General features: G+C 35.5%; 2 protein-coding genes across 3 annotated transcripts; one reads left to right on the top strand and one right to left on the bottom strand.

The window, feature by feature from the left end:
* The first annotated feature begins 47,196 nt into the window (after positions 1–47,196).
* LOC108457628 (pentatricopeptide repeat-containing protein At2g37320) lies at positions 47,197–49,234 on the top strand. The gene has a single exon (XM_017756678.2). It carries the CDS (start codon positions 47,411–47,413, stop codon positions 48,974–48,976), a length of 1,566 nt encoding a protein of 521 aa, XP_017612167.1. The 5' UTR covers positions 47,197–47,410; the 3' UTR covers positions 48,977–49,234.
* A 488-nt stretch (positions 49,235–49,722) lies between these two features.
* Positions 49,723–51,959, bottom strand: LOC108457629 (uncharacterized). 2 transcript variants are annotated; one of them, XM_017756679.2, is made up of 5 exons: positions 51,577–51,959; positions 51,304–51,439; positions 51,061–51,145; positions 50,938–50,985; positions 49,723–50,169 (listed from the first exon to the last, which is right to left on the bottom strand). In XM_017756679.2, exons 1-5 carry the CDS (start codon positions 51,755–51,757, stop codon positions 49,930–49,932), a joined length of 690 nt encoding a protein of 229 aa, XP_017612168.1. In that variant the 5' UTR covers positions 51,758–51,959; the 3' UTR covers positions 49,723–49,929. The 2 variants fall into 2 exon arrangements, with proteins under 2 accessions (XP_017612168.1, XP_052880671.1); XM_053024711.1 differs by lacking the exon at positions 50,938–50,985.
* Positions 51,960–72,089: the final 20,130 nt, after the last annotated feature.

The raw sequence follows: 72,089 nt of genomic DNA, 5'->3' as shown, positions 1-72,089 counted from the left end.
ACTAGTATCAAAGAGAGTGAAAGTACCGGTGATAACATCGGGGAGGATGCCTCCTCTCGTCGCGCGAATGGCATATGCTCTAGCAGAGTACGGTCTCGGTTTGAACAGCCGTGATCGAGGCCCCTCTCGACTACCACCCCGCCTCCCGAAATTCTCGGTGGTCTACCTCTAGTTGTCATTCCACTAGGTCTTGCACCTTGCATCCTATTCTTCTCATCAAGCTCCGTGCAATCTCTAATGAAGTGGTACTTCGAACCACATCCGTAACAGGCCCTGTTAGTAGACTTACCCCAACATTCACCTATGTGTCGTCTTCCATATTGGGGGCATTCAGGTTTCTCTTGGCGATTATTGCCCACACTAGCTACCGAAGTAGCTCGAGAGTCCGTCGATGGTCGTGCTCTAATGGAAGTTCCCGCAGTCGTCCTCGATTTATTAGTGTCCTCCCTGAACTTCTTTACAGTCGAGAACGGAGCTTTACCCATCGATCTTTTACGATAGTCTCTAGCTTCAAATTCAGCCTTCTTCCTCTCCTTTCCAAGCTCTTCCGCCTTGCAGGCTCGTTCAACTAGTGTTACGAATTCTTTTATCTCCAAAATACCCACTAGTAGCTTTAAATCTTCATTCAATCCTTCTTCAAATCTCTTGCACATAGCAACCTCATCAGCCACACACTCCCGGGCATACCGACTGAGTCTTACGAACTCATGTTTGTATTCAGATACTGTCATACGGACTTGCTTGAGTTCCAAGAATTCCTTACGCTTTTGATCGATGAACCGTTGACTAATATATTTCTTTGGAAATTCCGCTTGGAAGAAATCCCAAGTAACTCGTTCGTTTGGGACTATGGAAATCAAGGTCCTCCACCAATAGTAGGTGAGTCTCGCAACAAAGATATAGCACACTTTAGACATTCATCGGTGTGCATGAGTTCATCGAACACCGAATGGTGTTATCAAGCGAACTTCGGCCCTTCGGGATCATCAAGAACTATGGCCTTGAACGCCTCGGCTCGCGCTTCCTAATCAAGTCTACATGTGGTTTACTCACCTCACAGGATCGATGAATCGATGGCATTACGGGCTCTTGGGGTGGATTATTCAAATTCGGGAATGGTTGGACAACCGAATGGTTCGGGCATATTGCGCGACCCACTCATTCATCATGGTGAAGAAGGCTTGTTTTGCCCCTCATCCCGATTATTTGCGATGATCGAGGTTCAACAGCGGTGTCCCTTGCGCAGAGCAGCCGCTACACTTTCAACGTCATCCGCTAAGGGTCTCTCTACCCCGGGTTTCATTTGCTAATCAAAACAAAAATTTTAACCGACAGAAGTCATCACATTATTAAGCACTAACATTAAGGCATGTATAGCTAGACTCATACACGCTATGGTCGTCCTAGAACCGACTAAACCATAGCTCTGATACCAACTTTATTGTAACACCCCGTACCCGAGACCGTTACCGGAGTCAGACACGAGGGGTTCGCAGACTTAAATCACTTATTGCACAGTTCATTTTAAAATTCTAGACGAGCTGGCTAACTGCGTCACTGTTTCATTAAAAATCATATCTCGAGTTCCAAAAGTCTAAAACCAGTTCCGTAAATTTTTCCTGAAACTAGACTCATATATCCATCTAAAAATTTTTTTCTAGAATTTTTGGTTGAGCCAATTAGTACAGTTTATTAGTTAAAGTCTCCCCTGTTTCAGGGTTCAACCACACTGACCTTCAGGCATTACGACTTGGATATCTCCCTGTACAGGGCCTCAATACTGATGACGTTTGTTTCTACAGAAACTAGACTTGAAAAGGAATCTGTACATATATGGACCAACTTCTAATTATCTCTGGTTAATTTATAATGAATTTCCATAGTCGGAATAGGGAATCCAGAAACCGTCCTAGCCCTGTTTCGTAAAAACTTAAATATCTCCTAATATATTGTTCATATGATCATTTCTTTACTTTCCTATGAAAATAGATTCGTCAAGGTTTGATTAAATAATTTATTCACTATTTAATTCCATTCATACTATTTTTAGTGATTTTTCACATCCACGTCACTGCTGCTATCAGCATCCATTTTTAAGGTAGACTTTACCTATTACATAGTTTCCATGCCTCTTAATGAACATATACATTCAAGATGACTATAACATTATGCTCAAAACGTATATAAGCCATTTTCGCATGGCTATCCAAAGTTTTACATACCAAATTTCAACAAAACATAATAGCCTATACATGCCGAAATGTTCTCCTAGACCAACTAAGAAGAAAATACCAAAAGTTGCTAGTCGATTGTGATGACTTCGATGATGGTCCCGAATACGCAAAAAGTCGAGTCCAAGAAACCTAAAATAGGTGACAAGCAAACACCGAATGAGTATATAACTCAGTAAGTCATAAGCATTACACTACCATCCATTAATAAAATTTTCACAAGAGGAAACAACGAAATGAGGCTAAGTACTCCATCCATACCGAACTATGCCATAGTTTCTTAGACCTTACGATTCAATCTCATTCCAAGTCCTACATTGACATTTCATACGCTATTCAATAGAATAATTGAGGCATTTCCATACATCATTTTATTTTTGTTACAATCATACAACTAAGCGAACTTTCACCTATTCCACGATGAACCTTATGTACGTGACTTCAATTATAATCATCACATAGGTTCAAAACTTACCACGCTCAACTCCAAATATAAACATAGCACCTATTAGCCATGAACTCAAGGTACTTACCCTTTCCGCTGTCCGAAATCGACTTGGTAAGGTCACACCCTTAATATAAATAATTGATAGAAAATATATATATAGTGGGTTCGCACACATAGTGCTTAATAATCAACCACGCACACTTAGTGCCATGTACTTTAAACTCGCACACTTAGTGCCATGCATTTCAAGCCCGCACACTTAGTGCCAATCTCACAACCGTGAACACTTATTGCCCGCACACTTAGTGCCGAAAACCAGCCACTCTATACGCTTCACTTCCTTTTTACATTCGACAATTTCATCTCTACATACATATACATTTGTATACATTTCATCTCATTAACCACAATTGCATAGGTATTACGATCATTTAAATCAATACCAACTATATGCTTAATGACTTACCTTGTGTTGGGTAAAATAATTCCAAGTCGGCTACTCGATGACCTTCGATTTCCCTTGTTGGACGCTCTCCTTTAGGATCTTGAGCTTAAACAAATAAATTAACTCATTCAACCACTTTGCTACATATATTGGTATTCACATTTTAATGATTTTATGACATACTGAAACGGCATGGTAAAATTTTTATCTTGCTACCTTATGTTCTTAGCTATTCGGCTAATAACCATATGCTATCGCCCTACTATCAATAATTCAATCACACATGCATATATATATATATGTCCGAATGTGCAAAGCTTAGACTCAACATCACCTATGCTCTTAATTTGATGGCGAATATGCATACATATATACATGATATCAACTATACTATCATCTTTAATTCACCTAAACACAAAATTTCATCTCATGAACACTTGACCGAATTCTTCCTAATCTAGCATGGCTTCACATATATTTATAACATCCTACAAATCCACATATACCACATTTCTACATAAATTTTCTTTTACTTTTCCACTACTTCCATTCACAACATCAAAAGCACCATACACATGTATCATTACAAAGCTTCACACTTAGCATGCAAATGACATCAACACAAATCCACCTTAGCGAAACTTAACTCATCTTCATGCCTCATCACCACAACATCAAACATCAACCAAAAAGACAACACCCGTGGCCGAATATCATCTCCATCCCATAGCAAAGATTTAAACCATGGGCTAGGTAGAACTCAAACTAACAACTAAAAACATGCATGAATCTCATGGACAACATCAAACATACCTTAGTCTAGCAAACTACCATAGCTGATTTTCTCAAGCTCTCCCCCCCTCTTCTTCTTAGAACATTCGGCCAAGGAAGAAAAATGTGAAAGGATGGACACTTTTTTTTTTCCTTTTGTTTTCATCATATTCCTTTTTTTTTTAATTCTTTCTAACATAACCACTAACCCAACATGTTTGCAACATGTTTCCACTCATAGCATGGCCGGCCACCATGCTTAAATTTTGGGTAAATTGACATGCAAACCCATCATTTTCACAACATGCATTAATAGACCACTTTACATTTGCCTAGCACATTTCTAAATTTTCTCACACAAGTCCTATTTGATAAAATTCACTCAATTAACAAAATCCAAACATGAAATTTTCACACATGCATATGTACATATAATGAGCATCAACTATGACGGTTAATTATTTTTATGACTCGGTTTAGCGGTCCCGAAACCACTTTTAGACTAGGGTCAATTTAGGGCTGTCACAGGAGCAATCGAGATCGGAGTTGTTCCCGGTATCAAATCAATACCAAATTCTACTTCCCTGACTGGAGGCAAACCCGGTAATTCTTCTGGAAATACATCCGCAAATTCACACACAACCGGTACTAATTCAACTTTCTTTTCAACTTCTTTTGTATTAATTACATACGCCAAATAAGCTTCATAACCCTTTCTCAAATATCTTTTAGCCGACATTGAAGAAATCACACTAGACAATGCCTCTGATTTATCTGATTCAACCCGCAGAGTTTCACCATTTTCACACTTTAATTCTATAACCTTTTCTTTGCAATTTATTATAGCATCATGCAACGTCAACCAATCCATACCCAAAATAACATCAAACTCATCAAACGGCAACAACATCAAGTCGGTCGGAAAGCAATGACCCCGAATCATTAAAGGACATTTCTTGCATACTTTATCAACTATCACACGTTTGCCTAACGGATTCGACACTCTAATCATAAATTCTGTGTTCTCAACAAATATATTCATGCTAGACACCAGTTTCATACAGACATATGAATGAGTAGAACCGGGATCAATGAAAGCAATAACATTAACATCATAAAGAGAAAATATACCGGTAATCACATCGGGTGAGGAAGCATCTTCATGCGCTTTAATAGCATAAGTTCTAGCCGGAGCCCTTCCTTCAGGTCTAACTGTTGCATCTCTGGCTACATTCTTACTGTTTGCTTCACTCCCAACTTTTCTTGGGTACCTTCCCCTCGAATCCCCACCACTTGCTTTTGTATACTGAAAATTTTCTTTCTCAGCTCTCTTTGGGCAGTCTCTAATAAAATGATCCGGAGAACCACATCGAAAACATTCATTTACTCTGCACGAACCAAAATGATTTCTACCGCACCGCTGGCACTCGGGTTTAACAAATCTCGAGTTCCCTACACTGGCTGCCGAAGTAGTCTGGGACTTAGGACCCACATTTTGCTTTTTAAAATTCCCATATGATTGCCCAGCTAAAACTTGGGGACGAGGATTCATATTTCTTGACTTTCCAGGTTGCTGTGAGGGTGCATTACTCATTGGTCTTTTCTTCCAATTTCGTGTCTCAGATTCTACCTTTTTCTTTTCTTAAGTAGTTCTTCATCCTTGAAAGCTCGATTGACAAGTACCACCATTTCTTTTAGTTCAAGGATCCCAACAAATACCTTGATGTCTTCGTTGAGGCTGTCTTCAAATCGTCGACACATCTTGGCCTCTGTAGGAACATATTCTCTGGCATACTTACTCAATCGAACAAACTCTCTTTCATATTCTGTGACTGTCATGTTACCTTGCTTCAGCTCAAGAAACTCTTTATGTTTCTGATCAATAAATCTTTCACTAATATATTTCTTTCGAAACTCTTCTTGAAAGAATTCCCAAGTTACCCTCTCTTTTGGTACCACTGAAATCAAAGTCTTCCACCAATTATAGCCTAAATCCCTCAACAAAGATACAGAACATTTCAAACATTCTTCAGGTGTACAAGATAATTCATCAAATACCCGGATAGAATTTTCAAGCCAGAACTCTGCTTTTGCGGTATCATCATCAATATTTGCCTTAAATTCTTCGGCCCCTTGTTTACGAATTCTGTCAACTGGAGTTTTGTGAAATTTTATCATATCCACACCCTGAGGCATCGGAGGTATAGGTTGAGGAATTGGGGGAGATGGGGGAGGTCGTACATTTGGGTTCGTACGAACGAACTCAGTATACCATGCACTCATCATTTGGAGAAAGGCTTCCCGATCCCTTTCTCCTCCTCCCTGACTAACAGTAGGGGGTGGATTTTCAGTCGGCGCTGCCCCTTTAGCCGGAGCTAGCGCATTACTCTCTACTTCATCTGCCACAGCTGGATCGGGATCCATTTACTATATAAAAAAAATCATTTAAAAAGGTCAAAAGTCGTCACACTATCACAATTTATACATATGGCATGTACAGCAAAATTCGTACATACAACACGTAGTCCGAGAACCGACTAAACCTGCTCTGATACCACTAAATGTAGCGCCCCCATTCCCGAGACCATCACCGGAGTCGAGCTTGAGGTGTTACCGAACATAATTTATCAAATTAAGAACTTCGAATCATTTATTTCTACATTCACAGCTTTCTAGTTACCTGCGTCACAGTTACAAGAAAAATCATATCTCGAGTTACGAAACTCAAAATCAAGATCTGTAAATTTTACCTAAATCTAGACTCATATATCTAGTTACTAAATATTTTACTAGAGTTTTTGGTTGGGTCAATTAGTACAGTTTATTAGTTAAAGTTACCCCTGTTTCAGGACTTGGCTAGACTGACCTCTGTTTACTGCGAACCATATATCTCTCTGTGAAAAATTTGTATGACTGTGTCGCTTGTTTATCCTGAAACTAGACTCAATAAGGATTCCAATAATATAAAATACAACACCTAATTATTTTTTTACAATTTATGGTGAATTCCTAAAGTTGGAATAGGGGATCCAGAAATCACTCTGGCCCTGTTTCACAAAAATTCAAATATCTTCTAACATATAATTCCTTTACCTGTTTCTTTTGTTTTATGTGAAAATAAACATATTGGGCTTCAATTTCATATTTAATCCATCACCAAATTTGATTTCTATGATTTTTAGTAAATTTTCAAACTCAAGTCGTTGTTCTTTGCAATGTTCATTTATGGCAAATTTCATCTTTTCATGAGTTTTTATGGACTAGATAACCTATTAATTTTCCATGACATCAAACATGGTCTAAATTAGTCATTTCCATGACCTATCATTATCAAGCATTTTCTCAACCAAATCACCGCCATATCACAAAATTATTTACACGAAATAGGTATATTGCTATACATGCCATACTTAAGTTTTACAAGCCATTTACCAAAAAATGTCCTTCGGATAGTGTGATCGAACCTTTGACCTGTCCTGATTCCCGAGCCGGCTTGTACAAAACTATAGTGAATAAAAAGGAGGGAGTAAGCATAAATGCTTAGTAAGTTCATATGCAAATAACAAGTAACATAACAATACAATTATACCAAACAACCTTAGCATAGTATCACCAAAACATATATCACATTTCTAAACATCATTCATCATCTTACCACCTTATCGTTGTTGTATCTATTTTCAACCCGAGGGTTAAGTATATACCTGTCCAAAGTGTCCACTTCACAACAATTACCAAAACATCACTTGCATCTTAAGTGTTCTTCCATTTCACTAGAAATTTTACCCGTTCAACACATCGGAATATAACTCGGATACATGGATAATTTGCACATAAGTGCCACATATGTAATCAAGAAATCATGTAACCCTCCCCTAAGTGAACTCAGACTCAACTCAACGAGCTCGGGCGTTTGCATCCATAAGTGAACTCGGACTCAACTCAACGTGTTCGGATGCCTAGTTACATCTCATGAACTCAGACTCAACACAACGAGTTCGAACATTCCCATCCGTAAGTGAACTCGAACTCAACTCAACGGGTTCGGATGCTCAACCATCCTAGTGACATGTCACTTGTATCCTAATCTATTCCTAAGGTTCAAACGGGATTTTCATCGAACACATATCCATGCCATCTTCCATAAAATACCGAAACCAATACTCAATAGCACTTTATATTTAACAATTAATACACATAATTTGCATTTTATTCGAAAATAACCACAAAGCATATATTTCATGATGAAAATCAGCATATCATATAATTAACATCAATAACTTATAAATAACAATTATGTTACATTATTCACACATGAACTTACCTTGGTACCAAAATATAATGATTTTGCAATTTAGTCCACAATCTTTTCTTTTCCTCGATTGGGGTCGATTCCACGTCTTTCTTGATCTAAAATAACACATTTAGCTTATTTAATACTCACATTATCAAATTAGTCTTTAATTCAAGTTTTAACAAAATTACAATTTTACCCCTAAACTTTTGCATATTTACACTTTTGCCCCAATCTCGAGAATTAAACTTAATTCCTTATTCTTATGTTTTATAACATGCTGATCACTTTTCCCTTCTATGGCAACATCAAATTCTCACTCTAACATGTACTTATGACTATTAGGTATGTTTACCGATTAAGCTCTTTTACTCGTTTTCACTCAAAACCGAGTAGCACAAGTTGTCTAACATAATTTAAAACCTCATATTCTATCATAAAACATCAAAATTCACAAATTTCACCTATGGGTATTTTTCCAAATATGAACTCTAACTCAAAATATTACTATCATAAGCTATACCGAGTTACCGGGATTTCAAAAACATAAAAATCATTAAAAATGGGGCTTGGAATCACTTACTATGAAGCTTGAAAGTTGAAGAAACCCTAGCTATTTAGAGAGGGAGCATTCAGCAGCAACTAAGGAAGATGATAACCAATTTTGTGTTATTTTTCCCTTTTTATTTCATTTAATATCCAAATGACCAAAATGCCCCTCCTTACTAAACTTTCAAAAAAATTCCTTCCATGTCCTAATTTTTTCCATGAACTTAAAATTGGTCAAAGTACCATTTAAGACCTCCTAATTAATATTTCAAAGCAATTTCATACTAAAAACTTCTAGAATGTAAGTTTTGCAACTTATTCGATTTAGTCCCTAACTTTAAATTAAACTCGTTATGCCAAAAATTTCTTCACGAAATTTTCACACAATTATGCAATCATATCATAAACCTCAAAATAATTATAAAATAATTATTTCTATCTTGGATTTGTGGTCACGAAACCACTATTCCGATTAGGCCTTAATTCAGGATATTACACACATGCCCGTGTGACCAATTTTGAATATTCTATTTCTAAATTTTTGAGATGCAAGGACACACGGCCACACCACACGCCCGTACGCATGGCTATGTGTCACACACGGCCAAACCACACGACCACATGCCCATGCGTATGGTCGTGTGTCACACACGGTTGAGACACACGCCCATGTGTCTACCTATGTGGACGAAAACAAGGTCATTTCAAGCCTTATTTCTCACCCAAATTTTTCCTTGTACCTACATTAATACTTACATACATATACCAACCAATTGAAGATGTTAAAACGAAGCCATTATACTTGATATATCATGACATGTATGTATTCAAACTTACCTTTTTAAAAAAACTTTTATATGTTTACCATAATTCAATCTAACCATACCAAGCACACATATATTAACCATATTGTAACCTCAAGTATATATTCACTAATTATACGATTACTAGCCATTCCAATGGCTAGATGACAAACAACCATTTACATGCCAACATTTAGCCAAGTTAACCTATACATGCTATTATACCAAAACAGGTTTACTATTTATAGCAAAATGAACTGAAGGATAGTGTGATGATGCTCCAACCAATTCCAACCTTTACGAGCTTCTGAGCACTATAAAACAGAGAAAAGAAAATTGAGTAAGCATTTCAAATGCTTAATAAGTTCATATAATAGGAAATGAATTTACCAATCATATTCATTTAAAGTAAGCATGTAACACCCCTTACTCGTATCTGACGCTGGGACAGGGTTCGAGGCGTTACCGGACTTAAACATTCACAAACATGCAAAACCGAGCAATAAAATTTCATCCAAATTAAAACTTTTCAAACACATGCGTATCGTCCCTTATACAGGCCTTCAAAGCCTAAAACATACATTGGGGTGGTTCGGGACTAAACCGGGAACTTAAGATAAACTTTGACAATTTAACAAATTTTCTTACTTTGGAGAGTCACACGCCCATGTGGGTTGGGCCATGTGGTCACACACGCCAGTGTGGCTTGGGACATACTCGTGTCCTCAGCCCGTGTAACTCTCTATTTGTGATGTCAGCAAGTAATTTGAACCACACGACCAGGCCACACGGGCCACACGCTCGTGTGCTAGGCTGTGTCCTCCACACGGCTGAGACACATGGTCATGTCTTTGTCCATTTTTCCAAGCCTTCTGTTACCATTAATACCTCACATACTTAAATACATTATAGACACATATAGTGTAGCATCATGTAGATAATTAAACATCCTCCATTAAGACTCAATTGTAAATTTCATATGTCGTTATACATATGTTTTGCTTACTCATTTTATACCAAATCTAAGCATACCAATTTACAATCAATTGAACATGTCATTTTGATTATCACTTATACATTTATACCATGCTTTACATTATTTCACATTCACAAACGACATGCTTTCCTAAGTCATTCCATTTCCAGCATTATTGACTTATTGCCAAATCACACTTTTATTCTATGATTATGACCACTTCATTTGGTCATAAGACATTCATCAAGAATACATATCGTAACACAAGCCATTCATATCAAACAAATATAATCACTTGACCACATCGCAAGGCATCGATTTATAGCTTGGATAAATAGGCTTACAAGCCATCACCCATATAAGTCACGTCTCATGGCTAAACACAACGAATCAATTTAAGCCAACATCTTGACCAAATCAAAAGATTACACATCATAATAACTAAGGCCCCATACATGCCACTCACTCAAATACACCTAAAGTTTATCAATACCCCAACGATAATAGCTTGATAGTGTGATGCTACCTCTGATGATCTCCAACCCCGAGCCGACCTGACAAAACTAAAGAAATGAAAAGGAGGGAGTAAGCTTTATGCTTAGTAAGTCTATATGAAAATAAAAAGCAATATGCCAACATGCTTCTCAAGGTAATACGACTATAATTACACTTTTACTTATTTTCTAGTCATGCTATTTTTCTCGAGTCGTAGTTACTAATTTATTTATATCTGGAGCTACGGAACTCCAACTTAAAATCCGCTAATTTTCCCTAAAACTAGACTCACATATCTTCTTACCATAAAATTTTTAGAATTTTTAGTCGAGTCAATAAGTACAGTTTATTCTTTAAAGTTACCCTTTTTTTGCTGTCTGACAGTTTCGACCCCTCTTCACTAAGGATTTTAATCATATAAATTATAACCCACAACTATTTTTTTACAATTTTCAATGATTTTCTCAAATCATAACAGGGGATTTCAAAATCATTCTAACTCTATCTCACAATAATTTAAATATTTCATAATCTGATATTCATTTTCTTACACCGTTTCTTCTATGTGAACCTAGACTTAATAAGCTTTAATTTCATATTTTATTCAGCCTTAAATTCAATTTCCCCAATTGTTTTGTGAATTTTCAAAGTTGGACTACAACTACTGTCCAAAATAGTTTTAGTACAAAAATGATGATGACTAAGTTCATCACAGCTTCATTTCTTTTAAATTAGAAATCTATGCATTTATAAACATATATCATAGTCCACCAAATTAACACAACATCATTTCACAATACTCATGGACTTACCATTCGTGGATTTCATATTCAATTGAGTTTTTGTACGTACTTGTACTCATTCATAACATAACTCAAGTTCGTCCTCACCAGTGACATACCTCATTGGGACCATCACCAAATCCTTCCTTGAATTACCCGTTGAACACTAGGAACACTAATGGATACATGGAAACTTGCACATAGTGCCATATACACAGTTAGAACCAACTCATAGCGCGTAATGTATGTAGCTAAAGCTACCACATATTATGTAATGCTTGTATTTGAGCTAATCACGGGTTTGTACACAAAGTCAGCACCCGGACCCCAAAGCATTAACATGATATGCTCGCTCAATGAGTTACTCATGGGCCTGATCAGATAGTTAGCACCCAAACCCACATTACATATATCACTTATCTCATGAACTCAGACATAACTCATGAGTTCAGACCATATAGTTCCTCATGACATATCCCGTGTATCCTATACTATTCCTGAGGTTCAAACGGGGTTTCTTGTCTAATTCAATGTCGTCACACTTGCTCATAATGTCATTTATTCTTCCATCATACATTTCATACTTTCATGATAGTAATAAAACATTTAAATGTACAAATTATCAAAGCATTAAAATATGCTACAACATCACATGATTTGCTTATATACTTACTTGTCGAATCTTCATCAAGAATATTTGTATAATCAATCATACAATTTATATAATAATAACAATAAAGCATTTAATATTCAATTATAACATTGCATTATTATTATCACACGAACTTACCTTGAATGAAAATTTCAGCCAATTATTCCATTTTAGTCCATAACCTTGTGCTTTCCGATTTAAGCTCGAATCTCGATTTTCTTGATATATAATGATAAAATCCACTATTTTAATCATCATATTAACCAATACATTTCATAATTTATACTTTGGCAAAATGACCATTTTGCCCTATACTTTCACAAATTTACGATTTACCTCTAGGCTCGTAAATTGATTTTTATCAAATTTCCTCACTACCCAAGCCCAGCCGAATTATTTTTATACTAGGAGTAGCCCACAATTCTCACTCTTACTCATACTTATCACTCATTTTTCCATCTTTACAAAATGGTCCATTTTAGGTGTTTTCATGAAAATCCTTTCAAAAAAGTTGTTTATTACACAACCAAGATTCATTTTCTTCCATGAAATTTCAGTTAAAAACACATATGCTTTCATGGAAAAACCCTAGACTCTCAACCATTTTGCAAAATAATCCCGTCAATAGATAGATTAAGCTTTAGGGGTTCCAAAAACACAAAAATTATCAAGAAAGGCCACCAAGAAGACTTACTTGCAAGAGTATAAGGTTGCTGAAAATTTTGAGCTTCCATGGTTGTTTTCTTGAAGAAAAATAGGTGGAGAAAGAAGGAGAGAGATGAGAAAATGACAACATTTCCTATTTTTTTTATTTTATTCAATTTTATCACCTAATTTTCACTAAATGTTGACTTTTCTATTTCTTTGTCTCCCATGGCTGGCCACCTCTCTCAAAAGGGTCTATTTGCCCTTTAAAGACCTCCATAATATGATTCATAGTCAATTTACACCTTTAGCTAATAAAACAGGCTTTTTCATTTTATGCGATTTAGTCCTTTTTCACAATTAAGCTCATAAACGCTAAAATCAACTCACCAAATTTTTCATGCACTGATCTAATCATGCTATGACACATAAAATAATATTAAAAATAATTTCTCCAGCATCAGAATAGTGGTTCCGAAATCACTATTCCAACTAGGCCCAAAATTAGGCTGTTACAAAGCATACAAACATGCATCCAAAACTATGTGGCCAATTGCCTAGACACATGCTCTCATCAAACAAGTTAGTCATGAAATTTACATGATTATCAAGAAAATAGAGAAGAGCTCATCATACATTCATTTCCAGGAATTTCAGGGATATTCATTTAATTCTCATATTTTCTCATATCAAGAGTTTTGTCCTTTAAATCATTGAAATATCAATGGATACCCAGGTAGTACACACAAGATGTACTTATCATTGATCCGTAAATTCTTATACGGGGCACTCTTTAGAGTACATAATCAGGAAGCACACTCTTGAGCCTTATCACAAGAAGCTCATATAGAGCCATTTTGGAAAACTCACAAAGAGCCTATCGGGAAGCTTATCCGGGCTATATAACGAGAAACTCATAAGAGCCATAATCGGGAAGTCCACAAAGAACCACATCGAGAAGCTCACGAAGAGCCTATTAGGAAGCTCACAAAGAGCCACGTAATGGGAAGCTCTGGGTAGCCATATATCAAAAATTTCAAGCAAGTACTATCGGGAAGCTCACAAAGAGAAAATTTAACAAGAAGCTCATGAAGAGCCTATAATCGAGATGCTTATAAAAGCTAAGGTGTGTCCACAACAAATGTAGGATCACAACTTATCAGGACGCTCCGAAGAGCTGTAATAAGAAGCTCATAAAAACCATATATAGGAAGCTCGAGAGGGCTAATACGAGATGGTCTTTTGAGCTATGGTGTATCTGCAACATTTGTAAGACCAGAACCAATACGAGAAACTTGTATCCATCAATTTTCATTTGTTTAAATAGAATTTAACACTTATCGGGTATTATCAAATTTTCAATCAATTTCATATGCATGGAGATAATATAATTCACATATACAACATTTAACTAAAACTATAAATGTATATAATTTTAGTTACACGAACCTACCTCGTCACTTGTTCGTATACAGAAATCTACTAATCTGATACTTTTTGTTTTCCTCGATCCAACTCAGTATTAGGTCTTTCCGGATCTATATAAATGAATTTAACGTCAATTTAATCCATTTCACATCCTAGGAAAAATTACCATTTTGCCCTTATACTTTTCATAAATGACGATTTCGTCCCTAAGCTCGAAAAATGAAATTCATGCAATTTAATCCTTATTCCAAGCCTAACCAATTTTTACATATAACATTTATAGCACATATATTTCATAAAATCATAAATTTTCCATGAATTTTACATCTTTACAATTTAGTCCCTAAATCACAATTTCATGAAAATTCACTTTACAAAAGTTGTTTATCTATCAACAACTTTTCATTTTCTACCATAAATTTTAAAATTTCAGCATATTCATCCATGGAAAAATTTTAATACTTTGATAACTTTACAAATTGATCCCAAAAATAGCTAGATTAGATTATTTCGATCTCAAAAATATAAAAATTACTAAAAATGGGACAATATTACTTACCCAATTAGGCTTGCTTGATTTTCTTTCTCTTTCCTAGGGTTTCCATAGAATGTGGGAATGAAGATGGTATAAAATGATGATATTAAACATTTATTTTATTTATCATCTTTTATTTATTTTAATTTCCAATTTAGTCCTTTTTCTTTTTCTAAATTTCCATGAATGAATCATAAAAAATGTAACATCCCTTTCGGGACCACAAATCCGATGAGAAAAATTTTATTTTTATTCATGAAAATTTCGTTCTAAAATTTTGACGTTTGGGCACTCAATTTAGTCAAAAGGACTAAATTGTAAAAGTGCAAAAGTTGAGTTCTACATGGTAGAGGTGTCCAATTATTATGAAATTTTAAATTAGAGGTCCTTATATGGTAATTAGACCATTTTTTAAGTTGGTGGACAAAAATGGACATGGTTAGGTATGTTTCCAAAGTTTTTCATTAAGGGCATTTTGGTCATTTAGTTATTAAAGTGAATTTAAAACAAAATTAAAAGCTAATTTTTGTTCATCTTCAACCTCTTGGCCGAAACTTGCATGGAGAAACCATGTCTAGGGTTTTTCAAGCTTCCAAGCTTTTTTGTAAGTCCGTTCTAGCCCCGTTTTTAATGATTTTTACGTTTTTGCAATCCCTATAACAAGATCTATCTATTTCTACCATTAATTTGAGCTAGGGTTCATGTTTAAAAATTAAATCATGTGTGAAATGCGTGCATTTTGATGTCTAATGGTATAAAATGAGTGTTGGGTGTTAAACAAACGACTTTTACTAAGCGATTTTCAATGAAAACATTCGAAAGGGCTATTTTGTAAAAGTTATAAAAATGGTATAAAAGGGCGTTTTGATGAGAATTGTAGTTTTCTATAGTTATAAAAATGATTCTGCTAGGCCTATAGAGTGAGAAAATTGAATAAAAATCACTTTACGAGCCTAGGGGCAAACGTGTAATTTTGACAAAGTTTAGGGGAAAAAATGTAATTTTTCTAAAATTTGATTTTTGGATCACATTAAATAATATGACTAATAATTGGAGTAAATGTGATATTATAGATCAAGGAAAATGAGGATTGGACCTAGATTGGGTGAAAAATGGAAAATCGATGGTTAAGTTCCTTTTTGCTATTTTGGTGCCGAGGTAAGTTCGTGTGTCAATAATATTGAAATGTTATATTTGAATTGAAAATTCTATATTATTATTGCATGATTTAATAAATCGAAAGTGATGAAAGAATAGTATATAAAATTTGTGAAAACAATGATATATGACTAGTAGCACATGAAATGTTTGATGGTTCAATCATTGATGGCTTGCTATATAATAGCTGAATATATTGAGAATTTGATATAACATGATGTTTTATTAAGTTGGATAACTTGTTAAAGAGTGAAAAGGAAGGTAAGTTTGTATGTAAATAATATATCGTTTTTACTTATGTGATAATATTTTGTTATTATATGAGAGGTGGTTGCATATTGAATGATCACTTGATGTAAATTATGAATTGAAATTGATTATGGACGAATTCGTAAAATATTGAAAAGTGAGGAATTTCCCAGTTGGACCTTCAGAATAGAAAAGATATGAATGATCCGTTGCGAGAACACATGTGTAGTACTATATGCAGGCTACTATGTGCTTAAAATGATTTTAGGTCACGTGTGTAGTACTAAGTGTAGGCTACTACGTGTAACAGATGGTTAGGTCGCATGTGTAGTACTAAGTGTAGGCTACTATACGTACCCGACAACTTTGATCACATGTGTAGTACTAAGTGCAGGCTACTACGTGTATCAGATGGTTAGGTCACGTGTCTAGTACTAAGTGCAGGCTACTACGTGTACCAGATAGTTAGGTCGCATGTGTAGTACTAAGTGTAGGCTACTATGCGTACCCGACAACTTCGATCACGTGTGTAGTACTAAGTGCAGGCTACTACGTGTATCAGATGGTTAGGTCACGTGTCTAATACTAAGTCAAGTTACTACGTGTACTGAATTGTTGGTCGCATGTGTAGTACTAAGTGCAGGCTACTATGCGTACCAGATAGCTTCGGTTACAAGGGTGGTAATATGTGCAGGCAACCGTGTATCTGTTATTATTCCGATGAGTTCAACGGGAAATCGACTAAGTGAAAATACATGTGAACATGACCATGTGATGAATAAGTGCAGGTATATGTTTATGGAAATTTATGAGCAATGTGCTCGATAGTTGAGAGAATTTTCAGTAAGATGGAATGTAGCAAGTGAAATTATGTTGGAGTGAAATTTGTAATAAATAGTTTTGGATAGCAGCAGTTGTGTAACTTTGAAAAATTTCCAAAAATCATGGAAATCGAATTAGAGGTTGAATAAGATATGAAATAAAATATTATTAAGTTTATTTTCATATAAAGAAAACGGTGTAAGCAAAATAATTTCATATTATGAGATGTTTGAATTTTTGTGAGACAAAGTCAGGATGTTTTCGGAATCCCCTGTTCTGATTTGGGAAAATCATTAAAATTATACAAAAATAATTATGGGTTATAATTTATATTCTTAAAATCCTTAATCAGTCTATTTTCGAAAGAAACAAACGGGAATATTATCCAAATTTGTACAAAGAGATAATTAATTTTTAGTGCAGAGGGGTCGGAACTGTCGGACAGCAAAACAGGGGTGAATTTAAAGAATAAACTGTACTTATTGGATAGACCAAAAATTCTGAAAATTTTATGGTAAGAATATATGTGAGTCTAGTTTCTGGGAAAATTAGCAGTTCTCAATTTGGAGTCCCATAGCTCTAGATATAAATAATTTAGTGACCTTGACTCAAGAAAATAGCTTAACTGAACTTTGAATAAATAGAGAGGAATTGAAAAATAGTATGTTAATACATTGCTTATTATTTTTCATGCGAGCTTACTAAGCTTAAAGCTTACTCCCTCCTTTCCATTTCTTTTAGTGTTGTCAGGTCGACTCAGGATTAGAGATCGTCGGAGGCAGCATTACACTATCAAGCCAATACCTTTGGAGTATTGATACATATGTTAGAAATATCAAATGAGTGGCATGTATAGGGACTTAGTTCTATGACATGTGTTATTATGGTTTGGCTAAATGTATTGGCCTATATCGAGCTATTGTATATGGCCGTGAGAGGTGGCTCATATTGATTATGGTTTGTATGTCTAGCTAATCATGTTATGTTTTAATGCATATGATGTGATGATATGAATATGTTTGTTTTCCATGCATGGTTGGTAATATGCCATGTGTGTTGAATGCATGTTTTATGACCAATCGAGGTGGTCATGACCATGAATTAAACGTGTAATATGGTAATAAGATGATAGTGCCTTGAAAATGGATGTTTGATGTATAAGTTAGTAACCATAGTTTAATGGTATAAGTGATTAATGAGATGACAAGGTCAAATGAATGTGTAATAATGTGGCTAGACTAGTTTATCATGAGTAGGTGGAACATATGTATCACCCCTTACCCGAGGCAGTCATCGGAGTCGAGCACGAGGCATTACCGGACTTAGCTTACTAATTAGGGGCATTAATATTTTCTTTTCAAATTAATTTAGTTTCATTCATTCAACATGTCCCTAAAAGGGTCCTCGAGACCCTAAAACATGAAATTGAAATGGTTCAGGAACAAACCGGAATCAATAAAAATTTTCCGATCACTTAAACAAATCAAAACAATTTATTTCATCTTTCATAAATAAATTGTCCATATGTGTCATAGTCACTAAATAAATCATAACTCAAGTTACGAAACTTTAAATTCAAATCCATAAATTTTCTCTGAAATTAGACTCATATATATTCTTAACAAATTTCTTTTAGAATTTTTTGTCTAGCCAATTAGTACAGTTTATTAGTTAAATTTCCCCTGTTTCAGTGTTCTGCTTCTCTGACCTTTGTTCACTACAAATTAATTTTCTCCCTATACAGAATTCAAATAATCATGCCGTTTATTTCTATTAAAATTAGACTCAATAAGGAATCTATACATATAAAGTATAACTTCTAATTGTTTTGTACAAGTTTTAGTGAGTTTCTAAAGTTAGAATGGGCGATTTAGAAATCACTCTGACCCTATCTCACCAAAATTTAAATATCTCATAAAATACAACTTCTTTATTTACTTTTTTTCTTTGATATGAAAATAGACTCAATAATCTTTAATTATATATCACATTCACTATTTAAATCCATTTCTACTATATTTAGTGATTTTTCAAATTCACATCATTACTGCTGTCTGATACTATTTTAAAGCTAATTTCACGTTTTTCATGATTTCCATGGAATAACTAGCATTTAGGCATACATAACACCAAACATGTCCTTGAGTAGCCATTCCAATATCTAATCATTATCAAGCATTTACATACCACTCATTAGCCATATCATAAGATCATACACACAAAATGGGTACGATGCTATACATGCCATACTCAAAATGAAACATCTATCTATAGCAAAATAATCCTTGTAATAGTGTGCCCGGACCTCCGACGTACTTTACGATCCCCGAGTTAGCTTGAAAAAACTATAAAAAGAAGGAAGATAAAATGGATAAGCATTAAGCTTAGTAAGTTTGCATGCAAATAAATAACAACATTCATAAGAATTATCTTACTACTTGGCATGATATTACTTAATGCAACTTCATTAATTGTCATAGACATATTTCAAACTTCTTCACTTACTCACTTACTTAAATACTTACTTAATCAAATTTATTAATACATTTTCTTACCTTTTCCTTATCAAGCATACATGAACATTATATACTTACCTTTGCTCTTCTAGCATGAACTTGTCTTACCTTTGTAGTATAACTCGTCTTACCTTACCTTACCTTGATATTCTCTTTAAATTTTACCCTTAAACCATTGGAATACTAAGGATACACAGGTACCTTACCATTGCCATAACTTTTCATGGTCTTACGTGGTATCCTTTTGAAACTTACCATTGCCATGTCTCGACATGGTCTTACATGGTATCCTTGCCTTATGAACTCACCAATGCCATGCCTTGGCATGGTCTTACATAGGACCTTTGCCTTATAGTAACTTATCAATGCCATGTCTTGACATGGTCTTACATGGTATCCTTGCCTTAGAAACCTTACCAATTGTCATGCCTTGGCATGGTCTTACATGGTATCCTTAAACCCTAATGTCATAACATTTGTATCCTACACATTCCTAAGGTTCAACCGGGACTTTCTGAAATTACTTCTCCGTCAATTCATGCTTGAGTCGTCTTTGAATAATTTCATAAAATAAATATACACATGCTAGAAATTAACAACATTAACATAAAATAATAGAATATTGCATTTATCTACCGCAAACTTACCTCAAAACAAAATACGATCAACTATATTATTTAGTCCACTATCTTTTTCTTTCCCCGATCTAACTCCGGATTTCGTTCTTCTTGATCTATAATAACAAATTTAGCTTATTTAATACTCACATTTATTAAAACAGTAATTGACTCAAACTTTGGAAAAATTACACTTTTGCCCCTAAACTTTTACATATTTACACTTTTTCCCCAAGGCTCAAAAATTAAACTTCATCCTATTTTCTTATGTTTTATGACATGTTGATCATTTTTCCTTTCTATGAAAACATCAAATTCTCACTCTAACATGTACTTATGAACATTAGGTATTTTTACCGATTATGTTGTTTTACTTGTTTTCACGTAAAATCGCTTAGCAAAAGTTGTTTAACACAGTTTCAAGTTTCATATTCTACCATAAAACATCAAAATAAACAAATTTCACCTACAGGTATTTTTCCAAATATAAACCCTAGGTTAAATTATTGCTAGAATAATCTTAATCAAGTTATCGGGACTCCAAAAAAGTAAAGAACATTAAAAATAGGGCTTGGAATCACTTACTATGGAGCTTAGAAGCTTGAAACAAACCCTAGCTATGGAGAACCATTGAAATTTGGCCTAAGGAAGAAGATAAGCACATTTTTTCCATCTTTTTCCCTTTTTAATTCTTTTATTTGACACTTTACTAAAATGCCCTTCATTAAAAATTTTTAGTTATTTCTACCTATGTATATCCACTTTTGTCCATGAAAATATAATGGTCTAATTACCATTTAAGGACCTCTACTTCAATTATGCATTTCAATTTAATCCCTTAGCATTTAGAACTCATATTTATCAATTTTTGCAATTAAGCCCTAATATGCAAACCGGACATGCAATCACTGAAATTTCTTATCGGTATTCTAACACATGCATCTAATCACTCGGTAAATCATAAAATTAATTGCAATAAACTTTTCTATCTCAAATTCGTGGTTTCGCAACCACTATTCTATTTAGGCCCTATTTCGGGATGTAACAACATATGCATAATGATGAGCTAATGTTGAATAGGGTGTTTAATCACTAAAATGATGCCATGAGTTGTGAGTTTGATGTGTATAAGGTTGTAAGGGTTTATGAGAAACATGAAGGCTTGGAAAATAGCCTAAGTGTTAGCCACATGGGCAGAGACATGGCCATGTGTCTTAGCTGTAACACCCCTTACTCGTACCCGAGACCGGGACAAGGACGAGGCGTTACCAGACACATGGATATTTTCGAAAGATACAGGTTATAAAATTTCATTCTAATTTAAAACCGATCAAACAACATCATAGTGTCTTGATTATGGACCTACGAGGCCCAAAACATACATTAAAAGCGATCGGGACTAAACCGAGAAATATAGAAAATTTTAGTAAAATTACTAAGGTTATGCCTCACACGCCCGTGTGAGGCAAAACACACGCCCGTGTGCTTAGGGACATGCCCGTGTGTTTCACCTGTGTTGAATTATTTGGATTTATTTTCCATTTTGAACCTACAGGGGTTTTCACAAGGCCGAGCACATGCCCGTGTCCCTCACATGGCCTAGACACGCCCGTGTCATTGCCCGTTTCTAAAAACCCGGACATTCTGTTTATGACATCATCACTCATTTTGAGGCACACGACCAAGGCACACACCCGTGTGCTAGGTCATGTCCTCCACACGGCTGAGACACATGGCTGTGTCTCTACCTGTGTGTTTACTACCATGCAATCTGACCCAAAATTTTAGGTGCAGGGGACACAAGGCCAGACAACACGCCCATGGGGCTGTCCGTGTGTCACACACGGCCTAGACACATGCCCGTGTGTCTACCTGTGTGAACCTTTTTAGGGCTATTGACGAAGCTTTTGGTCACCCTCTATCATCCATACACACTTAAAGACTTCAATGGTATTTAACATGGCCTAATCATACTCTTAAACAACTTTAGCATAACCCAATTGCATGTCAACCTCATCTCATCGGTTTAGTACATGCTAAATTATCTTGTTTGTATTAGGGATTAACATAGCACATTTTACATTTAGGCCATGTTGTAACCATATACCATTATATGCTATGTCCACTCTCAAATTATTAGATTCCATTTCAATCATTCATTCATGATAACCCTCATCATCACATCTCATGAAACAATTAAACATAGACATGCATCATTGGCAGGTTTACTACCTACATCAATATGAGCCATATCTTATATCCATATACAAAAGAATAAGTATACCATTTAGGCCCTTAAATTGGCTAGCCAAAAGACACATATAAGAAAATAACCAAAAATCCTATACATGCCATTAAACAAAATGAAAGTATCTATATACCAAAGCAGGACAAGTCGATAATATGTTGATTCTCCAACCGTCTTCCAATCTTCACGAGTCCACGAGATCTGTAAGACAGGGAAAAGAGAAGGGGGTAAGCATTTATATGCTTAGTAAGTTCAGATAACTGGAAAGTAAACTTACCGGTTAATTAGCATACAACCATATTTAGGCAATAATTCCATCAAGCATGAAATAGTTTCCCTATCACATGCACTCAATCATCAAGTTAGTTTCATAACAATACATCATGTCATTAGTCTTAGATGAGCTCATCAATTCAATATTTTCATTCTTTATTTCTCATGTTAATCCCGTTAAACTTTCTCAGAAATCTCGATGGATAGCCATTTACCGTCAAGTCATACAAGTGATCATCTCTAGTACGCACTCCCATGAACTTATATCTTACAGCGAGATTACCAGTCCAGGCTAAACCCCCCATAGTAGTAACTCATAGAGCAATGTCGGGATTACCAGTCCAGGCTAAATCCCTTTTAACGAAAATTGCTCTCATAAGCTCGGATCTGAATTGCCAGTCCAGGCTAAATTTAGTCCTCAAATCGGATTACCCGTCCGGGCTAAATCCTTAATGCACCCATATTCTTCGGGAGGCTTAATCACTCAAGGAACACCCGTCTGGGCTAGATCCTTTCCATTTTGAGATCATCGGATTACCCGTCTGGGCTAAATCATTTTCTGCAACATACGCAGGATCTCATGTCATGTAAGACATAATTTATCCATCAGATTTCTATTTCTATTTCAATCGGGACATTTATCATCTTTTCAATTACACTACCACATTTCATGCATTATCATGCAACGAATATCTAATTTTTCATACATTCAAGAACATGCATATTTAAGTATATTAAGAGTTTACTTCGGGTTATACGAACTTACCTGGTAATTGCTTCGGTTTTGTATTTTGGTTATTCCGAAACCTTTCGTTTTCCATAGTTGACCTCTGAAATTGGTTCCTCGAGGTCTATATCAATAAAATTTGACTATTAATACATCACATTTTTCATTTTGAGGATTTAAAACTCACCCCAGGGCAAAATGACCGATTTGGCCCAAACCTTTCACATTTTTCAATTTAGTCCTAAGGCTATGAAATGCATGAAATTTCTAAGTTACCAAAGCCTAGCCGAATATTTTTCTTGCCTATAGCAGGCCACATTTTCTTTCATTTCACATTTTTCTACCCATTTTCACAACTATTACAAAATGGTCCCTTAAGCCATTTCCATGAAAAACTACTTAGTAAAGGTTGTTTACCATCCTTTAAACCCTCATATTCCTCCATAAATCATCAAAACACAAACATCTCATGCATGGGAAAATTTTTTGAACATGAACCCTAGCTTAAAATATGGGTAGAAATAGAGAAAGCATGTTACGATGATCTCAAAAATACGAAAAATGTTAAAAATGGGGCTAGGGAGCACTTACTATTGAGCTTGAAAATGTTGAAAACCCTAGCTATGGAGACCCTTAGAATTTTGACAGCATGGAGAAGAAAATGAGCTGATTTTAGCTTGATTTTTCCCTTTTTATTTAGTTTATTACCAAATGACCAAAATGACATTCCTTACTAAACTTCCAAAATTTTTCATGCATGCCATTTTTGTCCAAAAACATAGAAATTGGCCAAATTACTCTTTAAGGACCTTTAATTAATATTCCAAAGCAATTTCATACAAATTGCTTCTAGAATCCAAGTTTTGCAATTTATTTAATTTGGTCCTTAATTTCCAATTGGACACTTTACACATAGAATTTCTTCATGAAACTTTATCACATGCTTATTTTCATATCCTAGACCTCATAATGATCATAAAATAATTATTTTAACATCGGATTTGTGGTCCCAAAACCACTATTCTGACTAAGCCCTAATTCGGGATGTTACATTTCTCCCCCTTAGGGATTTTCGTCCTTGAAAGTCGTACCAGTAAACAGGCTCGAATATTGACTTCTCATGGTTTCTTCAGGTTCCCATGTGGCCTCTTCTACTCCGTTTCTATGCCATAAGACTTTCACCAAGGCTATATTCTTATTCCTCAATTGTTTGACTTCTCAAGCCACAATCTTGACTGGTTCTTCACCATAAGTCATGTCCGGTCTAATTTCAACTTTCGTAGGTGAAATCACATGGGAGAGGTCTGATCGATATCATCGCAACATTGATACATGGAATACATCATGAATCTTTTCCAATTCGGGTGGCAATGCTAAACGGTAGGCTAACGGTCCAATTTTCTCAGTGATCTCGTAGGGTCCAATAAACCTTGGACTTAGTTTACCTTTTCGACCAAATCTCAAGACCTTTTTCCAAGAGGATACTTTCAAGAACACTTTGTCTTCAACTTGAAATTCAATCTCTTTTCTTTTCAAATCAACAATGACTTTTGTCTATCCAATGCCACTTTCAAACAATCACGTATCACTTTAACATTTTCTTTAGTTTCTTTAATCAAATGAACTCCATGAATCTGGTGCTCCTTGAGTTCTGCCCAGTACAATGGTGTCCTACACTTTCGGCCATACAATGCCTCGTAAGGTGCCATTTTTAAACTCATCTGGAAACTGTTGTTGTAGGCAAAGTCCACCAATGGTAAATATTTTTCCCAACTGCCTTGAAGTTCAAGGACACAACACCTTAACATGTCCTCGAGAGTCTGAATCGTCCATTCAGACTGACCTTCTGTCTATGGGTGGAATGTCGTACTAAAACTCAATTTTGTACCCAAGGCTTTTTGCAGCTTCTTCCAAAATCTCGAAGTGAATCTCGGGTCCCTATACAAGATAATCGATAACGGTACCCCGTGTAATCTCACAACCTCAGATAAGTACAAGTTAGCCAATCTGTCAAGAGAGAAATCTCTCCACACAGGAATAAAATGAGCCAAATTCGTTAGTCAATCAACTATAACCCAAATGGCATCTTTCATCTTCGGTGTTAACGTCAATCCTGTCACAAAATCCATAGTCATCCTGTCCTATTTCCATTCGAGAAACATCACGGGCTGTAATAAACCTGAAGGTACTTGGTGTTCAGCCTTGACTTGTTGACATATCAAGCATTTCGATACAAATTTGGATATGTCTCTTTTCATGCCATTCCACCAATACATTTTCTTCAAATCGTTGTACATCTTGGTACTTCTCAGATGAATAGACAAACGACTATCATGTGCTTCTTGCAAAATTCACCGAATAATTTCATCGTCTCTCGGTACACATATCCTGTCTCTGAACATCAAACAGCCATCAAGACCATCCAAAAATTTTATTCGGTGCTTGTCCAGTATTGAGTTCTCTTGCCTTGTAAATCGCTATCATTGATCTGAGCTGCACAAATTTCATGTAGAAACATTGGTCTGGCTCTTAACTTTGCCAAAACCGAACCATCATCTAACAAGGCCAACTGCGTGTTCAAGCTCTCAACGCAAACAAGGATTTTCTGTTTAGTGCATCTGTGACCACATTCGCCTTTCCCGAGTGGTAGTTAATGATTAGTTCATAGTCTTTAATCAGCTCTAACCATCTCCGTTGTCTCAGATTCAATTTTTTTTAAGTCATCAAATATTTCAAACTCTTGTGGTCTATGAATATACGACAAGTTTCGCTATACAAATAGTGTCTCCAAATCTTCAAGGCAAATACAATGACAGCTAGCTCCAAGTCGTGTGTTGGATAATTTTTCTCGTATGACTTTAGTTGCCTCGAAGCATATGCTATTACTTTGCCTTCTTGCATAAGCACGCAACCCGTTCCATTTAAGGACGCATCACTAAAGACGACGAATTTTTTTCCCAGCTCGGGTTGTACTAAAACTGGAGCTTCAATTAGCAACGTCTTCAATTTATCGAAACACTGTTGACACTTTTCTGACCATTCAAACTTAACATCTTTTTGTAACAACCTCGTCAAAGGAGCTGCAATCATTGAAAACCATTTTACGAAGCGTCGATAGTAACCGACTAAGCCCAAAAAGCTTCTAACCTCAGTTATGTTCTTCGGTGACTTCCACTCAACAATAGCAGATATCTTATTTGGGTCAACTCGGATGCCATCACCCGACACAATGTGACCGAGGAATCCAATCTCTCGAAGCCAAAACTCACTCTTGCTAAATTTAGCATACAATTATTTGTCCCGTAAGATCTATAAAATCGTTCTCAATTGTTCCGCATGCTCAGTCTCATTCTTGGAAAAAATTAGGATATCATCAATAAACACAACGACAAACTTGTCTAAGTATGGTCAAAAAACACGATTCATTAAGTCTATAAACGCAGCTGGGGCGTTCGTTAGACCAAAAGGCATGACCAGGAACTCGAAATAACCATACCTCGTCCTGAAAGCAGTCTTAGGCATGTCTGACTCTTTAACTCGCAACTGGTAGTAGTCGGATCTTAGGTCTATCTTAGAAAACATAGTGGCTCCCCTCAATTGATTAAACAAATCATCAATCCTCGGCAACGGATACTTGTTCTTGATAGTTACCTTGTTGAGTTGTCGGCAGTCTATACATAGCCTTATAGAACCATCATTCTTCTTTACAAATAATACTGGAGCACCCCAAGCAAGAAACTCGGTCTTGTAAAACCTTTATCCATCAGTTCTTGCAACTGTGCTTTTAATTCTTTTAGCTCGGTTGGTGCCATCCTATACAGAGCAATAGAAATAGGAGTTGTCCCAAGCACCAGTTCAATACCAAACTCTACTTCTTTAATGGGAGGTAATCCGGGTAGCTCTTCTGAAAACATATCCGGATACTCACATACTACTAGTACCGATTCCAATTTCAACTCAGATTCTTTAGTATTCAACACAAAAGCAAGGTAGGCTTCATACCATTTTCTCATATACCTTTGAGCCATCATTGAGGTAATCACGACCGGCAGAGTATCCAACTCGCTTGAATTAATCTGGAGAATCTCACCATCTGAGCATTTCAATTCAATATACTTGCTAACACAGTTTACAATCACATCATGCACAGCTAACTAATCCATGCCAAGTATTACATCAAACTCATCGAATGGAAATAGCATAAGGTTAGCTAGAAAACAATGACCTTGAAACGTCAAGGGACAATTCTTACAGACTTTATCAACTAGGACTGACTTGCCTAGAGGGTTTGACACCTTAATCACAAATTCTATAGGTTCTATTGAGATATTCATACTAGACACCAATTTCATGCAAATGTACGAATAGGTTGACCCTGGGTCAATTAAGGCAATGACACGAGTATTATAAATAGAAAATGACCCGTAATGACATTAGGAGTAGAGGCTTCCTCTCGGGACCGTATTGCATAAGTTCTTGTTAGGGATCGAGCCACTGATTTTGCAGTAGCATCCTTGGCAATAGTTTGACTGCCACTTGTACTTTTGGGATGTCTCGGAGGTTTGCCTCGAGAAATAGGAGCATTCGGCTGCGGAGCTAATTCAACCTCTTTATTAGCTTGCTTCGGGCAGTCTCTGAGAAAATAGTCAAGAGACCCACATCTAAAACACGCACCACTCTTCATTCAACATTCTCCTAAGTGAAATTTGTTACAGCTTTTACGCTTTAGCTTTTGATCATCTATGCTTCCCACACTAGTTACCATAGGGGAAGAAGACTTCAGGTTATGTCGTTTGGAGCTTCTTGCTCTACCCAAATATCCTACTGATGAAGTGGAACGTTTTTGGTGACTTCTTGATTTCTTTTTGGGGAAGGAGTGTACTCTGCCTCTAGACTTCTTATTCAAAACTCGAGCCTCTCTCTTAGCTTGCTTTCTTTCATTATTTAGCTCTTCAGCCTTCTTGGTCTGATCAGCTATTGCGGTGAACTCTCGTATCTCAAGGATCCTAATCAACAATTTAATTTCCTCATTCAAGCCTTCCTCGAAGCGCTTACACATTTCTGTCTCTGATTGGGCCCACTTCGTTGCATACTAACTTAACCTCACGAATTCCCTTTCGTACTCTGACACAGTCTTATTTCCTTGTTTGAGTTCCAGGAATTCCTTTCCCTTCGAGTCTAAAAATATTTGATTGATGTATTTCTTTTTAAATTCAGCTTGGAAGAACTCCTATGTAATGTCTTCCTTCGGTACCACTGAGGATACCGTCTTCTACCAATGATATGTTGTATCTATCAGAAAAGATACAGCACACTTCAAGCATTCCTCAGGTGTACATGACAATTCACCCAAAACTCGCATAGTATTCTCGAGCCAGAACTCAGCTCATTCAACATCATTGTCAACCTTAGCTTTAAACTCTTTAGCCCCATATTTTCTAAGCTTGTCCACTAGGGCTTTACCAATTCTCACGGGTGCCATACCCTGTGCCACTTCTCCCTCAGGCCGAGCAGGGGGCAGAGGCAGTCGTAGCATATTTGGGCGGTTTCTCAAATAATCCCTAAACCATTCATCCATCATTTTGAAGAAGGCAACTCTTGCCTCTTCTCGACCTTCAAACATAGGCCTTCTACTACTACTACTAGAGACAGCTCATTGTACAAAAGCTGGAGCATGGCTCTCGGCTCCCTCGGACTCATTTTGGGCTTGATTGGAAGACATTTACTATATTCAAATATAATTAATAAAGGTTAGGAGATGTTACACTTGCATAACTTGTATAATGGCATGTATAGCTAAACTTAATACATGCTATGTTAATCCGAGAATCGACTAAATTGTATCTCTGATACCACTAAATGTAACACCCCTTACCCGTACCGAGACCTGGATAAGGTACGAGGCGTTACCAGACACATACTCAAATATTTTAAAAGATACGGGTTATAAAATTTCGTTCTAATTTAATACTGATCAAACAATATCATAGTGTCCCGATTATGGACATACGAGGCCTAAAACATAAATTAAAAGTGATCTGGGACTAAACCAAGAACTATAGAAAATTTTAGTAAAATTACTAGGGTTATGCCTCATACGCCTGCATGGAGGCAAAGCACACGCCCGTGTGCTTAGGGACACACCCGTGTGTTTCACTTGTGTTGACTTATTTGGATATATTTTCCATTTCAAACCTACAGGGGTTTTCACACGGCCAAGCACACGCCCGTGTCCCTGGCCCGTGTCCCTCACATGGCCTAGACACGCCCGTGTCCAAAAACCCAGACATTCTGTTTATGACGTCATCACTCATTTTGACGCACACAGCCAAGGCACACGCCCGTGTGCTAGGCCGTGTCCTCCACACGACTAAGACACACGGCTGTGTCTCTACCCGTGTGTTTACTATCTGACCCAAAATTTTAGGTGCAGGGGACACACGGCCAGACAACACGCCCATGGGGCTGTCTGTGTGTCACACACAGCCTAGACACATGCCCGTGTGTCTACCTGTGTGAACCTTTTTAGGGCTATTTACCAAGCTTTTGGTCACCCTCTATCATCCATTCACACTTAAAGACTACAATAGTATTTAACATGACCTAACCATACCCTTAAACAAACTTAGCATAACCTAATCTCATGTCAAGCTCATCTCATCGGTTTAGTACATGCTAAATTATCTATTTTGTATTAGGGATTAATATAGCACATTTTACATTTAGGCCATGTTGTAACCATATACCATTTAGGTTCCATTTCAATCATTCATTCATGATAACCCTCATCATCACATCTCATGAAACAATTAAACATAGACATGCATCATTGGTAGGTTTACTACCTATATCAATATGAGCCATATCTCATGGTCATATATAAAAGAATAAGTATACCATTTAGGCCCTTACATCACTATAGCAAAACAAGTTTTTCGTGACGTTTTTAGCGGCATTTGGACAAAGAACGCCGTTATATATTGAGCATTAGCGGCGTTTACTAAAAAACGCCGCTATAGATTGAGTATTAGCAGTGCTTTTCTAAAAATGCCACTATAGATCGACTATTAGCTGCTCTTTTTGAAAAACGCCGCTATAGATCGAGCATTAGAGGCGCGTTTTTAAAAACGCCGCAAAAAAATTCAGCAAGACGCTGTCGTTTTATGTTGAGCTTTAGTGACATTTGCGGCGCTTTTTGAAAAACACCGCTAAAGATCGAGCTTTAGCGGCGCGTTGTCAAAAACGCCAAAAAAAACATTTTATCTGTCTATTTATTATTTAAATGGTTTATTTATATTAATTAAAATAAAATTTATTTTTAATTGAATATTTAAATTTTTCGAAAAAATAATGACACGTAGAAAAATTTGAAAATAAAAACATGGAAAAATATATGTTAAAAATGAAAATTTAAAATACTATTATTTAAAATAATTTTAAAGCTTTTTGGGTATATGACTGATTGTTTGTCAATTTATATATTAAATAAATTCTTATATAATCGTAAAAGAGATAATATTAATTTTAAAATATTGAATTAATTATCATTATGGCTTAGGATTTATGGTTTAGATCGTTTATGGTTTATGAGTTACTATTTTAAGGTTTATGGATTATGGGTTTAGGGATTATGGTTTATGGTTTAAGGGTTGGGTTTAAGGTTTAGGGGTTAGGGGTTTAAGGGTTAAGGGGTAAGGGTTTAGGGTTTAGGGTTTAGGGAATTAGTGTGAAAAATATATGTTAAAAATTAAAATACTATTATTTAAAATAATTCTAAAGCTTTTTGGGTATATGATGATTGTTTGTCAATTTATATATTAAATAAATTCTTATATAATTGTAAAAAGATCATAATAATTTTAAAATATTGAATTAATTATCATTATAGTTTAGGGTTTATGGTTTAGAGTTTATAGTTTATGAGTTAATATTTTAAGGTTTATGGATTATGATTTTAGGGATTATGGTTTACGGTTCATGATTTAAGGGTTGGGGTCTAAGGTTTAAGGATCAATGGTTAGGGGTTAGGGATTAAGAGATATGGGTTTTAGGGTTAAAGGGATAAGGGTTATGGGTTTTAGGGTTATGTGGTTAAGGGTTGGGGTTTAAGGTTTAGTGGTTAGGGGTTAGGGGTTAGGGGTTTTAAGGTTAAAGGGACATGGGTTAGAGGATTAGGGGTTAAGGGTTTAGGGTAATTAGTGTAAAAAATATATGTTAAAAATTTGAAATACTATTATTTAAAATAATTTTAATTTTTTGAGTATATGACTGATTGTTTTGTAGTCTATATATTAAATAATTTCAAATTTTAAAGAATTCAAATTTTAAAAAGTTTCAAGAGTTCAAGTTTTATCTAATTCTTTTAAATATTAGTTATATTTTTTTAAAATTATTTAAATGAAAAAATTAAAATACTATTATTTTAAATAATTTTAAATTTTTGGGTGTATAATGATTGTTTTTAATTTATATATTAAATAGTATTAATTTTAAAGGCATTAATGGCATTTTTTATAAACGCCGTATTTTTCAAAAACGTCTCAAAAATCATTATGTTTTAAACAAAACGGCACCGTTTTATTGGATTTGTTAGTGGCATTTTGTGTAAAACGCTGCAATAGGTGCATTTTTAGCGGTGCAAGGGTATAAACGTCGCTAAAGGTTATTTTGTTTAAATCAAAACGGCGACTTTTTTTTGGATTTTTAGTGGCATTTTAGGTAAAACGCCACAATAGGTTTCCCTTTTAGCTGCGCTAGGGTAAAAACGCTGCAAACATTAAATTATTTTGGGCAAAACAACATCGTTTTGCTGTCTTCTTTTTTACCCACACCTGATACACTTAAACGTTTTCCCCGTTCTCCCCAGTTCTTTTCCCCCCTTTTCCCTAATCCTAAATCCCTAAAGTATTATCACCCTTTCCCAATTTGACATCCGAAATCCCTAATGTAATAACCCATTTTTCCCCAATTTGAAATCCCCAAAATTTACCCTTCCCATCAGCCTTTCAGTCAATACCCCGTAATCCCATCTATAGAAAATCGGATTAAGAAAGGTAAAGGTTTCAGAAGTTGGGTTTGGGGTTGATGAAAACAATTGAAGGTAAGAATTAGGGTATTTACTGATATTTGTGTATTAGTATTAGTTTTTGTTATTTCTTTAGCTATTTTTTGGTTGCCTTTGTTAATTTCTTATTGTCTTTGTTACAGAGAAGAGTCTCGCCGAGGCTACAAGAATTAGGGTAAAATACCCAGATAGAGTTCCATTACTGTTGGTCGACGGTAAACTTCAATTTTTTGTGTGGTTTGATTGGGTTCTATTAATTTGCATTTGTGTATAATGGAACTTACGGAGAAAAAGCTCGAAATTTGTGATATTAATAACTGGTTTGGTTAGAGCTCGGAACTGGGATTTTATCTGTTCTTGATTAATCATGTCTTAGTGACCTAAATATGTCGGACAAAAATGTTGTATCAAGTTCGTTCCCCTTTGCTGAAAATGCAGATAACCAATGATGATAGTATAGGGAAGTAGGAAAAATGATGAACCGTGGAATAATCTTTGAAAAGAGACCAAAATTGACACACGGTGGGACTAAAATTTCTTTGTTTGCCACTAAGATCTCTAGCATTGACTTCTTTTTGCCTAGCTCATTGGTTTGTTTATCGAGTTCATTCACAATAGATGCCACATGATGTCCTTTTGGTGAATGTGTATATGAACTCTCTGTACCTAGCTTAAATTAGATCATTCTCTTTGTTTTTGTTTTTTGTTTTATTTACTATTTTTGGACTCTTTCATGTCAGCAGTAAATCAGTTGGAATTTTTGGATTGGGCAGGATCGGATCAGAAATAGCAAAAAGAGCCGAAGCTTTCAACTGCTCTATCAGTTACGACTCGAGATCTAAGAAACCAAATACAAACTACAAATACTACTCAAATACATAGAAAGCCTAGATAAGCAGAAGGTTAGTTAATCTTTTATTTTTATTTTTTTCGTTTTTTAAATTACTATTCTTGTTTATCCTTAGATTATTTTTTAATGGATCATTAAGGGATCATCTTTAAACTTATGTTGTTTATCCTTAGATTATTTTTTAAATTTGCTTATGCTGTTTATCCTTAGAGACTTGTTATGCTATCGATGAATTGTTTGTCATTGTTTTCCTCTACAATACATAGATATAATAATACTCAAATTTACAAGTCATCAAGTACAAGACTTTGGTTCATCAAAATTTATCATACATACCTTTCTCGGCCTTGAGATTAAAATCGACAGTTTCTAAATATCACACACATGTTTGCACATGTACACCAACTTCCACTTCATTTGCCTCGCTTCGCTTGGGCATCTTTGCTACTAGTTCCAATGCCTATGTTCTTATTACATTAATTCTGTAAAAGGGATCATTTTTGCTCAATTTGCAACCTTTTAATTCTACATGTATGCTTGGCAGATGATTTTTTTTATCATATTTTTGTAATTTGTGATTTAATATTTCTATATTTCTATCACGATTTTTATTAAATTTAATTATTAGCATCATATGTCCCATATCCTATAAAAATATTTAATAAAATATTTTATATATTTTATAATTAAATTTAAATTATTATTGAAATATTCTCGTTCGTTTTATCACAAATATTATCATCCGTTTTATCATTTAAGTTAAACTTTTATTCAAAATAAAGCAGAGCTTTTAAGCATAAACTTGCCGTTACCAAAAGAACAATGTTTAGTTAAATTAATAAATGCAAATTAAAAGAAAGACTTAACAAGTTTAATGTCCTAATCAAAGGTTAATCTTTGAAATAACTTAAGACAGAATGTCACGTGTAGTTCCAATTTTTTTTTATTTTCAAATTATTTTATCTTGCTATATTTTCTAACTCAATTCTAGATTAAATATTTAATCATTTTCAAGTTTTTACTTCTCTTATTTTCAGGAATTTAATCGTTTTATTTTTAATTTTAAAATTCAAGTTCAATTGTTAACACTGTTAAATTTTTAGATTTTAGAGACAGTATGAAATTAATTTCTAGATTTTTAAGTCTTGAATTTAATTTTATTTAAAAATTTAATATTCGATCTTTATTTATATTACACTATTTTTAAAAAATTGAATAAAAATATATTATAAATATAAAAATACATTGAAAATTGGAATGATATATATAATAATGGCCTAAACTATTGAGAAGGCCACATGCAAATATCACATAAAATATACCCTAAATCTTCTTTTTATTTTTTTATTTTCTAAAGCTATTATCTTATAATAATGTCAATAATCTCCATCACTGCCAGCTGAAAACATAAGGTTCTTTTTAGTGAATGAAGAAGTAATTTATTGATGTTGTGAGTTTAGTTCGATTTAAGCTTAATATAATATATATTTTATGATTATTTAAATTTGATTTGGTTTAAAATATAAATTTAAAATTTATTTAAATTGTTCCTATTTATAAATGATTAACTTATATATCTTACATAATACATAAATATATATCATTTAATAACTTACAAAACTTACAAAATACATAAATATATATCATATCATAACTTACATACCTTACATAAATGTATATCATATCATAACTCACATACTTTACATAAATGTATATCATATCATAACTTACATATCTTACATAAATGTATATCATACCATAACTTACATATCTTACATAAATGTATATCATATCATAACTTACAAAACTTACTTAACTTACGTAATACATAAATATACACTTGAAAATCCCACAACTTACCTGAATTAGTTTACACCCATTAGATACTTTATACTTGATATGTATTATCTATTTTAGTACCCGCAATTTATTGTCAATTTTAGACTTCAAGAATAACGAAATGGATAAGAGTTGGATGAATTTGTCAGGGTAAGCAATGACTATCAAAATGGAGTACAAACTATTTTAAATTTTGCATTTCAAAATGCAAGCCAAGAGAATATGATTCTTTGCCCGTGTAAGAAGTGTGGCAACATCAATTGGCACTTTCGTGAAGTTGTCTACAAACATCTAATTGTTGATGGCTTTATTCGAGGGTATAAAAAATGGATTTTCCATGGAGAGTGTACATCTAGTAGAACATCTAATCTGACTTATCCTGATACTGCTTACCATTAGTATGTTAGACAAGATGACATGGAAGGTATGTTGCGGAATGCATTTAATATGCACAGTCATGGTGAGCAACCGTTTCCACCTGACTTTATTGCATCCAATGATTGTAATATTGGTGAAAATGATTTTACCGAAACAAGAACAAGTGCACCTGATGAGGAGCCAAATGAAGAAGCGGCGAAATTCTACAATTTACTTAATGAAATGAATGAAGAACTTTACGAGGGATCAAAATATTCGAAATTATCCTTCTGTATTCGTCTATTTCACTTAAAATGTTTGGGAGGGTGGACTGAAAACTCTTTTACAATGCTACTAGAGTTTTTGAGAGATATGTTTCCGTTTGCAAAAATCCCTCAGTCTTGTCAAGATATGAAGAAACTAATAAAAGATTTGGGCCTTGGGTACGAAAAAAATTCATAGTTTCCCAAATGACTGCATGTTGTACTGGGGTGATCAGAAAAACCAACAGTCTTGTGATGTTTGCGGTAATTCTCGTTGGATGAATAGGAATACAGAAGATGTGAATGTGGATGAAGGTGGGGCACAGTTAAGAAAGAAGATAGCCAAGATTTTGCAATATTTTCCCCTAATACCAAGACTTCAAAGGCTTTCATGTTGTCAAAGACAGCCGATTATATGAGGTGGCATAATGATTAACGAACCGATGATGGATTATTAAGGGATCCTACGGATTCTTTAGCTTGGAAATCGTTTGAGAGTAACTTTCCAAGCTTTGCAAACGATCCTCGGAATGTGAGGCTTGGGCTAGCAGCTGATGACTTTAATCCTTTTAAAATCATGAGTACTTCGTATATTACTTGTCCTATCGTGCTTGTTCCTTACAATTTGCCTCCATGGATTTGCATGAAGCAAACTTCTTTTATATTATCTATGATTATCCTTGGAGAGAAAGGTCCTAGAAATTATATTGACATTTATTTGCAGCCACTTATTGAAGAGTTAAAATAGTTATGGTCGAGTGTTGAGATATATGATGTATTGAGAAAGAAGAACTTTAATTTACGTGCAGCTTTGTTGTGGACAATTAATGATTTCTCGACTTATGCCAATTTATCTGGCTGGAGTACTAAAGGACGTTATGCTGGTCCTTATTGTGCTGCGCAAACTTGTTCGAAGTGGTTGTATAATAGGAAGAAGTTCTCTTATATGGGGCATCGTCGGTGGTTAGATGGAAATCATAAATTTAGATTTCAGAAGACTCTATTTGACAGTACTGAAGAGTACAGAGGAGCTCCTGAGCAGACAATTGGATCTGAAATCTTGTTTATGTTAAAAGATATCAATTTTAGTTATGGGAAGATGAATCAATCACCTAACATGCAAACAAAAAGAAGATCGATGGATGAATCTGATGATGAACCTGATGAAGAGGATGATCTTAATGAGGCAGACTTGTGGAAAAAAAGGAGTATTTTTTTTTTGAGTTGCCTGATTGGGAGCACAACATTTTACACCACAATCTTGATGCCATGCATATTGAGAAGAATGTTTGCGAGAACATGATTGGGATAATTTTGAATGTCGATGGAAAATCAAAAGACAATCTTCAGAGTCGACTTGATTTAGTTGACATGGGAGTTCGGCGTGATCTTCATCCCCAAGTACTTCTGAATGGTAAATATCAGTTGTCGCCTTCTATTTTTGCAATGTCAAAGGAAGAGAAAGAAGTGTTCTGCATGGTGTTGAAGGATATAAAGGTCCCAGATGCGTATGCATCAAATATATCTCGATGTGTGAGTCTTAAAGATTGAAGACTATATTCATTAAAATCACATGATTATCACATCTTGATGCAAGATTTACTGCCAGTTGCTTTACGGTGTTGTATGTCAAAAAAGGTGACGTCCTGTATAATTGAACTATCCAATATAATGAAAGCTATTTGTGGCAAAGTTTTGGATGTTGAAGAACTTGAGAAAGTACAAGATCGAGCCGCTTTGACTTATGCAATTTGGAGAAGATCTTTCCACCTTCCTTCTTCACTATTATGGTGCACTTGCTAATCTATCTCCCTCATGAAGCAATACTTGGTGGACCGGTTTTCTATCGATGGATGTATCCTATAGAAAGGCGCTAATTTATTTATAAAGTATTCATTCATTCACCTCTATACATTTAGTTACAACTTTTGATAATGTTGTATATCGTGTTTAAGTTCCTAAGCAAATTGAAGTCTTATTGTCGTAATAAGCGTTATCTAGAAGGATCAATTGCTGAAGGCTACTTGGCAGAGGAGTGTATGACCTTCTGTTCTAGATATTTAGAAGATGTTGAAACACGATTGAATAGACCAAGTAGAAATGTTGGGCTCAATGATCATAACTTGGCCGAAATTTATTTATTCCAAATTTCCGGAGAACCAATCGGCAAAGTTGAAATTGTAGAATTAGATGATATATCCTGGATACAACCACATCGATATGTTCTTTTTCACCACGATTCAATTGAACCATTATGCAAGTAAGTTCTAAAATTTGATAAATATTCATCTTTTTGATTTGTTTATCTTCTAACCAATTAAAACTTCTTTTTAACATAGTGAGTACAAACAAATCTTAAGATCTCGTTCACGCTCCTGAATATTACAACATCGAGAGATTAATAAGTTATTCATAGAATCTTTTCATGAATAGTTAAGCCAAACGGTATGTAACTGAAGTTAATAAGTTAGACATAATTGCGAAATTTAGTTAATCAAATAATAATGTTTTTACTTAATACATCTATAATTACTCAATTTACTTTCAATCCAATAGGTTTGGAGTGGAAAGGACATCAATGACGAAGTTAAATGGCTTTCCCAAGGTCTGAATAGAGTAGTAAAAAGATATAGTGCCTTCCTCATCAATGGATTCAGATTTCATACAAAATATTGCGAGAGAATGAGGAGAACTCAAAATTATGGAATTGTTGTTAATTCTTCAATTACAAGTTATGCTAGTGCTAGGGACAGTAATCCTATTGAGGGAAATGTGCAGTATTACGGATTCTTACTGAAATTATTGAGTTGGATTACTATGGCAAATGGAAAGTTTTCTTATTTCGATGTGATTGGGATGATGTTAATACTTCTTGTGGAATTAAAAAAGATCAATTTGGTTTTACAATGGTTAATTTCTCTCGTTTGATTCACACTAGACAACAATTGATGGACGAGTCGTATGTATTTTCTTCTCAAGTGAAACAAGTTTTTTTATTCGAAAGATCCAACTGATGAGGGTTGGTAAGTTGTACTTCGGAACACCCATAGAGACTTGTTTGACATGGGCAATGGAAGTAGAGATGACATCGTCGAAAGATCAGAAACTTTGCCTTTTCCAGAACAAAACTCAGATAAAAATATCCCTAGTACTAGTACACAACATCAATGGGTTCGCCATGATGTGGATGAAGATATTTACGGATAATGATGTAGTAAGATTTTACGATTTTTTAATTATATGTAATATTATAATTTAAATCTTAATCTTGTTAAATATTTCAACTATTTTATATGTACTATTATTATTGTAACTAGTTACTAAAATTTCAACTATTTTATGTGTATTGCAGGAAAAATGCCTAGAAGAAGATTACGAGATCTAAGTATTGTTTAGAATACTCCAAATTCGAAAGCAACAAATAGTGAACAACAGACTACCATTGGATCTTCGAATGTTCCGGAAACACCTGACGAGTCTGCAGAAATTCAAAGTAATGTTAAATTTAATTTACATGTGTGTTGACTTTTATTATTGATTTCTTTTTCAAATTCTTATATTATAATATATCATTTTTCAACTGAAAGTGGTGGGACGCGTAGAGGTCGAGGACGTACGCTGCTTAAAGATTTATACGAGTTAACTCCTGTCGAGCGTGTCAAAGTATCTAGAAACAATCTTGGTTAGCCTGTTGGATCAGAAGCTCGACTTTTAGCAGGATATTTGGGCATTATAGCATGAAATGCCAATATGTTGCCTATCAACTATGAATCATGGCATCAAATGCCTGATAGTAACAAAAATCAAGCTCCCGATAATATTAAGGTAATAAAACATGAATGTAATTTATAATACTTTGGTTTAAGTTTCATTTATATTTACTTTCTAAACTTGTGTTTTTTTTAGGAGAGATTTTCTTTGGAGGTCCACTTATATCAAGAAGGCATTGGGAAAAAATGGAGAGACCATAAAAGCACTTTAAAGAAAGAATATTTTAAGAAAGATATAAGCCTCGAAGAGAAATTGCGAAATGTCCTGCTGGGGATGCTGAGGTACCAATGGGAAGATGCGGTTAGATTCTAGAATTCAAAGAAATGAGAGGTATTACGTACTTCCAAACTCTTATAATTATTTCGGTTTATAGTATTTACTATATACGTAATAATAATTTCATAATGTAGGACCGTGAGCGAGTTGGAACAAGCAGCAGGCAAAAACAAAAATTCACGCATATAGCAGGGTCAAAAAGTTTTGCTTGTGTAGCTGAAGTCGAGATAGTTTGAATTTATTAATTGTGTCAAATATTAATTACTTTCTATTAAATAATATTTTTACTACTATATTGTAAGAACTCTCGTCCTGTCAAAAAGTTGGACGCCTTCAGCTTTTTGACATTACACATAGGAAAAAAGAAGGATCTCCAATTACTTCAGAAGCTGGAGAAATTATGGTATATTTACTTAATAAAATTTGATTTATTTTAAATATTTATAATGTTTAATTATAATGGTTTAATTCATCATTAGTAGTTTTAAATAATGTTATGTTGCATTTGTTTTTATTATATATTTCGTTTCTAACTCTTTGATTGATTTATTAGGAGAAACTAAAGGATAAAACGGCAGAGTATGAAGCGATTGCTTCGAGTGATTGTTCTATTAATCTTGAGGACATTGATAACAGAATTATTACTGAAGTTTTGAGTCCTGAAATGTATGGTCGGGTTCGAATTAAAGGATCTGGTGTTAACCCAACCCAATATTTTGGATCCAGCTCGAAGTAATACATGCCTTTGGGGAGTCAAACTCAAGCTGAAGTTCAGAGGTTAAAATATCAAATGGCTCAGATGCAAGCGAGCACAGGTGAGCAAATTGCTCAACTTAAAGCGGAGGCAGCATCACTTAAAGAGGAGGCAGCAGCGAGGGAAGCAGAGCAAAATAGAAAATACAACAAACTCCAGCTACAGCTTCAGAATATGATACAGATGTTTTAGCAGTCCCAAAAGCCACCATCTTAAACGTTTATTTCCTTATTGTAAGAATGATTTAATAATATAACTTTTAACATTACTGTAAGAATATTTTGTTATTTCATTTATAAATATATCTTTCGTTGAATTTTTGAAGTATCATTTAGATTTGCTATTATTGGTTGGATTTGATGTTGCAGGAAGGATTGTATATGAATGGAATTAGGATATTAGAAATCTGCTAAAATTAGTGGCATTTTTTTTACCAAAAACGCTGCAAAAGAACATACATTTTTAGGGGCGTTTGAGATAAAAGTGCCACTAAAGAACGTGACCTTTAGTGGAATTTGTACAGAAAGCGCCGCTAAAGGTCACGTTCTTTAGCGGCATTTTCAATAAAGTGCCGCTAAAAGTTATGATCTTTAGAGGCGTTATTTTTAGCGGCGCTTGTAAAAGGGCCGCAAATAATTTTAGCGGCGCTTACAAACGCTATTAAAGGCCAAAAAAACACTGCTAGAAACCTATTTTGCTGTATTGCATTAGCTAGCCAAAAGACACGTATAACAAAATAACCAAAAATCCTATACATGCCATTAAACAAAATGAAAGTATCTATATACCAAACAGGACAAGTTAATAGTGTGTTGATTCTCCAACCGTCTTCCAATCTTCTCGAGTCCACGAGCTTTGTAAGACAAGGAAAAGAGAAGGGGGTAAGCATTTATCTGCTGAGTAAGTCCGGATAACTGGAAAGTAAACTTACCGGTTAATTAGCATACAACCATATTTAGGCAATAATTCCATCAAGCATGAAACAGTTTCCTTATGACATGCATTCAATCATCAAGTTAGTTTCATAACAATACATCAAGTCATTAGTCTTAGATGAGCTCATCAATTCAATATTTTCATTCTTTACTTCTCATGTTAATCCCGTTGAACTTTCTCAGAAATCTCGATGGATAGCCATTTACCATCAAGTCATACAAGTGATCATCTCGAGTATGCACTCTCGTGAACCTTATATCTTACGGTGGGATTACTAGTCCTGGCTAAATCCCTTGTAGTAGTAACTCATAGACAAATTTCGGGATTACACGTCCAGGCTAAATCCCTTTTAACGATAATTTCTCTCATAAGCTAGGATCTGAATTGCCAGTCCAAGCTAAATTCAGTCCTCAAATCGGATTACCAGTCCGGGCTAAATCCTTAATGCACCCATATTCTTCGGGAGGCTCAATCACTCAAGCAACACCCATCCGAGATAGATCCTTTCCATTTTGAGATCATCGGATTACCCATTTGGGCTAAATCCTTTTCTGTAACACATGCAAGATCTCATGTCATGTAAGCCATAATTTATCCATCGGATTTCTCTTTCTATTTCAACCGGGACATTTATCATCTTTTCAATTACACTACCACATTTCATGGATTATCATGCAACAAATATCTAATTTTTCATACATTCAAGAACATGCATATTTAAGTATATTAAGATTTTACTTCGGGTTATATGAACTTACTTGGTAATTACTTCGGTTTCGTATTTTAGTTATTCAGAAACATTTCGTTTTCTATGGTCAACCTCCGGAATTGGTTCCTTGGGGTCTATATCAATAAAATTTGACTATTAATACATCACATTTTTTATTTTAGGATTTAAAACTCACTCCCGAGCAAAATGACCAATTTGGCCCTAACCTTTCACACTTTTACAATTTATTCCTAAGGCTCGTATAATGAAATGCATGAAATTTCTAAGTTACCCAAGCCTAGACGAATATTTTTCTTGCCTATAGCAGCCCACATTTTCTTTCATTTCACATTTTCCTACCCATTTTTACAACTTTTACAAAATGGTCCCTTAAGCCATTTCCATGAAAAACTACTTAGTAAATGTTGTTTACCATCCTTTAAACCCTTATATTCCTCCACAAATTATCAAAACACAAACATCTCATGCATGGGTAAATTTTTTGAACATGAACCCTAGCTTGAAATATGGGTAGAAATAAAGAGAGCACGTTACGATGGTCTCAAAAATACGAAGAACGTTAAAAATGAGGTTAGGGAGCACTTACTATTGAGCTTGAAAATGTTGAAAACCCTAGCTATGGAGACCCTTAGTATTTCGGCAGCATGGAGAAGAAAATGAGCTGATTTTAGCTTGATTTTTCCCTTTTTATTTAGTTTATTACCAAATGACCAAAATGTACTTCCTTACTAAACTTCCAAAATTTTCCACGCATGCCCATTTTTGTCCAAAAACTTGAAATTGGTGAAATTACTCTATAAGGACCTCTAATTAATATTCCAAAGAAATTTCATACAAATTTCTTCTAGAATCCAAGTTTTGCAATTTATTCAATTTGGTCCCTAATTTCCAATTGGACACCTTACACATAGAATTTCTTCATGAAACTTTAACACATGCTTATTTTCATACCCTAGACCTCATAATTATCATAAAATAATTATTTTAACATCATATTTGTAGTCCCAAAACCACTATTCTGACTAGGCCCTAATTCGGGATGTTACATTAAACGTGTGGAGGATACGGCCTAGCACACGGGAGTGTGGCCTGGCCGTGTGGTTGAAATTGTTTTGCTGATATCACAAACAGAGAGTTACATGGGCTGAGGACACGGGCATGTCCCAAGCCACACGGGCATGTGACTCTCCAAAGCAAGAAATTTGCTAAGTCATCCAAAGTTTATCGAAGTTCTCGATTTAGTCCAGAACCACCTCGATGTATGTTTTAGGCCTCGAAGTCTCGTATAAGGGATGATATACATGTGTTTGAAAATTTTTAATTTGGAAGAAAATTTTATGGCCCGATTTTTACATGAATGACTGTGTATGTGTTCGGTAATGCCTCGTATTCTATCTCGGTCTCGGGTACGGTTAAGAGGTGTTACAAAAAATATCTACTACATTTTCTTAATGGTCTAGATACCATATAAGGACCTCAAGTTTTGAATTCCATAGCTCTTTGATACTTATAGTTATTAGAACTCAACTTTTGCATTTTATGCAATTTGGTTCTTTCTATAATTAAACATGAAATCAGTAAAATTTTCTTATCAAAATTTTCATACGTCTTTCCTATCATAATGCAGACCATGCAATATTATTAAAATAATTTTTTTCTGTCTCAGATTTATGGTCCCGAAACCACTATTTCGATTTCACTAAAAATGGGTTGTTACAAGCTTTGGATAGTATGGCACTGTTGAAGGCACTGGGAATTGATGGGCTGCATGCAAAGTTTTTTTAGAGCCGATGGAATATTTTTGGCCCCTCAATGTGTCGTATAGTAAAAGATGCGTTTGCGGGTCAACCTTTGAATCTAAGTCTGAATACAACCCTGCTAGTGTTACTACCAAAGGTGAATAATCCAGAGGCTTTTTCTTAATTTAGACCAATCAGCCTCTATTTAGTGTTATAAAAGATCATTACGAAGACTTTATTCAATAGGCTACAAATAATCATGATGAAGCTTACGTCTCCAAACCAAGTCAGTTTTGTGTCAGGTCACTCAATTATGGACAACATCATAATCGCTTAAGAGGCTATACATATGATGTGCACTTCGAAAGATAGGATTGGTTGGATGGCGATAAAAATAAACTTAGAGAAAGCCTATGACCGAATCTGATGGGATTTCTTAAAGGATACTCTTGAGACTGCTGGGTTCCATCAATAATTTGTAATTTAGTTATGAATTATACAACAACATTTTCAATGCAAGTATTGTGGAATAGAGAGGTTTCTCCTAAATTCATACCAACTCAAGGGGTGCAGCAAGCAATTGAAGAAGGATTATGGAAATCTATGTAGTTTTCTGTAGATGGACCTAGGTTATCTAATCTATTTTTTGCGGATGATCTTGTGCTCTTTTGTAAAGTAAAGCTTGAACAAGCTAGAATTGTCAAGGAAATACTAACATAATTCAATTATTTCTCAAGGCATAAAGTCAATAATCAAAAGTCTCAAATTTATTTCTCAGCCATGATGGATAATTCAGTAGCAAATGAGATAAGCAAATACTTAGGAGTGACAAGAACAGATGATCTCAGCAAGTATCTAGGTGTTCCTCTACTACACTCATGAGTTACAAAAGGTACTAATGCATTTTTGATTGAGAAACTGAGGAAGTGACTTTTTGGATGGGAAGGGAAACTTCTGTCATTAGCAGGTAGGGTTACCTTAGCAACAATCAATTCCCAATTATTTTATGCAGTCGGCTCTTATCCCATTGGGTGTTTGCAAGGATGTTGAAAAGCTTATTGGTCAATTTATTTGGGGGTCGAGTAATATTTCTCGAAAAAGAACACTAGTCGGTTGGGAAAAATGTTGTCTACCACTAGACCAGGGGGGATTGGGACTAAAGCGAACTCAGTATCAAAATAAGGAATTCCTTCTTAAACTTAGTTGCAATTTTCTGTTATAGAAAGATGCCTTGTGGGTCAGGATACTTAAGTCAAATATAAAATTGATGAGGATTGTCCACATAACATTAAAAGAAGATGCTATAGTTTTACTTAGAAATCTATTTCAAGTGTTTAGGCTGATCTTCGGAGTAGCCTTTTTTGGTGTGTAAGAGACGGTAGGAAAGTAAGGTTTTGGACTGATCATTGGATTAAAGATTTGGGACCTTTATCCAACTATTGCACTAATGCAAGACCTATTTTTCAGGATGCCACAGTATATGCAATGGTAACATTAGAAGGGGAATGGAACTGGGAGTACTTTGAAAGGGATCTACCAAGGGAAATTCTCTTGTATATTGCAGGTATTCATCCCCCAAAAGATGATCCAGGGCAAGACCAAAGAGCGTGGAGGTTAACAAATAATGGCAAATGCATAATAACTAGTGGATATAGTAAATACACACATGGTGATTGGCCCTTACGAAATCAAACATGGAAGTTAATATGGAAATTACATGTTCCTTAGAGGGTTCGGAAGTTCCTTTGGCTTCTATTACACAATCGACTCCTACCCAATTCAGAATGGTGTAGGAGGGGAATGGCTGGTAGCCATTTTTTAGATTTATGTGGGAGTAAGGTTGAAACACCTTTGCATGCGGTGGGAGATTGCTTGGTAGCTCAAAATGTATGGGTAAAATTTGTACCATCAGGCAAGTTGGATATTTTCTTTCATTAAATTTGGAAGAATGCTTGATAAAAAATCTTTTAGATTTTAATGAGGCTATTATCCAAGGTGTCTGTTGGAATATTTTATTTGGGATTATAACCTAGAGAATATGGAAACGATGAAACAACTCGCTCTTTAATGGAGAATTGGGTGAGGCTTTGATTGAGGTTGCTGGAATTATTGCCTTTGCGAAATCAGTCACGTTGATGAACAATTGGAGAAATCAGTAGAATGATCCAGCAATGTCTTGTACTAGTTGGCAGCCGCCACCTAGCGATTGGTGCAAGTTGAATATGGATGGATCAAGGCACTTGATTATTGGTTGAGCCTCTGTTGGGGGTTTGTTTAGGGATCATCAAGGTAAATGGGTTACTAGTTATAGTCGGAATATAGGTGTTTGTTCTGTACTTGATGCAGAATTATGGGCAATCATGGACGACTTGGATATAGCTTGGAAAAGAGGCTTAAAGTAAGTATTGGTGGAAAGTGATTGTTTGATTACGATCAATATGCTCAATGGTTAGATAGAGGAGACAGACGACAGTCTAGCATGAATCGTCATAGAGCTATTAGCGAGGGATTGGCATGTGAATGTAATGCTTACTCCACGCACAATGAATATGGCTGCAGATTCTATGGCAACATTAAGAAGAAATGTTCCTCTTGGTTTGAGAATTTATAATGTTTCCTTCAAGATGATCTAGATGGAGATTTTACAAGATAGTGTTAGTGTCAGATATAATTCCTGTTATGATTAAATGTATTTAGCTTCTTTATCTACCAAAAAAAAATTTTTTAACTTGAGATTTTTAAAAAATAAAAACGGTTGTAAAAAATAATATATTTTCTAACTAAAAATTGATTTATTCTAACTAAAAAAAATACACCATAGCATAAATATATTACTTTTGTCCCTTATTTATTATCAAATCGAATTTAGATTTCGACGGAATTTCCAAGATTGAAACTGAATTGTAAGGTTCAAACAAATACTAGATACAATGCTCATCATCCCTCTGACCCTTAAAACTGACGTGTTAAGTACACTGAAATCCATATTCTTCAACTTTCCATAAACCGTTATGTGGTTTATGGATGAGTATTCTTGGAGTAGTCGGATCGTAATATTGTCAACTAAGTTAAAAATCCGCAAACTAATAATAAAACCACTAACGCCCCTGTTTTCTCCCCGGACGTGAGTTGTTGAAAAGTCCAAACGTTCATGGGCTCTTTTAGCCATGAATATACTTTTCTTCAAATCAATTATCCAAAGGAACTCTTGGTTCACTTTGAAGTCTGTCGTCTTCTTTCTTTCTCAATCCAGTCCATTCTCCTCTTACAAACTAAAACTGAATCCTCCAAGCAACAAACTAAACAGAGCATTGAGAATCAAGGACATTTTCATATCCTCGAAATCAACCCATTTCACTTCCCGCCAAAACCATCTTCGTCTCATCCAAGATTTTTTAGAAACTGACTCAGATCAATTTACTGCCCAAAATTGCTTCAACGATTTGGGTTTTTCAGATTCCCCAACAGAAAATCTCCCAGTTTTCTTCAATGAAATTCTAAAGCCTCCTTGTACAAATAAAGAGAATTCCAAATTTAATCCAATTGTGTTGTCAAATGCTTTAAGTTCATGCGGGTCAAAACATAACCTTTGCGGTGGAATTCAGTATCATTGCTTAGCAATAAAAACTGGGGTTTTCAGCAACGTTTACGTAGGAAGTTCTTTGGTTGCTTTCTATGGAAAATCCGGGGAGTTGGAGAAGGCTTATAAGGCGTTCGAAGAAATGCCCGTGAAAAATGTAGTTTCATGGACTACTATTATTGCTGGATTCGCACAAGGATGGCAAATTGATATGTGCTTGGAGCTATATAATATGATGAAGAATTCAACTTTAAAACCAAATGATTTCACGTTGACAAGTCTTTTGAGAGCTTGTACGGGTAGTGGAGCTCTGGGGCAAGGGAGAAGTGCTCATTGTCAAGTCATTCAAATGGGTTTTGATTCCTATATTTATATTTGCAATGCTCTTATTTCTATGTATTGTAAATGTGGGAGCATTGAAGATGCAATATTTATATTCGAGAAGATGGCTGGTAATAAAGATATTGTGTCTTGGAATTCAATGATCGCAGGGTATGCTCAACATGGTTTTGCAATGGAAGCTGTTGAACTTTATGGAAAGATGAAAGATGAGAAAATAAAGCTGGATGCTATCACATTTCTTGGAGTGCTCTCTTCTTACCGTCATGCCGGTCTTGTCGAACAAGGGTGTGCTTGTTTTGATTCAATGATTATACACGGTGTCAAGCCCGCAATGGATCATTATTCATGTGTTGTGGATCTTCTCGGCCGAGCTGGATTATTACAAGAGGCTCTAGATTTTATTCTAAAGATGCCTATTCGTCCCAATGCTGTTATATGGGGTTCTTTGCTTTCTTCTTGCAGGCTTCATGGGAACATTTGGATTGGGATAAAGGCCGCCGAGAGCAGGCTATTATTAGAACCCGAGTGTGCAGCAACCCATGTTCAGTTGGCAAGTTTATATGCTAGCGCAAAGCGGTGGGATGAGGCGGCTAGAGTGCGTAAAGTGATGAAAGATAGGGGACTCAAAACGATTACCGGGTATAGCTGGATTGAAATTAAGAATGAACTTTATAGGTTTAGAGCAGAAGATAAATCGAATACTAAGGTGAAGGGGATTCTTGGTGTTTTGAGTTGCTTGGTAGACCATATGAAAATTTTAGGTTACGTGCTGGAAATGCCCGAGGAAGATATTGATGATACTTTCTTTTGAAAGCTTTCAAGTTCTTTATTGGAACCAGATACAGTTATAAAGATCATTCCATTGTGGTTTTTCTGGCTTTTCACTGCATAAGATTACCGTGTTATTTAATTTGTTGCTATAGGATTACTCTATTTGATACAAAATATAATTAGCTCATTGTTGCCTAGCCTTTTGAAGGTGTAAGAAAACATCGAGGTTGGGTTAGATGTAAGAAAATTCAAGGTCTTTCTCGAGTAAATCGAATTTATCCCAACTTAGTATCTAAAATCACCCCATCCGAACAAATGATGCAAATCCATAAAACCAAACTCAGAGATGATCTAACTCGAAAAATTTTATTGAAAAAACCGAATAACCTAAAACTTGAAATGGCCTATACTCAAAATGATACCAACCCGAAATTGATCTGAGCATTAAATGACTCCAAATTTTTAAAATCCAAAATCCAATCAGAAACAAACCCAACTTACCCAAATGACAAGTTTAAAATCTAGAGTTCACATCTAACTGAAATGAATAAATCACTGGCAGCCGGGATATATCCAAGAGACTGGAATGGTTTATCTGGCTACCACGGGTTCGAATTTTCCTCTCAAATTTACCACCAGCCTAACAACCATCTTTGTGAGTAGGATATGGATAAAAATAGTTTAAAATGGCTATTACAATAGGATGATGATATCATATGAAAGAATCCCCATCAAGAAACAAGAAAGAACGGTAGTAAGAATCATCAAAATGAGATAAGTGCAATCTTTCATTATTTCCTACCAATATGATTTCGATAACCAACAAATAAAAGTCCAGCACTGAAAGTACTTAACCAAACAAATGAATAAACAAGTCCAATGCGTGCACAAAACACCAAACAGGCAAAAATTTCACATAGTTCAATTTGGACCAGGAAGCCTACTGTTGTGGTGGTCAATCTTTAGGCAATCCCCCCTAAAAGACTTAAGTTTTTAATAAAGAACTCGGACAGAGATTTGATTATTGAGACAGATTTTTCTGTTTTTGCTAATGCATGCGTTCATTGCTTCGATATGAGAGGGGAATTGCACAGTTGTTAATCTGACAAGGTTGGTGAATCCAGGTCTCGTAAATGTAACCGTCTGGATTGAGGATGAGTCATACTCACAACCAGAAAGGAAACGCTCAACATCCTCTAAAGCCGCACTTCGGGGAAGTCCTTGCAGTACTACCTGAAAATTTTAGTCAAACTCATGTACGATTATAGCCTTCATGTGTAAGCTAAAAGTTTTTATAAATGCCATAAAAAGGTTTTAAGATGAAAACGATTGGACAATGTTTATACCCAATGATGCAAAATTTAAGGAAAGGCTCTTAATTGATTAAGGTAGAAGCTCTCCTTTAAATCTTAATCAACTTAGACCCTTAAAAAAAAAACAGGTCAAAATAAAAGCTTAAACCTTAAGGTCCAACAAAGCAAATATCATTATAAAAAGACAAATCCTGCATGTCACTACTAGTTGTGAATACCGTAAAGATTATTTTGGCCAGCAAGAATGCCGCAATTTTTCAGAACCAAAAAGTCTATTCATTACCACAACTATACTAATTTCATTTATATAATAGTTTCATCTTGTAATCCTGTGACTAAGCTCAATTACCAAAACTGACTATGCATCTAGCTGATGAATAACCTAATAACAGAGTTTCTCAAAATGTCAAAAACCCAGTAACTGAACAATACCAGAGTTTCAATTTGTCCAGCAAGAAAGCTGAAAGTTTTTCAAAGAGTCCAAAAATCTATACATAACTACACAACTATACTATATCATGTATATAATAGTTTGATGCTGTAAGTAATCCTATGACTAAGCTCAGTTACTGAGACTTACAATGCCTATAGCTAATAATAACATATAATAACACAATTTCTCAAAATGTCAAAAAACCAACCAACTGAACAATAACAAGTACTATAAAACCATGAATCTTTGACTTACAGTTTTCCCATTGTATGGCATAACTATATCCCATTCAGAAGTATCAACCTGTTATATAAATAATGCACACTAAACATCAGCAATCAGACCTTGTAAGACCATTGACAATCAAATTTAACTTACCCTATCCAACCGGTATAGCCGATCAAACCTCCTAATTGTCCTTGCTGCATTACTAAATGCAGAAGGTGACGGGAACCGCAACATCCTAATTGCAAACAAACAAAACTCAGACATTAACTTAAACCAAAAAAAAAAAAACCACTCGCTTCAAAAATCTAAAGAAATTCCAATTTCCAAAATATGTACTCAAGATAAATTGTATATTTGAAATAAAAAAGTAAATAAATAAACCAAAAAGTTTACATCGCAACAGGGAAAAGGCTGCGGCTGTAGCTGACTTTAATGTCATCAGGCGTTAGATTACACCCTTCAAGCAAGCTGATTATATCGCTCTTCATTGTATACTTTGTGATTCCAAAGAGTTTCCCATAAACAAAACCTAAATGAGTTCCAAAAGGTTAAACACTTTCAGGGGGAAAAAGGGGGATTGCAGATAAACCCTAAACCCTAAAGCATTGAAGCCTCAGTTGAGAGGCTTGAGAAAAAAACGAAAAAAGAGGTGTACTAGGGATTAACCTTTGCTAGCTGAATCCAGAAATTGATTGATGGAGGCGTCGGGTAGCGGCTGTTGTTGCTGTTGATCCGGTTCGGTGGAGAACCGTTTCGGCGGTTCGCTAAGGAATGAAGGTAAGACGTGGGTCGGCTTGACCGTTCGAACCGAAACGTGCAATTTGATTGCGTTTCGGAGGATATTCATTTTCCTTTGAAGGAGAGATTTGGGTAAAATATCAGTGTGCAACAAAAAGATTGATGAAAACACCCAACAGTGGCTGAGAGTGGGAGGGTGACTAGAAAAGGAAGACGGCTAAAGGTTGAGGCCAATACGCCGCCGTTTCTAACCGGAAACTTCAAATTTCCCCCAACATTTCTTTCATTTTCAGTTTTATACATGTGCTGTCGGGGTTAATTAGAAGAAAAGGTTGATTTTAAAATTTAATTACTAAATTTTTTTTTTTTCAAATTTAAGGAATCAATTTAGAAAAATAGATCGATTTTTAAGACTAAAATAGAAAATACGTTCACTAAGACGTGTTTTCAATTGATGTGGCAGTTAAGGAGCTGAAAGCGTGACTTTAGACTGTTTTCGTCCAATAGTAACTTTTTGCAAGGGTCAAAAAAATCCAACTGTTCAATAATTTTGTTTTTTCAAATGAATGATTTTTTAACGACTAGTTTATTTGTTATATATACTCAACTCATTTTCTTTCTTTTGCATTTAAATCCTATTCTCTCAATTCTTTCAATCATATTCATCTATTATCTCAATTATCTTAGCTATTTTATTATCAATTTTTCATTCAATTTTTCTCAAATTTTGTTGTCTTAATTTTATATTTAGTAAGTTCTTTAATTTTATTTGATTTTTATAATTTTAAAAATGTCAACGCCTTTTATTCGTTTAGATAACAAATACATTTCTAGCATCTAATTGCAAATGGTAAGAAAATAATATTTTTAATTTTATTTTAATTAATATAATTATTAAGTTGTTAACATTATTAGTTTTATTAATCTTTTATGTTTATATAATCAAACCGAAGGCCGGATTATTGAGATGTATATACACAATTTAAGTGCGATGGCATTACGTATTATTGAACAACACTTGCAAGAGGTGAGATTCTTGCACATGTCTCATATGCTTAAGGGACTAAATTGGATCTTGTACTTATCAGCACTTTGGTCGAAAGATGGAGACTTGAAACACACACATTCTACTTTCCGTGCGGTGAGTGTACAGTTACACTTGAGGATGTAGCATTACATCTCGATTTACCGATTGATTGAGGCAGTCATTACAAAGGTAGTGGGCGTTGACAATTAGAGTGCAATTTGTGAGCAACTACTAGGTAAGGTGCCGAACAAGTTTAGTGGTAGCCAAATAGAGATAAAATGGTTAGAAGACAGCTTCTCACATATTGAAAACTCCGCTAGTTTCATTAAAAGACAAAAATACGCACGAGCAATCATCTTGAGGTTTATTAGGGATCTTCTAATGCCAGATAAATCTTGAAATCTGGTACATTTAAGGTGCTCCTACAACTAGTCAACTTAAAAGAAGCGGGGCAACTTAGTTGAGGATCAGTATTGGCGACATTGTATTGAAAGAAGTATTGAACAACAAAAACACAAAAAATTAAAATCAGTGGTTGCATACTCCTTCTTAGACATAAGCATGGTACTGCCTAAAATTTTTACGTCATCGAGTAAATGCCCCGTATGAATTCTCACTCGTAATAAGGTAAAATTCATTTAATAATATAGTTGTCATAATATTTTTTCATTATTATATTTTTGAAATAACATATTATTTGAATAGGTGGAATAATTATACGAGTCATGTTGGTATATTGGATGAGCTCGAAGATATCCAACTATTGTTAGATTAACGATTAGAAGCCGATGTTAGCTTATTAAAATTTCAATTATGTAATATTTATGTAAGGATTTAAAATTTAATATTGGTACATAATAAAATTTATAATTTTGTACTGTAGTTTGAATGGATGTCATACTTTATTTTGAGAATTCAAGAATGCATCCCAGTTGAATTTTTGGTGAATCATAATATTTGACATGTCAAAGTACCATTGATAGTTTTTGCAACGATTGAGATGCACGAATTTTATCGAGTGATGTGCCAATTCGAGTTTATGCAAAGTATTTGCTGTCACCCCAAGAGCTCAATAAGCTTCACAAGATCGACTTGCGGGGAAGAACCGATGAAGATTGACCTAAATTTCATGCTAAATATATCTACATTTGGGAATATAGGTACGATTTCATACCTATGCGTGAACCAATTCTCCAATCGAACTTGGTGACCTCTCTAAATTACATGACATGATTTAGACTTCACGGTAAGTCACATCTACTATCAGAGGAGGAAAGGAGTAGACAATGTCGTCATAGAAGGCCAAGACGACCCCACATGAGGCCACGATCGAGAGTATACACGTTGATGGAAACATCATCAACTCCAACCCCACATGAGGCACCGATGGGTGCACCTCCTTCGAGTTAGTATGATTCATTTTTTTATGGTGCTTTTACTAATCCTATTTTTTTACACAAGCACCAAATTATGCACCATCATACCATCCATCCCAAGACTATATTACACGCCACTATTGACAACAACACTGATGTATTCGCCATTACCTACAATTCAAACATTCTATCCACATCGGGTTATTTAACACCATACACTTATCTATCGATAATGTTGCAAACATACCCAGCATCATTGTTCTTTAGAGGTAGGTCATCTTCATAACCACATACTAAAACCATGGATGATATACGATGGGAACCTAGGACACAAAATGCACTCTAGCATGGAGGAACGAGATGAAGATCAAGATCAAGATGGAAGTGGAGGTCAAGATAGAGATAGAAAAGATGAGGAGTTGGAATCCCAAGTATGACGAAATCCTCCTCGTAATTGACACCCATTAGGTTGTGGCACACATTTAGGTTGACGACGCCGATGAATTTTTTATTTTAAAATTTTCTCATGTAATCATCATTTAGTTTATTAACTTTTAATTTGTATTGTATTAAAATTTTTCATCCATAACATACTTATTCCAATTTTATAAAAAAAAATTATTGTATTTTACATCAATATTATACTTATTTACAATCTCTGAAAAAATTGAAAATTTGTTTGTTTTATATTCTATTGCCTTTCATATCAATAATATATACTTATTTACGTCTATGAAAAAATTAAAGTTTTGTTTGTATTGTATTCTATAGTATGCCTTCTTAATACTATACTTATTTACAATCAATGAAAAAATAAAAAAAATTGTTTATATTGTATTCTCTGTACTTTACATCAATAATATATACTTATTTATAATTTACCAAAAAATGAGAAATAATGGAAAAATGAACAAATGAACAAATTGTTTATTTGTTTGTTTTTTTGCATGTTTATAAAAAAAATGAATAAATGTTTTAATCAGGTACCAATAACTACATAAATAGCCCCAAGGGTGGACATGTTGGCTTACTAGCCCTGGGTTCCTACAATAACTACATAACCTTGATTAGTCTATCCTCTCTCAAATATATATATTGTCGCATATCTGGGTAGAATTCGGTCGATCTTTTGACTTGCGATGCAACGTAATATTTGGTACCAATTCGAATGGAACGCTCGAGATAGGTAACCACATACTTTCATTTGGGACCGGTAGGAATTTAGATTTTCATACTTTATATATGTATTTAAGTTTGTAAACTTTGTCAACCTAGCTCATGCAATCTAAAGATGCCGAGGCACATGTGGCAATTGCATGTGCACATGGAAAACGAAGTGCTTGAAATCTCCCACAATCCCAGGTCCTTCGTCCTAGGTATACATGGTACGATCCCCCGATAATACCTTCTTTGAGTCTATAGAACTCTATAACCTGAAACATTCGATTTGGATGTGAATGACACTACAAACATAAAATTCGTTCTTTCTGCATTTTCTCTAATATCTTCCATCACCTCCTTATATCTTATGTAACTGCCTTTTATCTGTCTAACATATTTTTTTGCTCGCTTTGGCAATAAAGTTGGTAAGCGAAAATATGTTTTTTTGACCACTGTTGTTATCGACAAATGACACATTCCCTTCAATACAAAATTTATGCATTCTGCTAGTTTTGTTATCATGTGCTCGTATCATAGACCTTCAGCATATGATTGAGCCCACTTCTCTTTAGGTATCCCATTGAGGTATTTTGCACTTGGCTTTGTTTATAGCCCGCAAGTTCTCCAACATTTCATAGAATCAATGTTGGATGTGCTCATACCCTGTTGAAGAAAATAAAGAGTATATCCATGAATGCAAACAATATATATGTTAAAGAATGATATAGAAAATAATGGCTACTCTGTACCAATGTTAAAAAATGTTATTACTCAGTATCTTTATGATATCGACCCATATAATTTGACCCTATATGACGTATACAATACCTACAGTGTGTACTATCCCAAAAGCTTCCATGTCGATCAATTGTAGCCTGTATCTTGGGTCCCCTATCAGAAATGATGCATAAATCGGGTTGTGACACAACATGCTTTCTCAAGTTAGTCAAGAAGAAATCCCATGCATCAGTAGTTTCTCCTTCAACAATTGCAAAATATATTGGGAAGAATTTTTTATTACCATCCTATGCAACAACCAACAACAAGTGATGCTCATATCTCCCATACATAATTGTGTCGTCACTTTGGACTAATGACTTACTGATCTACCACAAACTATAGTGGCAATTTATAGTCATTTTAATGTCTTTTATTGCATTTTTACATTTCTTAGTTTAGATTCAAAATATTGCAAAATAAGCATTTTTACGCATAATTTTGAGTTAGTTGACCTATTGGGCCAATATCGACCTTAAGGTAGTTTTAATGATTTAATTGAGTGTGTAGGACACCTATTTTTAGGCCAAAAAAGCATCAGGAATGACAGTTGAGTCGCGGCACAATAAAGCCAATAGAAGAATTTGTATTCGAAGTTGTGTGTCATGATAGGCACTAGCCTGTGTTGCGACACATGTCTGATGGAGGGCTAAAATTAATTAAAGGTGTTTTCGTCCTCACAATCCATATTTAACCTAATTAAGGATTGCTATTGACCTAAACTCTGCCTCTAAATAGGAGGGTTATGCTCAATTAGAAGGGTCGTCATTTTGGAGGCCAAAAATTAGGTTTTAGGAGTAGATTTAGTTTTATAGATTTTGAATTAGTTTTTATTTTATTTTCAAAATAGTTTATTTTCTTGTTCTTCTACTTGGATTTGATTTGTGTCCAAGACTTTGTTTTTAAGTATTTGTCTATTTTTATTTTAGTTCTTGCTTGTCAACAATGATCTCTTGTTAGTTATTAAAGGATTTCATAGACCCGAACGCATTCAACATATCAAATAGAGCAGTTTCTATCCTTCTTTCATTTTAATTTATTTGTGTGCTTGTGCATGATTGAATTAATTTTAAAGAATATGTAAATTACGTTCATGAGTGGCTAGATCCCTAGGGAAATAATAAGCGGATGTAGGAGTAATTAACGAATGAATTAGGGTTTTTCTATAGAGTTAGTTGACATAAATTCATGTATGTTTAAACCCTAGGATTGATGACCCTAAGAAGTAATCTAGGATAAACGAGGTCGAGAGATAAGTTTACCAAGTAAATCATGGATTTACCTCGATTAGGAAAGTGAGATTGTGAGATCAAGTGTGTACTGGTCAATTAGTTAATTAGTAGAGGCCAAGAGGTAATACTGGTTAATTAATAACCAATTCCCTAATAAGATGAGAATTCTAAAGTTAATTGCAACCACTGAGTGAGTTAATCTTCTGCATGTTATTTGAGAGACTTTTTATTGTTAAATTTGTTTTAGTAGTTTAGTTTTTATTTTACAATTTTAATTTGTAATATGATTTTTAGTGGTTACTGCTTAGACCTGCTAGTGTAGACAATATATTTAGATTTAATTCAACCTCTTTTGGGTGTAATCCTCAGAATACTTACTAGTGTTTCGTTGTAACACTAAACTATATTACAGTTTGACCTGTTCGCTTGTAGATACCGCACTTATTTTATATATTTTTATTTGCATGTTTTTTACTCTAACACGTTCGCATGTTTGGAGGCAGTCACTTACAGTACCAGAATGTTACGATACATGGCTTGAATGTCCAAAAAATATGATGGAAAACTCTTTTCCCTTGGACCATTTAATTTCCATAAGATGCAAGTTTTATTTGAAGATCGATGACGGTACTTGGTGTTGGAAAAAATCCAGTTTGAAAATAGTTTTCTTGCATAGTAGGAAATAAAAATTTTGAAAACCAACTCAGTTTATGATATTTGTAGTAATAAACCTTAACCAAATTTGTAACACCCCGTACCCGAGACCGTTGCCGGAGTCGGACACGAGGGGTTTGCAGACTTAAATCACTTGCTTTCACAGTCCATTTTAAAAATTTCCAGGCAGCTGGCTAACTGCGTCACTGTCACCTTAAAAATCATATCTTGAGTTCCAAAACTCGAAAATCATTTTCGTAATTTTTTTCTGAAACTAGACTCATTTTTCCATCTACAGATTTTTTTCTAGAATTTTTGGTCGGGCCAATTAGTACAGTTTATTAGTTAAAGTCTCCCCTGTTACAGGGTTCGACTACTCTGACCTTCCTGAAATGCGACTTGGATAACTCCTTGTACAGGGCTTCAATACTTATGCCGTTTGTTTCTAATGAAACTAGACTCGAAAAGGAATCTATAAATATATGGTATGACTTCTAATTGTCTCTGGTTAATTTATAAAGAATTTATAAAGTCAGATTAGGGGATCCAGAAACCGTTCTGGCCCTATCTCACGAAAACTTTAACATCTCATAATATACCGCTCATATGAACGTTTCGTTACTTTCCTATGAAAATAGATTCATCAAGGTTCGATTACATAATTTATTCACTATTTAATTCCATTTCTACTATTTTTAGTGATTTTTCACATCCACATCACTGCTGCTGCCAGCATCTATTTTTAAGGAAAACTTTACCTAATTCATGATCCTCCATGGATCAACTAGAGTTTGTCATACATATACCAAAAGTGATCATGAATAACCATTCCCATGGCTAACCATTACCAACATTTCCATACCTCTCGACGGACAACATACAAAACGATTATAATGCTATGATCAAAGTATATTTAAGCCATTTTCGCATGGCTATCCAAATTTACACAAAACCGAAGGGTTCATGACCAACAACAAAAGGGTGGTCCTATACATGCCATTTCAAAGTTCAACCAAAAGTATACCAAAAAGGAGCTTTGATAGTGTGGGCGACTTCGACTTCAAAATCCCGAGTCCGATAGCTGAAGAACCAAAATCTATAAAAGAAAAATCAAAGAAACGGAGTAAGCATTAAATGCTTAGTAAGTTTTGAGCAAAGAATTTAAGCACATCAGAAGTATAGCATTCATATAACTAAACGGATAATTCCATATATACATATTCTCAAATCATTCCTACTTCATATTCCAACCCCTATATTCATACATAAGGGATCATCTTAGCCAAATACCGGAAGCTCATTACTCGACTGAGCGAATATTATTCGAAGGGAATCAACTATTCCAATGCACATACGAAACATACCTCATTGTTGAGATTTTACAAGCATATTAACTGAAATTTTACAGCAAGATTGCTCATTCCCGAATCACGTACCTTCAGAATTTAACCGGATATAGCTACTCGTTCAAATGCCTTTGGGACATAGCCCGGTTATAGTAACTCGCATAAATGCCTTCGGGACTTAACTCGGATTTAGTAACTCGCACAAATGCCTTCGGGCTTAGCCCGGAATTAGTAAATCGCACAAATGCCTTCGGATCTTAGTCCGGATATAGTCACTTAGCACAAAGCCTTCGGGACTTAGCCCGGACATCATTCGAATAACCATGCACATTTATTAATAAATCATGACACATCCGTATTTCATTTTCATTACCAAAGCTCAAGCACAAGACACTTATCACACTTGCAATCTCGGCTTAATAGCCACATACAAAGAGCATGATTTTGTTTTGCTTAAAACATGATCTAATCAAATCATAATCTAAGTTCCATTACTCGAAAACTTACCTCGGATGTTGTCGAACGGCTTCAACGGCTATTCAATCACTTTTTCCTTCCCTTTATCGGATCTAGTTCCCCTTTGCTCTTGAGCTTAATTTTAACAAATAAATTGATTTAATCATTTGAGCATCGAAAAGAGGAACTCAAGGTACTTAGCCCATATATATTCATTAGACATTAAAGTCACATACATATGAAATCATGAATCAACTCAACATATTATCCCACACTTCCTCTTAGCCGATTGTCTAAGCCAAGATAAAAGCATCAATATGCTTGCCTCTAACCGAATACATGCAACGGCAATCCATCTCATGTGGCCGAATATGCATGTCTACGTTGAGGCCATTTATATACTTAGTACCACATATAAATGACATACATTTTACTAACTAATGCATTACATATTATAACTCAATACGCATCCATCATTTACTCCATAACTAAAACACCACCATATATAAACATATACCTTGAGATGATATATATATGTCATACCAATACATCACGTGCAAATATATATATATATATATATATATATGCAAGAGCTAAATCACAAGGCTGATTATAACCATCTCATATATTTTCATCCCATACCCGAATGCACAAGTACATTATAATAGCTTCCAACTTAATTCATCATAAATTTTTTTTTTTTTTTTTCATGGCGAATGCTCCTTCTACACCATTTACCTTCACAAAGCATGAATTTCATCATCCAACTTACAAGCTTACAATCTCATGAAGTTTAACCTCATAGTATCTATCAAACTCTCACTCATTAGCTTCTATCATAAACCTCCAACAACACCAAATAAACATATACTTCGTGGGTCTATGGTAGAACCAAGAAAGGAACTCATAGATATCAAGATGTAAGCAAACTACCATTATTCATCTAAGTTTAGCATGAAACACAACCATCACCCTTATTAATCTTTTATAGCCGAAAACCATACTCACCCCAAAAATTAAAATTTCAACATGGTTTACAAAAATCACTTGATATCTCACTCAATATCAAATAAAATTTCAAGAGCTAGTACAAACTTCCTTACCTTAATAGTGACCTAAGATGACCGATTGCTTCACTCCCTTCTTCTTCCTTTCAATTCGGCCAAGAAGAACCAAAGAACACAAATTGTTTTCTTTCTTCCTTAGAACATTCGGCCAAGAGAAAATGAAGAAAGATGGACACTTTTTTTTTTGTTTTCTTTCTTACATTCACGGCAATGGGGAGGGGGAGAAACAATCACACACCTTCTTTCCTTTTTCCATTTCTTTATTACCTATACTCCTTATTTTATTGTTCCTAACATACATCACTAACATAACATGTTTGTGACATGTTTCCACTCATAGCATGGCCGACCACTAGCTCAAATATTGGGCAATTTGACATGCAAACCCACCATTTCTATAACATGCATTAATAGGCCAATTTACATTTGCCTAGCACATTTCTAAATTTTCTCACATAAGTCCTATTTACTAAAATTCACTTACAATTACAAAATTCAAACATGAAATTTTCACACATGCATAAGTACATATAATGAGCATCAACTAGGACGGTTAATTATTTTTTTATGACTCTGTTTAGTGGTCCCGAAACCACTTTCCGACTAGGGTCAATTTAGGGCTGTCACAACTCTCCCCCACTTAAGAAATTTTCGTCCCCGAAAATCTTACCGGTAAATAGGTTTAGGTATCGCTCTTTCATAGAGTTCTCGGGTTCCCAAATAGCTTCTTCGATTCCATGTTTGAGCCATAACACTTTTACTAACGGAACCCTTTATTTTCGCAACTCTTTCACTTCATGAGCTAGGATGCGAATCGGTTCTTCTTCATAACTCATATCGGGTTGAATTTCAACCTCTGATGGATTAATTACGTGTGATGGATCAGATCTATAACGTCGAAGCATCGAAACATGAAAGACGTTGTGAATCTTTTCAAGTTCAGGGGGCAAAATCAATCTATATGCAACTGGACCGACTCGTTCGGATATCTCATATGGCTCGATGAACCTCGAACTCAGTTTGCCCTTACAGCCAAATCTGAGTATCTTTTTCCAAGGTGAGACCTTAAGAAACACTTTGTCTCCCACCTGATACTCAATATCTCTTTGTTTTAAATCCGCATACGACTTCTGACGATCTGATGCTGCCTTCAGACTTTCACGAATTATTCTTACTTTCTGTTCAGCATCTTTAATCAAATCCACTCGAAAATTTTACTCTCACCGAGCTCGGTCCAAAACAATGGCGTCACGGCATTTACGCCGCACAAAGCCTCGTAAGGTGCCATCTTAATACTTGATTGAAAACTATTGTTGTAAGCAAATTCAATCAAAGGTAAATACCGCTCCCACGAACCACTAAACTCGAGGATGCAACATCTCATCATGTCCTCAAGTATCTGAATTATCCGCTCGGATTGACCATCGGTTTGTGGATGAAAAGTGCTAAAATGCGACTTGGTACCCAAAGCTTCTTGCAATTTCTTCCAAAATCGCGAGGTGAATCTCGGATCTCTATCCGACACGATAGAAATAGGTACCCCGTGTAATCTCACAATCTGAGAAATATACAATTCAGCTAGTTTATCCAATGAAAAATCCGTACGTATGGGGATAAAGTGAGCCGACTTAGTCAGTCTATCCACAACAACCCAAATCGTATCTTTCTTACTTGCCGATACTGGCAACCCAGATACGAAATCCATCGTGACTCGATCCCATTTCCATTCAGGTATCATGATTGGCTGGAGTAAACCCGTAGGCGCTTGATGTTCCGCCTTTACTTGCTGACATATTAAACACTTCGAAACAAAATCGGAAATGTCTCGTTTCATACCATGCCACCAAAACTGGCGTCTCAGATCGTTGTACATTTTCGTACTCCCACCTGATACTCAATATCTCTTCGTTTTAAATCCGCATACGACTTCTGACGATCTGATGCTGCCTTCAGACTTTCACGAATTATTCTTACTTTCTGTTCAGCATCTTTAATCAAATCCACTCCGAAAATTTTACTCTCACCGAGCTCGGTCCAAAACAATGGCGTACGGCATTTACGCCGTACAAAGCCTCGTAAGGTGCCATCTTAATACTTGATTGAAAATTATTGTTGTAAGCAAATTCAATCAAAGGTAAATACTGCTCCCACGAACCACTAAACTCGAGGATGCAACATCTCATCATGTCTTCAAGTATCTGAATTATCCGCTCGGATTGACCATCGGTTTGTGGATGAAAAGCAGTGCTAAAATGCAGCTTGGTACCCAAAGCTTCTTGCAATTTCTTCCAAAATCGCGAGGTGAATCTCGGATCTCTATCCGACACGTTAGAAATAGGTACCCCGTGTAATCTCACTATATGAGAAATATACAATTCAGCTAGTTTATCCAATGAAAAATCCGTACGTATGGGGATAAAGTGAGCCGACTTAGTCAGTCTATCCACAACAACCCAAATCGTATCTTTCTTACTTGCCGATACTGGCAACCCAGATACGAAATCCATCGTGACTCGATCCCATTTCCATTCAGGTATCATGATTGGCTGGAGTAAACCCGTAGGCGCTTGATGTTCCGCCTTTACTTGCTGACATATTAAACACTTCGAAACAAAATCGGAAATGTCTTGTTTCATACCATGCCACCAAAACTAGCGTCTCAGATCATTGTACATTTTCGTACTCCCCGGGTGAATTGACATTCGGCTACAATGAGCTTCGTTCAGAATCGTCGAAATGAGTTCTGAATTTCTTGAAACACACAACCGACTTCTGAACCTCAAACAATCGTCATCATCAATTTGAAATTTGGATTCCATATTCGGAACACATTCAGCCCGTTTTGCAACCAATTCATCGTCGACTTTCTGAGCTTCACGAATTTGATGAATCAATAATGGTTTGGCCTTTAATTCACTACTAACACATTGTCGGGTAGAAACGGACAAGTGTACATTCATTGCTCATAAAGCAAAAGTGATTTCGGCTTAAGGCGTCCGCAACCACATTAGCCTTTCGGGTGATAATCAATGACCAGCTCATAATCTTTCAACAACTCAAGCCAACGCCTTTGTCGCAGATTCAAGTCTCTTTGAGTCATCAAATATTTGAGACTTTTGTGATCCAAAATACATGGCACTTCTCACCAAATAAGTAATGTCGCCATATTTTCAAGGCGAATATGATGGCGACTAATTCGAGATCATGGGTCGGATAATTTTTCTCATGTGGCTTTAATTGTCTCGACGCATAGGCCACAACTCGACCTTCTTGCATCAATACGCAACCTAACCCAAGTAGGAGGCGTCACTATAGATGACAAACTCTTTGCCCGATTCGGCGCACTAAAATTGAGCTTCATCAAATAAGTTTTCAGTTGATTAAAACTTTTCGACATTTTTCCGTCCATTCAACTTAACATCTTTTGAAGTAGCCGTCATGGGTGTGGCTATCATCGAGAAACCTTTCACAAACCGTCGGTAGTAACCGGTGAGTCCCAAAAGCTCGAACCTCGTAATATTTCTGAGGCTTCAGTTAAGTATGGCTGAAATTTTGCTCGGTCAACTCGAATACCGATCGAGATACCACATGGCCCAAGAAGTTAACCTCTCTTAACCAGAACTCACACTTACTGAACTTAGCATATAACTGCTTATCCCGTAAAATTTGCAACACTAATCTCAGGTGCTCAGCATGTTCGGTTTCATTTCTCGAATAGACCAAAATATCATCAATAAACACAACAACAAACCGATCCAAATACGGTCTAAAGATTCGATTCATCAAATCCATAAATACCGCAGGGGCATTAGTAAGCCCAAACGGCATCACTAAGAATTCGTAGTGACCGTATCTCATTAAAGCGATTTTGGGTATATCTCGAATCTCGAATTCATGAATCGGTAATAACCCGATCTCAAATCTATCTTTGAAAACACCGAGGCTCCTTTAGTTGATCAAACAAATCGTCAATACGTGGCATCGGATATTTATTCTTTATTGTCACCTTATTCAGCTGACGATAGTTGATGCACAACCTCATGGTTCCGTCCTTCTTTTTCACACACAATACTGGTGCACCCCAAGGTGAGAAACTTGGTCGAGCGAAACCTCTATCCGTCAATTCTTGCAACTGAGCTTTCAACTCTTTTAACTCGGTTGGTGCCATACAATACGGAGCTATCGAAATCGGCGTAGTCCCAGGTACAAGCTCAATACCAAACTCTACCTCTCGAACAGGTGGTAAACCCGGTAATTCTTCGGGAAAGACATCCGGGTATTCACAAACCACCGGCACCGATTCGGGTTTCTTTTCTAACTCTTTGTCATCAAGTACATACGCAAGGTATGCTTCACACCCTTTTCTTACATACTTCTGAGCCAACATCGACGATATTATAGCTGGCAACCTATTCAAGTCAGTAGACTCGACTCGGATTATCTCATTATTTGCGCACCTCAAATCAATAGTCTTGCTTTTGCAATTCACAACCGCATCATGCACGGTCAACCAATCTAAACCGAGGATAACATCAAATTTGTCAAACAGTAACAGCATCAAATCGGCCGGAAAACAGGAACCTCAAATTACTAGGGGACATTTCTTACACACTTTGTCGACAAGCACGTAACGACCCAAGGGATTTGACACCCGAATTACGAACTCAGTAGACTCAATAGGTAAAGTCTTACTGGATGCTAAGGTTTCACATATATATGAATGGGTAGAACCAGGGTCAATCAAAGCAATCACATTAGTATCAAAGAGAGTAAAAGTACCGGTAATAACATCTGGCGAGGAAGCATCCTCGCGTGCGCGTATAGCATAAGCCCTAGCAGGAGCACGAGCCTCAGATCTGGTCGTAGCATCCTTAGATCCTCTCTGACCACCACTAGCATTGCCCGTATTTCTAGATGGTCTACCTCGAGCAGTGGTAGCACCCGGTTTCCCACTCTGATTTGCATTCTGTTTAGACAACCTTGGGCAATCTTTAATGAAGTGGTCAACTGACCCGCACTTGTAACAGGAGTGGTCATGGAATCTACAACTCCCCGAATGCCATTTACCAAAATACTGATACTCCGTTCTATCTCGACGATCATTTCTCATACTGGTGACCGAAGTGACTCGTGCACTAGCAGGGGGTCGATTGCGATCTTGTCTAGAAAAGCTCGAAGTGTCTCTAGACCGGCCTAAGCCATCTCTAAATTTCTTCGATGACTGTGGGAAGGGCTTCCCCGAAGACCTCTTACGAAACTCCCTTGCTCCCGCCTCAGCTTTTCTTTTCTCCATACTGAGCTCCTTGGCTTTGCAAGCTCGCTCGACAAGTGCCACAAATTCTCGGTTTTCCAAAATGCCGACATACAGCTTTATATCATCATTCAATCCATCCTCGAAACGTTTACACATTACGGCTTCGAGGAAATGCATTCTCGTCATGTCTGGCTAAGCCTTACAAACTTTCGTTCATAGTCGATGAACCGACATGGAACCTTGTTTAAGTTCAAGAAATTCCTTCCGTTTTGATCCATAAATCTCGGTGATATACTTTTTCCGAAACTCGGTTTGGAAAAACTCCCAAGTTACTTGCTCTCTAGGCTGTGAAGTCAACGTATTCCACCAATAGTAGGCGAATCACGTAGCAAGGAGATGGCACACTTTAGGCACTCATCGGTGTGCAAGATAGCTCATCGAGTACGGATAGTGTTGTCCAACCAAAATTCCGCTTGTTTCGGCATCATCGCTGCCCGTAGCTTTAAATTCAATAGCCCCATGCTTTGGATTTCATCAACTGGGGCTTATTTGACCTTATTTGGTCACTACGGAGGTATCGTAGAGTCTTGGGGTTGTGTTTGTTGGGAATGGAGGTTGTGGAACAGTAGTATTAGTTCGAATGTATTGGTTGAACCAATCATTCATCACGCTATAGAAAGCTTGTCTAGCTTCATCATTCGGATTACTAGCATTAGGTTAAGAGTCCGCCGGCGCTGTCCCTTGTGCGGGAGCAGGCGCTACACTCTCAAGATCATCAGCTACCGCTCGGTCGGGATCGGGATCCATTACTATAAATAAACACATTTGCAAATGTCAGAAATCACCACACTATCAAATAATCACATAAAATGGCATGTATAGCTAAACCCAACGCATTTACGGTAGTCCTAGAATCGACTAAACCGTAGCTCTGATACCAATAAAATTGTAACACCCGTGCACCGAGACCGCTTGGAGTCGGACACGAGGGGTTTGCGACTTAAATCACTTGCTTTCACGGTCCATTTTAAAAATTTCCAGGCGGTGGCTAATCTGCGTCCTTTGTTACCTTAAAAATCATATCTTGAGTTCCAAAACTCGAAAATCAGTTTCGTAATTTTTTTCTGAAACTAGACTCATTTGTCCATCTACATATTTTTTTTCTAGAATTTTTGGTCGGGCCAATTAGTACAGTTTATTAGTTAAAGTCTCCCCTATTACAGGGTTCGACTACTCTGACCTTCCTCCAATGCGACTTGGATAACTCCCTGTAAAGGGCTTCAATACTTATGCCGTTTATTTCTAATGAAACTAGACTCAAAAAGGAATCTATAAATATATGTTATGACTTCTAATTGTCTCTGGTTAATTTATAGAGAATTTCCAAAGTCAGATCAGGGGATCCAGAAACCGTTCTGGCCTGTCTCACGAAAACTTTAACATCTCATAATATACAGCTCATATGAACATTTCGTTACTTTCCTATGAAAATAGATTCATCAAGGTTCGATTACATAATTTATTCACTATTTAATTCCATTTCTACTATTATTAGTGATTTTTCACATCCACATCACTACTGCTGCCAGCATCTATTTTTAAGGTAAACTTTACCTAATTCATGATCCTCCATGGATCAACTAGAGTTTGTCATACATATACCAAAAGTGATCATGAATAACCATTCCCATGGCTAACCGTTACCAACATTTCCATACCTCTCGACGGACAACATACAAAACGATTATAATGCTATGATCAAAGTATGTTTAAGCCATTTTCGCATGGCTATCCAAATTTACACAAAACCGAAGGGTTCATGACCAACAACAAAGGGTGGTCCTATACATGCCATTTCAAAGTTCAACCAAAAGTATACCAAAAGGAGCTTTGATAGTGTGGGCGACTTCAACTTCAAAATCCCGAGTCCGATAGTGAAGAACCAAAATCTATAAAGCAGAAAATCAAAGAAACGGAGTAAGCATTAAATGCTTAGTAAGTTTTGAGCAAAGAATTTAAGCACATCGAAGTATAGCATTCATATAACTAAAGCGGATAATTCCATATATACATATTCTCAAATCATTCCTACTTCACATTCCAACCCCTATATTCATACATAAGGGATCATCTTAGCCAAATACCGGAAGCTCATTACTCGACTGAGCGAATATTATTCGAAGGGAATCAACTATTCCAATGCACATACGAAACATACCTCATTGTTGAGATTTTACAAGCATATTAACTGAAATTTTACAGCAAGATTGCTCATTCCCGAATCACGTACCTTCAGAATTTAACCGGATATAGCTACTCGTTCAAATGCCTTTGGGACATAGCCCGGTTATAGTAACTCGCATAAATGCCTTCGGGACTTAACTCGGATTTAGTAACTCGTACAAATGCCTTCGGGCTTAGCCCGGAATTAGTAAATCGCACAAATGCCTTCGGATCTTAGCCCGGATATAGTCACTTAGCACAAAGCCTTCGGGACTTAGCCCGAACATCATTCGAATAACCATGCACATTTATTAATAAATCATGACACATCCGTATTTCATTTTCATTACCAAAGCTCAAGCACAAGACACTTATCACACTTGCAATCTCGGCTTAATAGCCACATACAAAGAGCATGATTTTGTTTTGCTTAAAACATGATCTAATCAAATCATAATCTAAGTTCCATTACTCGAAAACTTACCTCGGATGTTGTCGAACGGCTTCAACGGCTATTCAATCACTTTTTCCTTCCCTTTATCGGATCTAGTTCCCCTTTGCTCTTGAGCTTAATTTTAACAAATAAATTGATTTAATCATTTGAGCATCGAAAAGAGGAACTCAAGGTACTTAGCCCATATATATTCATTAGACATTAAAGTCACATACATATGAAATCATGAATCAACTCAACATATTATCCCACACTTCCTCTTAGCCGATTGTCTAAGCCAAGATAAAAGCATCAATATGCTTGCCTCTAACCGAATACATGCAACGGCAATCCATCTCATGTGGCGAATATGCATGTCTCGTTGTAGGCCATTTATATACTTAGTACCACATATAAATGACATACATTTTACTAACTAATGCATTACATATTATAACTCAATACGCATCCATCATTTACTCCATAACTAAAACACCACCATATATAAACATATACCTTGAAATGATATATATATGTCATACCAATACATCACGTGCAAATATATATATATATATATATATATATATATATATGCAAGAGCCGAATCACAAGGGTGATTATAACCATCTCATATAGTTTCATCCCATACCCGAATGCACAAGTACATTATAATAGCTTCCAACTTAATTCATCATAAATTTTCTTTTTTTTTTTTCATGGCCGAATGCTCCTTCTACACCATTTACCTTCACAAAGCATGAATTTCATCATCCAACTTACAAGCTTACAATCTCATGAAGTTTAACCTCTTAGTATCTATCAAACTCTCACTCATTAGCTTCTATCATAAACCTCCAACAACACCAAATAAACATATACTTCGTGGGTCTATGGTAGAACCAAGAAAGGAACTCATAGATATCAAGATGTAAGCAAACTACCATTATTCATCTAAGTTTAGCATGAAACACAACCATCACCCTTATTAATCTTTTATAGCCGAAAACCATACTCACCCCAAAAATCAAAATTTCAACATGGTTTACAAAAATCACTTGATATCTCACTCAATATCAACTAAAATTTCAAGAGCTAGTACAAACTTCCTTACCTTAATAGTGACCTAAGATGACCGATTGCTTCACTCCCTTCTTCTTCCTTTCAATTCGGCCAAGAAGAACCAAAGAACACAACTTGTTTTTCTTTCTTCCTTAGAACATTATGCCAAGAGAAAATGAAGAAAGATGGATTTTTTTGTTTTCTTTCTTACATTCACGGCAATGGGGAGGGGGAGAAACAATCACACACCTTCTTTCCTTTTTCCATTTCTTTATTACCCATACTCCTTATTTTATTGTTCCTAACATACATCACTAACATAACATGTTTGTGACATGTTTCCACTCATAGCATGGCCGGCCACTAGCTCAAATATTGGGCAATTTGACATGCAAACCCACCATTTCTATAACATGCATTAATAGGCCACTTTACATTTGCCTAGCACATTTCTAAATTTTCTCACATAAGTCCTATTTACTAAAATTCACTTACAATTAACAAAATTCAAACATGAAATTTTCACACATGCATAAGTACATATAATGAGCATCAACTAGGATGGTTAATTATTTTTTATGACTCGGTTTAGTGGTCCCGAAACCACTTCCGACTAGGGTCAATTTAAGGCTGTCACAAAATTTGTACCTGTGTTTTTGATAAGCGGATCCTTGATGTTTTCCAACTTTTAACTAAATGATCTTCTTCGCTATCCTTGTACCATGAAATGCTTTAAGTGTGGGCTCAAACCAATTAAACTAAAAAAAGGACTAGAAAAAGTTTTCTTTTTGGGGTGAAAACTGAAATTCTCTCTTCTTGAAAAGAAATCATTAAAATTGTTATTCTGGAAAAATATATTTAAAATTTGAGAATAAATTCTCTCTATTTTTCAGTAGAATAACAATATTTCAAAAGTTGTGTTAATAGCTCTACCGATGTCATCTATTTATAGAAAGAGAAGGTAGAACCCTTGTAGAGTTGTAGAGGTTTATTTTAAATAGAAAAGAAACATCCTACTTAGAGTAGGAGAGGGGTGAACAACTAACCATTGTAGTTCTACTAGGGTTGCCACCCCATCATGTTATATGAGGGGTTTTGGGGCTCTCTCACATCGAGTCCAATTATGAGTACTTCTTGGGCCTTTTTGACGAAGTACTCTATAATATGATCCAACCCAATTTGGTTTTTCTATTTTTCTCAAATAAACTTTAATATCTACTTATTAAATAATTTTCTCACCCCAATTTTACCCTAGTAAAATTTTGATAATTTTACCCCTGGTAAAATTTTGACAATTTTACTCCTAATAAAATTTCAAGAAAATTTATTCAGTATGTTACAAATTAATATGTTCACTATGACCGGATGATTTAATTTCATTTTTTAGCTTCAAAACAGTCCAAAAACATAAACTCATTCTTCTATCATTTTTTAAGTAATCCTATATAGGATTGCAAGTTTCCATTTTCATTTTTGGGAACTTACATTCATTTCCAAATGATTCCATTTTTCCATTTCGGAGAAAATCATAATCATTCCTGAATGTTTCCCAATTATCATTTTCTATTCATTCCATTAATTTCTATTCAAACACGCAATTCATTTATGGTTTCAACGAGCTAGCGGAGGGACCAATTGGACATATGAAGTTGAGGCTCAAATGATTTATAATTAAGTTCTGGCTTTTAGCCTATTAATTATAAACTCATTTAGTCACGAAGTCATTCCACTATAGTATCGTGACTGAGCTCTCCCCAACGACATAACATTACAAAAACAACTACATAGTGCTTGTCCAATGACCTTGTCATTAGTGTGTTACCCTCATAGGATATCCTTGATCTTTTAAGGTTAATACTCATTCTCCCAATATGATCCCATTTTATCTCATCGTAAACATTACAACTTTCTTCATGAAAAGTCAATCACTATCAAATAGTGATCAAGTCATCCATCACAAAGATGAATGACTTGTGGCCATGTTTACTTTTCACCAACCATGTAATGCCAATGAGAGGATACCATTTACCCATGTTTTGGGCTATGAATTCCACTATTGTGAATGACATTACATACTAAAGAAGTCGTACACCCAAAGCACCAGCTTTCAATTCCTTATCTATTTGCACTCAAGCTTTTACTTACATCAAAGTGTACGAATCACGCATACATAGTCCGCCATCCACTCGAAATTTATGTATGTCACACTATGAACGTCATAAGTGAATAAATCTATAAATGAATTCAGGATCTATTCTGCTTGGTTCCTGTCTGATGTACTGTCAATCGAGTTAGTCACATCTATGTCTCTATCTTCTGGGAGTCATTCACTCCGATGCCCAAGACAATGCATCTCTCTAATTGGTCTTGATAGAT

Source organism: Gossypium arboreum, chromosome 13 (assembly GCF_025698485.1).
Source record: "Gossypium arboreum isolate Shixiya-1 chromosome 13, ASM2569848v2, whole genome shotgun sequence".
NCBI lineage: Eukaryota > Viridiplantae > Streptophyta > Magnoliopsida > Malvales > Malvaceae > Gossypium > Gossypium arboreum.
Note: the sequence above shows the minus strand (reverse complement) of the source record. Positions and strands in the feature narration are given on the sequence as shown.

Bases quoted from the DNA above. Each gene is read 5' to 3' on its own strand.
- LOC108457629 (XM_017756679.2), bottom strand. From the start codon at position 51,757: ATGAATATCCTCCGAAACGCAATCAAATTGCACGTTTCGGTTCGAACG. The intron at 51,440-51,576 runs GTTAATCCCTAG...GAACTCATTTAG, and splicing joins TCTGGATTCAGCTAGCAAAG to GTTTTGTTTATGGGAAACTC. The intron at 50,170-50,937 runs GTAAGTCAAAGA...TAAAATTTTCAG, and splicing joins TGCCATACAATGGGAAAACT to GTAGTACTGCAAGGACTTCC.
- LOC108457628 (XM_017756678.2), top strand. From the start codon at position 47,411: ATGAATATACTTTTCTTCAAATCAATTATCCAAAGGAACTCTTGGTTC.